The sequence below is a fragment of the Eschscholzia californica genome, unplaced genomic scaffold, assembly GCF_041429995.1.
Source record: "Eschscholzia californica isolate CP2 unplaced genomic scaffold, dmEscCali1.0.p SCAF_4, whole genome shotgun sequence".
Classification (NCBI taxonomy): Eukaryota; Viridiplantae; Streptophyta; class Magnoliopsida; order Ranunculales; family Papaveraceae; genus Eschscholzia; species Eschscholzia californica.
In genome coordinates, this window is record NW_028238461.1 from 42,376,947 (window position 1) to 42,449,035 (window position 72,089).

Genomic DNA, 72,089 nt, shown 5'->3' on the forward strand with positions numbered 1-72,089 from the left:
AGATATTTCAACTCTTCCAAATTCTACACCTCTTTACATACAAATCAAATTAATCTTATGAAGGGAGATCACGAATTTGACTTTGTGACAAAAAAATTGGTGGTTTTCTCTCTGAATGTAAGATGTAAAACAACTTTTATACGTAATGTAATTAACAAAAATTCAAAATAATTTAAGGTAGATATACTTTATTTTATCTTAGATGAATCTAAATGACCATGTTTATTGGGGGGAGGGGGGCATCTTCTTCTAATCTAATATGAGATCTCCATCTCAATGTCTTACGAAATCACTCAGAGGGGTCAAATAAATACATTACTAAAAACTTGTTGCCACTTGACTCCAAATATGTTATAACAATAGGTTTTGCTTCTAGGTACTAAATGTAGTCTGATACCTAGAATTACTTCATCCTTTAAGTAATTGAATGAATTCCTAAAATTTTGATCTAGTAACGCAAGTTGTGTGGAAAACAAAAGACATAATCGTGAAGATTTATCCCATTTAATTTAGTCAATATATAAAGTAAATAATATAATAAATTTGTCGGACTTTAGGCATCTGTCATGTTGTCGGGATTTATCACATCCTCACAATGTATCAATGCCTTGTAACAACTAACGTTGATCGTAGTCGATTTCTCAAAAAAAACATATTACTCTTTCAAATTTAATTTTTCAAAAGAAACGCAATAGATGTTACATGATTTTATTCTTAACATTTTTTGGGCAGTCGGACCTCCATTAGTGGAAATTTTATCCCTTTGAAACGATTAGAAAAAAAAAAAAATAGGGAAAAAAATATCTCCACTAAGGGGCTTCTTAATGGGTTATGTTGGATTGTTAGAAGATCTTGAAACTGACACTATGTTGATTTTTAGATATCAAATTTCAAAGAAGATGGTGAAAATAACCACCTACAAATGGAGAAATCACAAATTGATACAGACATCCCATCTGCACTTCCATCTCCACGAGTTTCATCTTTATCTGTCCAAATTTAGGGCGGTAATTATAAAGCCCAAAAGTGAGAGGGTAATAGAATTTGAGGCCCAACCATAGATAATATTTCGAAAAAATCCAATTTGTTAAAAGTCATATATGACCTCCCTCACATATCCCGACCAAATTTCCAGCCCAATTAATCCCCAACGAACCAACCTGTCAAGCCCGTAGTCAGTAGTGTAAATCCATTACCAAAACGTTTCTCTCTCCATTCACTATAACATTTCGTTTAAACCTTTCTTCTTCCCTTCTCTCTCTACATTAACCCAAACCAACAACATCACCTTCACTAATCAAGACCTGTCTATAAATCTCTCGAGTAACCCTCTTCATAACTCATTCATTAGTTTCGTTTCATTCATATTCCTCAAGAAGCTAGGTTTGCAGGTAAATCTGGGTTTTTGGTCTTCATTTTAGGTTTTTTATGTTAAATCGTGAAATATTTTGGAGAAAAAATTTATTTGTTTATGTTCTTCTTTATTGTTAAACAAATTTAGTATTTGCGAAATATTGAAAAGATCTCTCGAAAATTTGACCGTGTTTTTTGGAAAAAAATAACCATGAAAGTTTGTCTTTCTTTTCAACTTTTCGGTTGGATTTGTTTGCATATCAAAATTTGCTTTTGATTGTTAAAGATATGAACATTTCTTCGTTTGCAGATGATTATCTCTTTTCAATTTTTGGATGGATTTATTTGCATATCGGAATTTTCTTTTGATTCTTAAAGATATATATTAACATTTCTTGTTGTGCAGGCGATTCAAAAAGATGGTGACACTTTTCTATCTGTAAGTTGCAAAGGCATTGGTTCGATGAACATTTTTAAAAATATTTTAATACAAAGGGTTGGTTTTTGACGTGGGTATTTAAACAGAACAACAATTTGTTTTTGATGAACCAAAGGTCGCTGAAAAATGCACGAGTTTATTTGTTGTGAACAAAGAACTTTGTGTGGAAAATCTAGGTTTTCCACACCCTTTGTATTAAAACATTTTGTGGGGAAAATCTGAACTTTTTGTGGGTTTAGGATTTTGCGATCTAAAGAACTTTTTGTGGGTTTAGGGTTTTGTAATCTAAAGAATTTTTTTGTGGGGAAAATCTAGGTTTTGACGATCTTTGTTATTTTAGAAAGATTTGGTCGTTGAGAAGTTTTCTGGACATCCACAAAAAATTCGTCTGTGTTTCGAAGATTTGGGTTATTTTTCAAATAACCCCTAACTTTGTGACCGGATTCCTGTCTAGCCCCCTACTTTGTACAAAATACCTAGATGGCTCCTTTTTTGAGTTACCGTTATAACACCGTTAACCAGTCATCAATTCTCTCTCCTCCATCTCATCATCTCTCCGCCACGTCATCGTCTTCACCAGCGAAGGTCGCCGCCCGACTAATTTTTTTTAGTTATTTATTTTCTCTCTCCTCTCTCTCTCTAAATGCTCCGGCGAAGGGACCCCTTCGCCGGAGCTAGGTATGTTGGCATTTAGAGAGAGTAGAGAAAATTTTGTTTTTAAAAAAAATAAATTTTAGAGAGAGAGAGAGAAGAGAAAATTTTGTTTTTAAAAAAAAATTTTAGAGAGAGAAAGGAGAGACAAAAGTTTTTTTTTTTTTGTTTGAAGGTCGCCGACCAGAAAATTGGTCGCCCGACGACCTTCACTGGTGAAGACGATGAGGTGACGAGAATATGAAGTGGCAGAGAGAGATGATGAGATGGAGGAGAGAGAGTTGATGACTGATTAACGGTGTTATAACGATAACTCAAAAAGGTAGCATCTGGGTATTTTTGACAAAGTAGAGGGCTAGGCGGGAAACCAGTTACAAACTTGGGCTATTTGGGAAATAACCCTTATTTTTTTAACATTCCAGTTGAATATTTTAGATTGTTCTCAGTCGGTTTTTATATGTTGTAAACATTTTTCAAAATGTTTTATACTTACCTGGACTGCATTATTTTTTTGTATTAGCCTTTTTATATTTTTGTGAGCTATTTAAAAATATTTTAGTGTTTCATTGTAGCTCTTAATGTTGATAACTTTTCAAAGCATTGAGGCTTATTCGGTTGAATATTTATACGTGGGTTTCATTAAATAATTATGTTTTGTTGTAAACATTTCATAAAATATTATAGTTTTGTTTTGCATGTTGAGTTTATGGTAGAATTTTTTTTCACCAGTGATGATAATTTGTTTGCATATGTTGGAATGCTCTAGTTAGTTTTTATTTGTTTTGACTATTTTTCAAGATGTTTTAGACAAATCTTGTTGGATGCATTTTCTTGATTGGTCTCAGGGCTGGCTCTCAGGCCAAAGCAGGCAAAGCCTCGCTTCGGGTCTTAGGATCAAAGGGGCCACATTTGAGTATTGAACAAAGTCAATCTATGTGGTTAATTTACTTACGATTGTAAAAATGTCAAGTAAATGACTGGCGTAGCTAGTTGGTTAGGGCCCCATTCTTAAGATCAGGTGGCACAGGTTCGAATCCACTAGAACTTATTTTTGTAAAAGTTTTTTTCTACTATGTAAGTAACATTGCAAAACAATTCGCAATTACAAATGTTCACTAATTATTGATTTTTCTTCCAAGTTTGTACGATTTGAATACTTAATCGCATGCTTAATCAAATGAGCTACAACTAATCTTATAAACAAATTACAAATTTTATAGAACTTAAGTGTATCTACCACCCTATCTAATAAAATAATGGCATGAAATAATAAAACTATTGTTTCTTGAATACGTCGGGTAATAACCCGTCTTCATATGTTAGGTTGGTATAACAATATATTTCCACTAGGTATAAGTTTTTCTTTTCTACCATTCAAAAATTAAGTCATCAAATGAATTTATAGATTAGATGCATGATCTATAAGCTATATCATTTGTCAAAAACTGCTTTTAGATAATACGTCTAATCAATTTATTTATTTAGATAGAATTATAATCTGAGAAGGGTCATATTAAAATATTTGTATAAACAACAAAAAATATTTTATTTTCAAGATGACGTTCGACCACTTAACTACAAAAACAAGAAAAAACTATAGGATACTACTATATTCTCAAGAGACATTATATCCACTCCAAAAGATATTTTATTTTGTAATATATTATTTCCCATTAAGCCCAAAATAACTGCAAATGAGAAACTGCTGAAGTTCGTATAAATATGATGAAAGTTAAACCGCATAGGGTCCACATCCTAACAATTCTCTTTGGCCACTAAAATGTCAGGACCGACCCTGATTGGTCTTAGCCATTATTTGTTTTCTTGCGGACATTTTTTAAAAGGTTTTAGTATTTCATGGTTGGACTTAATGTTGAAAAATTTTCACAATACGAAGGCTTATTTTATTTTGAACATTTGAATAAATGTTCTGGTTCAGCATGGATAATTGTTGTTTCGGGATTAACTTTTGACAACACTGATTATTATATCTTTGCATTGTTTTGTTAACTCACCATATTTTTTGTTTTGTTGGATATATGTATCAGTGTTTCGACGACATAATATAAGTTGTTCAGATACTTATTATATGTGTTGGATTATATTTTAAATTGTACTACAAATGTTCTTTGCAAGGTTATCCCTGTTGTAAACAAGGGAAAAGCAAAGGCTGATGCAAAGGGTATTGTTGTTGTAAGAACTTGTTTGCTTTCTATTTGGGGAACACAAAAGTTTATGTTCAAAACTGTTCAATTGTGTTTGTTGCACGTCATATTCTTCTTTAGAAACATTGATTTGTGTAACTATATAACTGAAAATGTGGCTAAAATGGAGAGATGAGAGAGAAACTAAAAAAAGAAGATCAAATTGTGTACAGAAATTTGTTTCAAAAAACAAAGAAAAACTATTTTGTTTTGCAATTTATATTTTGCTTAGAGAAATTTGAAATTTGTCGAAATTATTTCGATATATTCTATATATAATCAATATTCATTGTGAAAACAACTTTTTGATGAAATCTAATATATGAATAATTTCTGGTGCGAACAAAATTGAAAAGAAACGGAATAATTTTTAATTTGCTTACAAAGTTGTAAGAAATATTTCAACAGAGTTCATGCTCTCTGGTGCATTATCTGTTGCTCAGTCAACCTCCATATGTAGAAGGTCTTTCTTCAAAAAATAATTAAACATTATTAATTTCGAGAACAATACATTACATGTTCAGGGAGTAACAAAATGCACCAAACATACTACTCTAACATCGGATTTAAGTGCACATTCTTAACACAAAAATTAGTGTGTAGAATTGTGTATTATTACCTTATACATATATAAATATGTTTTCCATGTTGTGATTTATGCAAAGATGAAAGAATAGTAGTCTTTATAGGTGATGATGCAACACATTCATTTATACTTATGACAACACATTGGTGGGTGATAATTTCGCAATTGGAAATCCCAGGTTGTGGTGGTTAGTTAACTTAATTGGATTTTGTTTATGTTGATTCATGTTCTTTTTTATGGACATTATTTCTTACTGGATTTTGTTTAGTAGCCTCTGATGCAATGATAGTTTAGTAGCTTTGAATATTATTATTTATTTTTTATGGACATTATATTTTTGGTTGATTCATGTTTCTTTTTGTTTAGTAGCCTCTGATGTAATGATTGTTTATGTTGATTCATATTTTTTTAGGTTATGGGATGGATATTGATGATAGTTTATGTGATGTAGTTTTAGGTTTAAGTTTGAGAGATGTTCCATTATTGATGTAATTTTTGGTTTCGATTTAAGTTTGAGAGATGTTCCATTATTGATGTAATTTTTGGTTTCGATTTAAGTTTGAGAGATGATAATGTGATGTAGATTTTAGGTTTAGGTTTGAGAGATGATAGTTTATGTGATGTAAATTTTGGGTTTAAGTTTAGGTTTGAGAGATGATAGTGGATGTTGATGATAGTTTATGTGATGAAAGTTGATGATTTTAACCTAAAGGATCTGTTTTATTTCTATTATTTTTAATTAATATTATTTTTTTAAACAAAGAGCCCGTGACCCGTCCACCCGAGCCTGTTAGAGCCCGATCGGACTCTCGGGCAAAATCGGGTCGCGGGCACAAAAGTACTCATTTGTGTCCGGCCCGATCCGCCCGAAAGCCCGATCGGACAGTACACTCTCGAGCCCGATCCGCCCGTACCCGCGGAAGTAAGAGCCCGAGCCCGACCGAACCCGCCCGATTCCCACCCTAGACATGGGGAAACAAATAATAAACGGAAGAAAGAGAAAGAAAGACAAAAGTTAAGGTTGAAATCCCCCTTTTTCGATGATGGCGCAAGGCTAGGATTGTCGGATAATATGAATATGTATGTGTTGCCGATCTCCCCTGAGCAGTTTTCTGATTTCCCCCTTAACAGTGCAACAAAAGTGTCCCCTCAGCAAAACTAGAGTTCCCCTTAGCAACAGAGTCTTCTTCTTTCTCTCAAACTAAAACACCATGAAAGTTTTCTTAAGATTTCTCTCTCTAAAAACTGGCAACCAAATAGCAAGGGTATCAAATAGACATCAAGACAAGATCACTCTCATCAAAATCCCTAACTTTTCCGGCCAAAGGAGTGGTAGGAAAACCCTAGAAAATCCGACCAAAGGTGTCTAGATTCGAGCCAAAGAGAGTTGTTGTCCAGGGCTTCACGAATCGAGCTGGGTTGATGCTGCCGGCCAAATTCCGAGCTCTCATGCCGTACCGAGATGCAGCTCGTGCTAGCTCGGTTGCTCTAGTAGAAGACCCAAGCTGTTGTTCCAGTTACTCCCGAGCTTCTCTTGCTGTTCTTCAATGAAACCGAGCTGCTTCAATGGTGGTTCGAAGCAAAACCGAGTTGTTGCCTCCTTGCTGTCCCGAGTTGTTGATATGCCGGCCAAGCTTTGTCGTTCTTTGTATAATGGTCGACCAAAGCTTGGCTAGGTCCTCCTCCCTTCTCTCTTCCTTCTAAACTTTCCTCTAACTCAAGAACTCTAACCCTAGTTTTTTCAATATAGAAGATGACCCCTAATCAGATTCTCCCCCTCTTTTGTCTACCAAAGATTAGAAAAAACGTCCTTAACTTAGTCCACTTAAGTAGACTCTTCTAACTTGCCCACTTAAAGAGGGGCACTCATAAAACTTCAACTTGTTTTTTCTCTTTTGGCTTCTCATTTGGAAATCAAGGGAGTGCACTATTACTTTGTCTCCACATCCTCTAATTTTCAGAAAAGACCAAAATAACCCTCGGCTTTATTCTTCCATAACTTTTCCGTCCGAACTCCAATTCAACTTTCGTTTTCGCCATCAGATTCACCATTGACTCCACCTGCCATTTAACCTCTGATTTCACCAAAATGATCAAAATATCCTTGGTGCTCTTTCCTTCTGATTTTTTCGACATGAGATGAAAATGTGATAAATGCTCTGTTTTATTCCGAATTAAGCTCCTTACTCCAAATAAGTTACCTAACAAGAAAAACACATAAATTATGAAAGATAAAACTCGAAAGGAACTAACTCATCGAAGTTAAGTGATCTAAATGTGGCATTTTCACACCACATCATCTGCTTAGACAATTTGATGAGGTTGGTAATCTATACATTTTACGCCATAAATCTTCAGCACTTACTCTCCATAAGTCGCTTGACCTTTGGCACAGACGATTGGGACATCCTAGTTTGGATCGTCTCAAACATTTATCTCAGCGTTTTGATTTTATTCGCTTTGACTACTCGCATGACTACACAATTTGTCCTATGGGCAAGCAATCTAAATTGCCTTTTTCATAAAAGTACTTTTGTTAGTACTTTTCCTTTTCAGTTAGTTCATGCTGACATTTGGGGACCTTTTTCCCGTTCTTTCCCTCAGAAATAACTGATATTTTCTCACCTTAGTTGATGACTATTCCAGATATAGTTGGACATTTCTTATGCAGTTCAAGTCTGAGACTATGAAACATTTAGAATATTTCTTCAATTTCACAATTAAACAATATCAAAAGACTATTAAGTTCATCTCTTCTGATTCGACAACCAGCTCTACCTGCCCTATTCAAACTTTTTATTCCGACAATGGAACTGAATTTCTCGCCAAGGATTTACAGTTCTGGTTTCAATCGAATGGTATTATCCACCAACGCAATTGCATTCATACTCCACAACAAAGTGGGATCGTTGAACGCAAACATAGATACTTGCTAGATGTCGCTCGTGCCTTGCGATTTCAAACTAATCTCCCCCTTAGTTTTTGGGGTGAGTGTTTAAAAACGACAACTTACTTAATTAATCAGATGCCAACTCCAATGGTTGAAATACCTTTTCCAAGACCTTCAAATTTCTATTCCAGAACCTTTTCAGGTATTCTGTGACAATAAAGCGGCTATACATATCGTTGCCAATCCAGTTTTTCACGAACAAACCAAACACATCGAACTCGATTGTCACTTTGTTCGTGAGAAATTTGAAACTAGTCTTATCCAAATATATCATGTTCATTTTGCAGATCATGTGGCTGATGTTTTCACAAAACCTCTTGTTTCAGACCAATTTCACCGGTTAATTTCTAAGTTAAGTTCGACTCAGATTTCTTCCCCGCTCCAACTTGCGGGGGTAATGACGTAATTAGGGTCTTGGCAATATTGTCTCTCAAATCCAACCAACTATCTCAACATGGTATGACGAGCATAAGGACTTTTTCTCTATCGGGATTATCATTCTTTGTTGTTCAAACTTATTATTTAACATCTCTTCTAATTCTTTTTCTTATAATGTTCTTGTTTAATCTTCTTCTTATTATTATTTCTTCTTCAACATCAGTCCGTCTATCAAAGTCCCATGATTGACGACCAATTCACTAAACAATACTTCATCTTCAAGTGTTATTATCTACAAAAATCTCAATTAGCTTTAGAAATTGTGATCTTTAATTGTTATTATCTTCAAAATTAGACTCGGCTATCGAAATTCTAAGTATAATTTTAGCAGGTTTTGACGTAAAAAAAAATTGTTATTGTTGAAGCTTGACTTTGTGGTTCGGTTATCCAACAAAACCAAACTGTTTAGGTATAGTTTAGTTCGGTTAGTGGTGCTCGATCCAAAAAACCGGGCCAGATCATCCAAAATATTTTTTATTCAATTTTAAAATTAAAAAAGATATATAAATCCATTGTTTACATTGAAAGGTATAAATCCATAGATCTTCTTGAAAGATTTTCCAGGAATAATTTTTTGCAAATAATTAATAAGACATGATTTATTTCATTAAATTTAGGAATGAATTTTGGAAAAAAAAATATTGGAAATGATTTACATACACGGGAGTGCTACATGTACAAAGTCTTTGACAAAATTCTTGACTTAATGACTGATTTTCACTAAAAGACAAAAGTTGATCAAAGTTTTTCAAAGTTTGACTTTGATCGGGACCGTTCACTTAGTATTTTGGCATGATTTTGGGAAAGATTCGTTTGACTTTTTGGGAATAAGTATTATGGCATGATTTTGGGAATAATTAATAAGACATGATTTTGATAATAATTAATATGACATGATTTATATGAATAACTTTAGGAAAGATTTTTTTGGAAAAGAGTTTACGAATGACTTTGTTGGAAAGATCTTTTGGAAAGAAATCTTTAAAATATTTCTGCTGCTTGAAAAGAGAGATTTTAAAATATTTTTTCAAAATCTATGGGATTTTTGTAAAAAAAAAAGAAGAGGAAGGGAAAAACGCGCTGAACCAGGACTTTTGTCGAACCTAGCCCGTCGGGCTCAAACAGAGACCTAGCCCAAGGCGGGAAGAAACCCCGAGCAACCTGACCCGTTTTCTGTACGGGCCAGGGCGACCGGTCCTGGACTCAATCTGAGTCGGACCGGCCTGTAAACACCACTAAGTTCGGTAACCACCTAACCACGAATGGATTGGCTCGGATTGATTTTTTCAGTAATCGAACTCTATAGACCAGCTTAGCGATAGAGACTAAAAATCAGATTTTTTTTTTTTTTGTTAACGTAACCAATGTACAATCATCCTACTTATAAATTAAAAAAAGAATAATACTGATTTTCAATGTAAGAAGGGTGGCAGGAAACAGAAGTTAGATGTAAATAGGTAGCCGCTGAGTTTGGGTGTAAAAGTTAAAAACCCCTCTTCAATCTAACTATCATTTCTTCAAAGGTCCTAAATTGTCAGGCTTCCTTCCTAGCAGACAGAATATTCAGATTAAATGGGTAAAGGCTTTCCGGATGGACGCCAAGGTTGCCAATCAACTTAAACTGGGTTCGTCGTGTAAAGCCCGTCCCGAGCTTTGAGTAGCTCATTAGCCCGTCGGACTCCGTCGTTGGTTCTGGTGGGGCCTAAGCCACTAGGACTTAATTCCTCCCTTACATTGTACAGTTATTAGGGTAAAACAGTTGGACCAAAGGCCCAGTCACTAGAAAGAAAAAGACCACTTAAATTTCATTTAGGATAGCAGGAGAGGGTTTGTGGGGTATAAATATTCCAACTATCTCATAACCCTAATGTGGTGCACACCTGCAACTAGGTATTCGAGTTTCTCTAGTGTAGTTTCTCTCCCTGTTATCAGAAGCTATAGCAGAAAATGAATCTCTGATTCTCTCTCCTTTAATGGTGGTTCTTTGATACCACCATTTCATTCTTTGAGTGCCATACCCTCTTCCCATCTTTTTCAAGAAATATAAAAATTAGGACAAGAAGAAACAGTGGCACGAGTTTTGAGGCGAAAAATTGGTATGCAATATAACCTTCTTTTTCTCTATCTATTTATATAATTATGCATTTCATTTTTCATACAAACTAATATGTCTTAACCCTTGATTTGTTCTCATTCTACATTTTAAGTCAGAATCTTATTTGTGTTACATTTCTGATGTATAAGTAAACATTTATAAGATATGTAAAAAGATACGAATCGACGTGTGTAACGAGACTAGTATTTATTAACGAACAATAAATATACTTGACATAATTGTGTACTTCATACATGAATTATGGGAACCTCGAAAGTAATAAGCAACACTATCTTAAAATGGAATAACTATTTGATCGTCCTTCATTCTTGTCTTGGTTAAACATAGGTTTGCTCGTGGGTTCGAAGATGGCTAAAAAAGGTTGATATCTCAATTACTACAATAACATTACTATCTAGATTATGATTATGGGGGTTCTTAGTTAGGTGAAGTATTTTCTGGTACATGAATTGTTACTAGGTGTTGCCTTGGTCCTAACATGTAAAATCAAATATATTGTATGATCATTTTTTAATACTCCAAAACATTTTCAACTAAAAAAAAGAATACTCCAAAACATAAGTAAAATCTTATTTTCATAAACCACCATCCACTTTCACAAAAAAAAAAAAATATAATGGTGTGTATGGATGACGGAATCATGAATCCGCGGATTCATGAATCCAAGTAATATTTTTGGGTTTGTTTGGCAACTAATAAGAATCCTATGATTTATTACTATTTAAGTATTTTTTTCACAAATTTTTTTTTCCGGAAACCTTTTTTTCAAGCATCGTTTTTTCTTTTGGGGAAAACACGGTCTCTATCAAGCAATAAAGTTTTTTTTAAATTTCAGTTTTCGAAAAAATATTTTTCGAGAAAAAAACAATTTTTCGGCAAAAAAACGGATTTGGAGGAAAAACAGTTTTTAAGGAAAATTTGTTTTCTGGAAAAAAAATTAGATATTCGAAAAAAACTTATACGGGGAAGAATCGATTTTCGAGAGAAAAATGGTTGTCGCAAAAATCAGATTTTGGGAAAAAAAAGGATTTTTTGAAGAAAAAAATGATTTTTGGGGGAAAAAATAATTTTCGGGAAAAAAAAATAATTTTTTAAAAATAAAAATACTTTTGGAATATAAAATAATTATTTTGTAGAAGGAAATATTTTTTCTTTGATTTTATGTTTGAAATTTAGATTTATGAATCCAGAATCCTAGCAAATCCTAGTGGTAGGGTGAGATTTTAGTCCAATACAAATTATGGAATTAGGAATCCTTAGGATTCAAGAATCCTAAGATTCTTGGTTGGCAAACACACCAAGGATTCATGATTCCTACCAAATCTCACTTTTGATAGGAATCTTACTTAGGAATCCTGCAACCAAACCCACCATGAGTAAAATCTTATTAACTTTAACCTGTTACGTAAATTATTGGTCTCCAAAATATACTTTCCCAAACCACTCCACTTTTGTAAGTAAAAGCAAAGTTTTACCCAATTAAACAAGCTACCTAAAAATTCCAACTTTACAAAGATTTGGTACATAAAGGCTAAAGAATTTGATACCAAGACCTCCAAAGTACACAACACAGTCGAAATGTAGTACCCAAGAGACAAAGGGTGTGTTTACAACAACATTCATTTCTTCTATACAACAAATATAGGCACATGGTGTTCACTAGAATTGATGCGACAAATTACTCGTAATTTTCGTAAAAATTGATATGTTACGTGAAAAGTAGTTGCCCAATGACATGTATTTATTTTAATTACTGACTTAGTTCCTACTAATAATTTTCTATTTCCAAGAAGATAATTAGCTAGGCACATTAAATTAAGAATTAAATAAGTGTACGCCATCAAACGAATAATATTCACGTAACACATCAATCCTACTTTAAATGACAAATGTATTTCAAATGATGTAAACAAAATTACAAAATTGCGAAAGATTTTGAACATTTAACTCATACAAATGAAACAACTTCGACAAAAAAAAAAAAAAAGGCTAAGATTATGGTAACCCATCAGTTTTTTTATTAAGGCTTCTCTCTATCTATCATTTTTTGCGCTACTGCTCTCACTTTCTGACCTGCAACTATTATTACATCCCTCATGGCATCTCGTTGAAGGGTTGAAGATCTCAAACTATTCCATTTGGTGAAATGGGATTTGTTGACCGTGTTGGTTATGACCCTACTCGGAAATACAAAAGAAAGCATGAAAGTTATAGCCTTTTGGTTATGAACAGAAGAGTTTGGATTCAAATATATCATTTTAAAGTTGCGGCTCACCCGACCTATTGAAATTTTAGCTTCGATTAATGGATGGATCAATTCTAATTAGGAAAGAGAATATGAAGCTCACAATTAATTGAAGGGACAATTTCAACAGGCCGAGTGAGCCGCAACTTCGAGATAATGTTTTTAAATCCAAAACTCCTCTATCCATAATAAAATGCTATCACTTTCATGCTTTCTTTTGCATCTCTAAGTAAGTTGATAGCCAACACAATGAGCGGATCCCATTTCATCAAATGGAATAGTTTGAAATCTTCAAACGTGCGCTGAGATGCTATGAGAAATGCAATAGTAGTTGTAGGGTAGGAAGTGAAAGCAGTAATGCAAAGTGATAGATAGAGAAGTCTCGGTAACAAAAACTGATGGGTTATCACCTTCTTAACCTCTTTTATTTGTTTGTCGAACTTGTTTAATTGGTAAGAATTAAATGTTCAAAGTCCCTCGCAAATGTTTGTTTTGTTTAAACTATTTTTTGATAAATTTGTCATTTAAAGTAGGAGGATTGACGTGTTACGTGAATTTTATTTGTTTAATAATCTCTAATTATTTAGCTACTAATTTAATGTGCCTAATTATCTTTTTAGAAACGGAAAAATATTAGCCGCAACTAAGTTTTTGTCGAGAGAGTCGCAACTAAGATGGTAACTAAAATAAATGCACATAGTTGTACAACTAATTTCCACATAACGTTACAATTTGTTAAGAAATGACAAGTAATTGATCACATCAATTCTAATGGACATCATGTGAATATTATTTGTATCAGATAAAATTTGCGCACAAGAGATTGACTGCGGCTTTATGGAATAAAGACAATAATTTTTGAGTTTATAGCCCAAAAAACGGGTCCTAATAGGAGATATAGTCCTCTATAATCCTAAAAAGGATTTCAAAACCTAAATAATAATTTAAATGGATATCTAGTCCTTTTGGTCTCATCTAGAGAGAAAACACAAATCCATATAATACATATTAAAGATTTAATACCTATATTAACCTTCTTTAATATCAAAACGTGATTTACATTCTAAACTGTTAAAGATATTTTTTCCATTTTTATCTCAACTTTCTCTCTCCAATCACGTTTCAATGGAAAGTAACCAAAATCTTCAATATATTCCGTGATTGAAATCTGGTAACTTTCTCTCTCTCTCTCTCTCTCTAAAAACTAAATCTTCAATAAACCTCCATTAAACTCACCAGCAGCAGCTCAAACCTTCATTGTTTCATCTTCATACAGCAGTAGTAGTAAAAACCTCCATTGTAATTCAGGTTTTAAACTGTTTCTCTATTTATTCAAACCATTGATAAGATCTAATTTTTATTTCCTCTCTTTTAAACTCGAAACTAGTTGTTAAACCTCCATTAATCTCAGAACTTTTCTTTCATCTTCATTAGATTGCTCGAAAATCATACATCTTTTATATGGTTTAAAATTTACAGTTTTGTATTAACACCATTGTTAAGATCTAATGATGATTCTTTTTTCCCATTATCAGATTACGATGCTCTATTATTGAACATATTACATTTGTGATCCAACTACATAAGATCTGTTTCCATCTTAACTAGCTTCGAATGGAAGATTTATAATTTCTCTCTCTAAAACTTTCATAACTCTTTAAGATCTTTGATGTTTATTTATTTATTTAATGATGTGTTCAATGTTATTTCTCCTTCCAATGTTCATTGTATATTTATTCAGATCTACGTTAATTCCTCTTTTTTTTTTTTTTTTTTTTTGCAGATCAGAATCATCTGTCCGTACAGTTTTTGATCTTTGTGATTATCCACACTTATTCCTTTAACAGAATATAAAGTACAGGTACTTTACGATAACTTTCCATGTTTTCTGATACAATTGGTTAATAATATATTGATGTTTATCCTTTCTGATTCTTGTAACAGAATAAAAATTACAGTTACTTTACGATAAATTACCATACTTTCTGATACAATTTGTATACATTTCACATAAGATGATGTGTTAATGAACAAAGGTGCGTAAAGTATGAAAAATTTATCTAACATTACACGTCCTTTTTTTTACCAGAACAGTGGTCATGACAAGCATATAAAACTTCTCTTAACCTAATAAACAATTGTACTTTTTCATACATTATACATAACTTATTGATCTGTACCTGTTATTTATGATCCATCTCATTTGTTTTTTATTAAATGTTTCATTATTAATGTATGTAAATTTGATTTTAAATTTTTTTAACTAATATATATATATGTTTTTTTTTCTTGTAGTAAACCAGCACTGATGGAATTTCTTACAGAATCATCACATAAACTATAGAAGTATAAATTACGATGAAGAAGATTGTTTCTATGATCCTGTTTGGACAACGGAGTCTTACGTGAAGACTTACAAGGAACATATAAACCCTGCCCCTAACTTCGATGAACCATGTACATTTAATGAAGAGTCAAAAACACTACCATGTTTGATTCGCCGTAAACCTGGAAGACCAAAGACAGTAAGGATCGAGAGCTCGGGCAACATTCTGACGGAATTTGTTTTTAAGTTACCTAGTCTACTATGTTCTTTTCATTTACAATAAAACACAGATTATTGTTCAATAAAATTTCGTTTCAGTCGTACAAAGGTTGTGTTATTTACTATACAGTATACATAATTTATGATAAATCACATACTTTATAACAAAAAACATCATTTCAGATTTACATTTCCTAACAAGTTACTATAATTTATGGTACATAATGGACATGTACGCGTAAAAAACAAGTAATTTATGTCAGAAAATAATCTAAGTATTCAATGGTACATAATGGATGACACACACACGTATGATAAATTACGTTGTATACATGACAAATAATGGTTTCCTCGTCATAAATAACACATAATTTACGAACTTGTTTCATAATTTGTATTCGATGTGTGTTTATGTATGAGTAAAAAACGAAAGTTAAGTGAGAGAAAGTTGATATATATGTTTTGAATATTAACCCCCAAATCACGCTAATTGATCTCAAAAAATATACTCATTCCAAATCTGAAAATTAAGTGAGAGAAAGTGATATATAGATTTGGTTTCCAAATCAGAAAGGACGAGAGAGAAAATCTGTTTTGGAAAATATCTGTTTTCCAAATCTGTTTTGAAAAATCTGTTTTGGAAAATATCCTTGATCCGTTACTTCCTATTAAATCTTTTCAGTTTATAACCTAAATATCTCCCCCAAATCACGCCCCCTGGTTTGGGAAACTTTCCGGATTCATTCCGAAATTTAAAAACCCCGGATTTTTTAGACGAGGGACATGGAGGGTATTTATCAATAATGTATGAGTTATTTATGCCCTTATTGTAAAAGGACTAAATGTCCATATTTTGGGAAGATTGGTCTATATACCTATTATGAAAATGATTTTGGTCTATATACCCATGGACTCTAAAGACAAATCTCCAGAGAATAAATTTTTTTCTACAAAATTGGTCAACTGAGATTGACTTTTTATTTTTATTTGTTGCTATAGAGCTTTCAGTTTTGGAGTTAAAAAAAGATTAAATTTTTAGAAGGTCTCATAAAAGAATTTAGAAGGAACTTTTATAAACTTAAACAAAATATTTATATAGATCTAAACCCTAAATTTTTAGAAGGTCTCATAAAAGAATTTAGAAGGAACTTTTATAAACTTAAACAAAATATTTATATAGATCTAAACACTAAACACTAAAAACATAGAACAAAACTACCTTAAATGACAAATATATTTCAAATAATTTAAGCAAAACTACGCATTTGCGAAAGACTTTGAGCATTTAATTGTTAGAAGTTGAACAACTTCGACAAACAAATAAAAGGGTGTAAGAAGGTGGTAACCCATCAGTTTTTTTATTGAGGCTTCTATCTATCTATCACTTTTTGCGCTACAGCTCTCACTTTCTAACCCTGCAACTGTTATTGCATCCCTCGTGACATCTCGTTGCATGTTTGAAGATCTCAAACTATTTCATTTGATGAAATGGGATTTGTTGACCGTGTTGGTTATCATCCTACTTAGAGATCCAAAATAAAGCATGAAAGTTATAGCCTTTTAGTTATGAACAGAGGGGTTTGGATACAAAAACATCGTTTTGAAGTTGCGGCTCACTCGACCTGTTGAAATTGTCGCTTCGATTAAAGGTGGATCATACCTACAATTCCTATTAAGAAAGAGAATGTGAAGCTCACAATTAATCGGAGCGACAATTTCAACAGACCGAGTGAGCTGCAACTTCGAGATGATGTTTTTAAATCCAAACTCCTCCATCCATAACAAAAAGGCTATAACTTTCATGCTTTCTTTTGCATCTCTAAGTAGGTTGATACCCAACACAATGAGCAGATCCTATTTCATCAAATGAAATAGTTTGAAATCTTCAAACGTGCGCTGAGATGTCATGAGAAATGCAATAGTAGTTGTAGGTTCGAAAGTGAAAGCAGTAATGCAAAGTGATAGATAGGGAAGTCTCGATAAAAAAAACGGATGGGTTATAACCTTCTTAAACTCTTTTATTTGTTCGTTGAAGTTGTTTGATTGATAAGAATTAAATGTTTAAAGTCCATCGCAAATGTTTGGTTTTGGTTAAACCGTTTTTTTTTTTTATATATTTTCCATTTAAAGTATGAGGACTGACGTGTTACGTGAATGTTATTTGTTTAATGATGTCTAATTATTTAGTTACTAATTTAATGTTTCTAATTATCTTTTTGGAAATGAAAAAATATTAGTCGCAACTAAGTTGGTAACTAAAATAAATGCACATCGTTGGGCAACTAATTTCCACTTAACGTTATAATTTATTAAGAAATAACGAGTAATTGGGTCACATCAATTCTAATGGGCATCATGTGACTATTATTTGTATGAGTATCAGATAAAATTTGTCGCACAGGAGAAATCAATGTTGCAGCGAACTATACCCTTTTGTCAAATGGGTATTGTATTTAGCCGTGACTTTAGAGAATAAAGAAAAAAAAATTCGGGGAATAAAAATTCTCTATAAAATTGGTCAAATGAGATTGTTTTATTTCTATTTGTTGCTATAAAGCTTTCAATATTAGAGCTAAAAAAAATTGAATCTTTAGAAGATCTCATAAAATAATTTAGAAGGAACTTTTTATAAACTTAAACAAAATGTTTTTATAGATCTAAACCCTAAACTCCTTCCAAGTGTTTCTTCTTTTCTTTACCTTCTTCTCCAAACCTGTGTTTTCTTCTAATCATTAAATCCTAAAAATATGGAGAACAAACCTAGAATGATGGAAAATATGTGCTAAGGCTCAAAATTAACCGATTTGTAGGATTTAGAATGTGTTTACTTCTCTTGGAGAGGATTAATGGATGATAAACTTGCTTTGGACGTTCCATGAAAGATGTATTAAGAGCTTCAAAAGATTTTGTTTGGTAATTTCGAGGATTTAGAATGTCTTTTTCCTTTTTATATCTCTGACTTTGTTTTTTTTGGGTTAATTCCGTTTTGGCCCCCGATTTGTGACCAACTGGCCGTTTTGGCCCCCAATTGTGTCCGGCAGTTCGTTTTGGCCCCAATTTCCTGTTTGGCCCCAACATATTTTTGTAAGCTTCTCCATTCTACCCTTATGGCAATTTTGTAAATTAAATGTATTTTCTTTCTCTTTGTCCACCTCACTAAGCAATTGCCACGTCATATTCGTCCACATAAGGTCGCCGGAAAATGTCGTCGGAAAATGTCGCCGGCGACATCATTTCCGGCGACCACCATTTTTTTTTTTTTTTAACTTCTTCTTCTCCAACCATCTCCTTCTTCTTCTCCAACCATCTCCTTCCTTCTTCTTCTCTCTCTCTCCTTCCTCTTCTCTCTCTCTCTCCTTCTTCTTCTCTCTCTCTCCTTCTTCTTCTCTCTCTCTCCTTCTTCTTCTCTCTCTCTCTCTTCTCCTCTTCTCTCTCTCTCCCCCTCTTCTCTCTGTTAGGTTTCCGGCGAAGGGAAACCCTTCGTCGGAAACCTAACAGAGAGAAGAGGGGGAGAGAGAGAGAAGAGGAGAAGAGAGAGAGAGAGAAGAAGAAGGAGAGAGAGAGAAGAAGAAGGAGAGAGAGAGAGAAGAGGAAGGAGAGAGAGAGAAGAAGAAGGAAGGAGATGGTTGGAGAAGAAGAAGGAGATGGTTGGAGAAGAAGAAGTTAAAAAAAAAAAAAAATGGTGGTCGCCGGAAATGATGTCGCCGGCGACATTTTCCGACGACATTTTCCGGCGACCTTATGTGGACGAATATGACGTGGCAATTGCTTAGTGAGGTGGACAAAGAGAAAGAAAATACATTTAATTTACAAAATTGCCATAAGGGTAGAATGGAGAAGCTTACAAAAATATGTTGGGGCCAAACCGGAAATTGGGGCCAAAACGAACTGCCGGACACAATTGGGGGCCAAAACGGCCAGTTGGTCACAAATCGGGGGCCAAAACGGAATTAACCCTTTTTTATTTATTTTAGAGAAATAAGACCAGTAGGGTTGGGAATTTGAGGAGATGAGATGGGTGGGTTTGTTTCCCCTCTTTATCTCTTTAACTTTGTTTCTGATTTTAGAGAAATAAGGTAGTAAGGGTTAGAGATTTTGGGAATATAAGTAAGAGAAATGATGGAAAAGGAAGAAAAAAAAATTTGGCTAGAAATTATGAAGGAGTTGAAATGGGTGAGTTTTTCTCCAGAGAAGAAGAATGAGGTGGGAAGAAAAATGATTTAAAATAAATTGTAAATTGTACATTTTGTAAATTGTAAATTTTGTAAAGGCCACCGTTTTGGGGAAAGCCGAAAAGTTTCCAGGGAAGACGGTGGAAAACCAAAAAAACTCAAAGCAATCACACCTTATCTCTCTCTTCTCCCGCCGACCCTCTCTCTCCGGCCACCGCCGGCCGACTCTCTATATCTCTCTTCTCAGTCTCTCTCTCTCTCTTCTCACTCTCTCTCTCTCTCTAAGTTCCGGCGAAGGGAATGATCCCTTTGGCCTTCGTCTGGATATGGAGTCTAGATCCAGACGAGGGTTCCGGGAAGAAGACTCTCCTTCGCCGGAACTATGAAAAAAAAAGAAGAAGAAAGAGAGTTGAGTTAGAGAGAGAGAGAGAGAGTGGTGAGTTTGATGGGCCTAGAAAGTTTCCTAAATAGGTCACCACCCGCAAGTGCACGGGTGTCAAGTTGTAATATTTCCGGAAAGACCGGTTCGTTCCTCAGAGACTAAGTGAAACCTATTCTAAGACTTGAAAGTAAGACGGTTTTTTTTTTTTTTTTTTAAAATTTGTTTTGGTGATAAAATATTTAAATAAAATAACGAAAATCAAAATGAACTCAAATGGGGGAGAGGACCTAGGATTTTAAAATCCATCCTAACATGTAACATTGATAACTCAATCATGCATATCTTTTTTTTATCACTCAAATTTTGGTAACCGAATGTACCAAACCCCGGAAAATAGTCAAGTTAAAGCCGAATATTTCTTTAAGTCTAAATTTAAAGGATCCATATATTAAAGTCGCAACTATTAGCTATCAATTTGTAAGTATGACCCATTAAAGATGTATTCTAAACATGAATCATCAAAATAGAAAGCATAACTAATGAAGAAATCTTCGTATATGTAAACCTAGAATTTAGTGTTACTACGATTAAAACATATTGAGATATTAGACATGAAAATAATATCAAAATCATATGTCAAAACTTCATTCAAATTCCTAGATTGAGGAGATTAGCAAAACATGGTTATCAAAGAGAGCTTAAACTATTTTATTTCAAAGTTTAGGGAAAGGGAATATGAAAGATTTCACCACATTGGAGATTCTAGATGAATAAGATGATGAATCATAAATGAAGAAGACAGCAACCTCTATAATTCTCTTTGATTTCTCTTTCAATTCTTCTCATAAAATAACAAGGAAAGGAAGAAGAAAAGCTCTCTGTAAAACTTTCTCTCACAAAAAGTTTTCTATTCAAGCTCTCATCCTAGAATTTCTTCTCTCTTCTCTCTACAATCTACTTATCTCTTCATTTCAAACTAAGAACAGGAACATTGAAGAAGAAAAGCTCTCTGTCTCTCTCAACAATAATCTCACTCAACAGAACACTTTCTCTCTCTCTCTATGAATCTCTCTCTCTCTTCTCACAAAAAGAAAGATTACAAAAGAAGAAGATGATAATGTTATTTGGTTCTCTATCTCTCTCTGATCTTTACATTTGGTTGAGCTTCAGAGAATGATTCCTCCCAGCCGAGATGATCTTTGCTTCTCTGACTTCTATGTCTATATAGTCGTAGAGTCACACCTCCATTCTTCTCTTTAAATGGAGAAACAGAGATAAAATCTCTTTAATGACAGCTCCATGATCTCTACAAAAATATTCTTCAACCAAGAAATCTCTTTTAATTCCATAATCAATTCACCTATAATCTCTGCCGAATTATATTTCTAGCACTTCTCTCTGTCTTCAACGACCTCTTTTCACTCTCTAACTCAATCTCAGTCAATCTACCCTCTCTCTCTATTATTCTCTGTTTACTTTGTTATAAAGAGAAATCAATATCTCTTTCCATCTCGATCTCTAGCTGGTTCTTTATCTTTTCTAAAATATTCTACCTTCCAATCTGTCACAAGAAAGCTTCCGAAATTTCCTTCTATTTTAGCCTCAGATTCCCAACAAAGCAGTACAGAGAAGATCTCCTATCTTCACTCTATATTCAACCGATTTCGAATCAATCAATCTCTAATAAGATAAGAAATATCTTATCTTTCATTAAGCTCTCTATCTCTCTCTCTCTCTCTCTACTGGTTCTTAAGGAAAGAAATAAAATAAGAAAGAGATAAAGGATAAGAGGGAAAGAAAGGATTTTGCCTCAATTTTTGGATCCATACGTGCTGGCTGTCATAGGAGCGATTACGTACTTTGCGGGGCTGTTTAGCATATTGCAATGGGTATTCATCAACAGCCACATGCATTAAAACTAAATGGAGCGCTGGATCTCGTGGGGAACACCATAATACCTTGCTGCTACAAGCACTGTAGCTCAAATCCTTAAAGTCCCGTGACCGTGATAGCTGGCAAGAGGGGCGTTACAGTGTTTCGCGGAATAATTTAGTAGGGTATGAAGTTATCTCATATAAAGCCACGTACGCGGAAGTATTAACAACCGCTAGATGCACTTGGATCCATTTCCATATATTGTACTCGGTTGCGCGGGATCAAAGCTTCAAGAGGTCCCGGATGTCACCCCATTGTACCAACCAGAATACCGAATGTTTAGCCCTCCCCGTTTGATGGCACGCCACGTGTCTTGAGACGGTCTTGGTTGACCTTCAGTCAAATGATTTTGACACCAACTTTGACTTGCTATATTTTGCCCATCCAGATTCCGATTCGACTTCCGTTTTCGCCCACGAGTTCGTCTTGAACTCTAGTTTCATCCGAGACTCGAAATAGACCGAACTACCAGAGCACCATTAGCACCAAATTACCGAAATGCCCCTAATGTGTCAATCTTCCGATTTTAACCGTTTTTCGCGCTCAATTCCATAGAAGACACCTGGACAAGAGAAACAAGTAATTCGTGAGAGTAACTGCTCGAAATGAACTAACTAACCCGAGTTAAGAGATTCAGATGGGACAGTTTCATATCTCATCAAACATCCCCAAACTTAGATTTTGCTAGTCCTCGAGCAAAACAAAAAAATAAATAAAACTAAACCCATTTCACCACTTTCGTAGGGAATCACGATTGCACTTAGCATGTGCAACAAGCCGTTAAACCTCTAGGTTACCCTAGAGGACGAGTTTTGTCTCGTGAGGGTTTGCAGTGAATGTACCCACAAAATTCAATGTTTCAAAATCCAAAAGGGTCTAAATATGACATGGACTAAAAATTTTTATACGGTAATTTTTTCGAAGGTTAATAGAAATGAAATCTAAGTCGACCAAACCATACAAACGCTAAAAATCCCTTCACTAGTAATCAAGACCTAAAGTGCACATGACCAACCAATATGAGTATCATTTCGGTTCCAAACAGACAAGACCTCGATTACCTTCTCAATACATTTCGCCTCGACTACTGCCTCACAGTCATACACTCAAAAATTCAAGTCACTCAAAAATGTTTCACTCAATGTGCGAGTATGAGCATGAAGAAAAACTCAACACATTACAAAAGACGGACCAAATTTTTGGTAAACGACTGATCTCATAGAAAGGAAACAACCACTAATACGGAATGGTGAAGCTAACCAACTCTTCTCACCTGAGCAACTATCTAATAATGCTTCCTAGAGGTCAATAGACTATAATGATGAACTAGAACTCTTGAGGACTCGACGTCTTCAAATCTTCAAGAACTACTTCAAGGGATAAATACTTAAACACAACTAAACAAACACTTTTCATTTTTCTTTTCTTTTTTTCTTCTATTTTTTTTTTCTTTCTTTTTTTTTTTTTTTTTTTTTTTTCAATACGCTTCTGGTAATAAAACTCAAAATACACAACATACTTTCTTAACACTTTCCTTGGGTATAATTCTCTCCACTTTGCTTCATGCCTTATTCACAGGGTTCTAAATGATGAGGTTCCTATCTTCCTCTAGTTGACATTGTTTTCAAGTTTCCAGACTACAAGGGAAAGGTTCGCTTCCTGATGACATCCCTAGTGGTTGTAAAATGTGAACTCAAGAGATCAACTGAGCTCTAATGAATATTGCGAGGTTGAGTAGCTCTTCACTCTACTCGGAGTTAGCTCAGAAGAGATCACTCAAAACACAAGAAAGGCTCAGAATCTCACATAGGTTAAGTCTCCACTAATGATCGATTAAGTTCTCTTAGAAAAATCTACTCTTCACCTATCTAACACTCACATGGCTAGTGCACAGACAACCTCAAGACTCGAAATTCGTGGAAAAACCTTTAGCAAAAGTGTAGTACAACCAACTAGACTCTATAACTATTAACAAACAAAAATAACTAGACTCACATTTTCAATCCAAAGATTTAAAATTTTGAAAATTTTTTAACCCTTTTGAATTTTTGAAATAAGGACTTAGCAAAAATATCATTCCCCTATCCCCAAACTTAAACCGAACATTGTCCTCAATGTTCTGAAGACTATGAAAAAAATAACAGGATGAAGGGAGAGATATTACCCGGTTCAGCGTCCTCTGCATGGGTTGCCTCCCAGAAAGCGCTAAGTTTAACGTCTTCAGCCAGACGAAACAGACGACTTGAAAAATAGAAAGAATTATACCTACTGGATTACAAAAGTGTAACTAACTGTAAACCAATAATCGATACATCTGTGGGTCCACCCAAAACACAAAGTTTTCAGTGAACGATAGTCTCACATTTTTGTGAATCGGTGATAGTGTAAGTGAGACTATCAAGTAAGAAGGGCAATCCCCAAACTTAGACGACAATAAGGTCGTTAAGTTTGGCACCGCACTAGAGAGAGTACAGATCGGATAGAATGGGTCTTCATATGGATGATCGACAGAGGGAGTGAGTGTTTCAAAATCTACACATGGTTTCGAGGGACAAAATACAAAGCAATCTAGATGACTATCAATGACACCCGGACTTAAACTAGGGTTCTCTAATAGAGGTACTTCGGGTTCCTTCAATGGAGAAACCCTACTATCAGACTCACAATCCCTAGAAGTCGAGTTAGATAGTCCTTCTATAATTTCTTTTATCATGTTATCATCGGTGTCCCTAAAGAATTCTAAATCTTCGCCTAAATCAGGCGAGTCAATCCTCTCATTTAGCAAATTGGTCAACCATGATTCATCATCCTCAGTTGAGTCAAACACTTCAAATTATCTTCAACTCTAGTGAACTCTTCATTATGGTCTGAATGGATCTCAAGTTCGATACAATGAGAGGATATCTCAATATCGGGCTCCATCGTTTCTGAGATTTTAGTCTCAATAACGATGTTGTCGGGAGAACTATACTCCTCTAAAATTGTATCCTCGTCATCATAGTACACAGGACACTGTGGACCGTACTCTAAATTCTCATGGTGATCTTCTTCTATAATACTAGTTGTTATTTCTTGTAGAGTTCTATAGGTATTGTCATTCTTTTCTTCTAAAGTCTAACAAAACTCGAAAGTACTCTTTTGAAGATCACTAACAGTTTGGGTCAATGAAGATGATCCTAAAGATGGAGAGTCAATAGTTTCACCGTTATCCCATTGAGGTTGAGACACGTGTGGAGCATAAGACTCTCCATTAATCCTCCTTAGCGCAGTAATAGACTCTTCATGAACCTTCTTTAACATACTCATAGTTTCGGCCAACGAAGATGATGCTAAAGATGGAGAGTCAACCTTTTCACCGTTATCCCATTGAGGTTGAGACACGTGTTGGAGAGAGAGAGAGAGAGGTGAGTTTGAGCGAGAGAGAGAGAGAAAGAGAGGTGAGTTGTAGAGAGAGATATAGGTGAGTTGGAGAGAGAGAGAGAGTTTGAGAGAGAGAGAGAGAGAGAGGTGAGTTGGAGAGAGAGGTGAAGTAGAGAGAGTTGTGAGGTGGAGAAAGAGGTGAGGTGGAATTCATCTTTTTTATTTAATTTTATTTTGAAAAAATATTTTCTACGAAGGGCAATTATGACATTTACATCAAAAAATCGGGCCATATTTGAATTTATGGAAGACAGGGGGCCACAAAGGAAGCTGGTCACAAAGTAGGGGGCCAAATAGGAATTAACTCAAGAATTAATCATACAAGAATGTGTCTCTAAAAGCTCAAATATTGGTTTAATCCTAGCCCTAGATGGAGAATTAACTACTCATAATAAAAGATTAAAGCAAATATGACAAATAAGAGAGGAAAAGGGAAGAACAACTAAACTTTATCTCGCAGGAAAATTATTTTCCTACTGTGAACCAAACGCAACCCTGGAGAAAAGTATTTTCCAGCAACGATGGGAAATTATTGTCCAGTGAGAAATTCGAGCCAAACAGTGCTTTCTTCAACAGCCAAATTTTTCTCTCTCTCTCTCCATTTGTTGTAAAGCTAAGAACCCCCTGTCCATAGCCTTACACCACTCATCATGCTTTGAAGCCTCTGAGTAACTAGTAGGGTCAATCTTACCGTTTAACAAAGTAAAAAGGGATGAATGAATAGCATGATAAGGTTCAAATGAAGCATGAGAGTCTATCTTCTCCATTTCAGTTGTAGATGATAGTTCTTCCATGATTGATGCAGAAATAACAGGAAGAGGAGAAAAAGAGATTACCTCAAAATCTACTGGTAATGAATCATGTGTATCCGAATAGACATCTTTAGAGAAAGAAAGATAATAATCCTCTTCTGCTTCCTCAATGTCATAGGAACACAACTAATCAGCTGAAAAAATCTCAGCATCTTCTACATTTATTGAGACAGGAACAATAATAGCATTATTACATTCCTCTTGACCTTTGTCTTCTTGGCCTGAGGAGTTATCAACATAATAACCACCAAAATTTGACTGACTTGACTGATTATTTGTTATCTCATTTGGAGGACAATATCGAAACCTGCATTTTCGGGCTAGGTGACCCCATTTGTGGCAAATTCCACAAGGAACGGCTGAGAAATCAAAATTCTCAGGCTTATGAGTTTGATTTAATTTTGTATTTGAGTTTGAACATTTTCTTGATTTGAAGTTTTATGAGTCAGATATTGTAAATTAGCATCTTGACTCAATTTTGAGATTTGATTCTTATTCTAATTCGAATAGGGAGGTTTCTGAGTTTGATTTTGATTTTGGTAGTATTGTATCTGGTTTTGATTTTGATTTGGATAGAATTGTTTCTAATTTTTGTTTTAATATGAATGTTTCTGAGGTTGACTCGATTTGTATGTAGGATTCTTAGTTTGATTTGTATAGAAAGGTAGGTTTTGATTTGTACTCTCCTGTGATTTCATCCTTTGTTTATGTTGAATCAATCTTGATTTTAATTCTGGAAAAGTGATTTTACCAGTTCTATTTTGAATGGTAACCACAAATTGACCAAATTCTGAACCTAATCCTTGTAAAGTAAATCGAATGAGTTCTTTGTCACTTACCTTATCGTTAATAGATGTTAATGAATCAGAAAATTGCTTGATTTGGCGAAGATAATCAGTAACAGATGAAGTTCTTCTGATGTTTTGAAATTCCTTTCTAAGAACATCAACTTTTGATTCAATTTCTTCTGTATATGCATTTCGCAAATAACACCTGATCTCTCTTGTTGTTCTTAAACCTAGAACATCAGAGGAAATTGAATCAGAAAAGGTAGCTTTCAAGCATGACTTCACGAAGCGATCTTGCTTTCTCTAAATGACAAACTCAGGATTGAGAATTTCTCTATTATTTTCTGTGACAGTTGGATCAGGTTGAACAAACGATCCATCAATATAGCCAATCAGATCATTACTTTAGCAACATTGTTTCAATCTGATCTTTCCAGATCAAATAGTTTGAATCATTGAGCTTTATTGATATGTAGTTAATAACATTCGAGATTTGAGGAAGATATACAGGAAGAGATTAAGATGACGATGATGAAGTCACAATTGATGATTGTGGAAGCTTTTTGTTCTTGACTGAACTATCAAGGCTCTGATACCATATAGAATTTAAAGATGAATTGGAAAACTTGGAGAAGAAGTTAGAGTTTTATGTAGAGTTTCATGCATATCTAATACATTAAATCTAGTGTTCTAAGCGGAATCTCAACATTTATATGTTAACACTAGAGTACCAGGATCTATTATACATGAACTAAACAATGAACTAGAAGAGGGAATAAATACCTTTATCGCGTTTTTCCCTCGAATCATTCCAATCGCGTGTGAAGATCGAGAGCTTCATGTGTAGCTCCTCTACTTGAGACACCGAGTTGGTTAACTTGATCTCCCTTCTTTAATGTCTGCTAGGACTTAATAGAAGGTTGAGAAGAACCATTCTTCTTGACTAGATTGATAGAACTGAGCTTTTCTCTAACTTCCTCTCTCTCCACTAGCTGTATATTGAGAGAGATGTGTAATTTTCTCTCTTAGAAAAATCCACACAAAAGCTCACCAAAAGTTGTACCCACACTTATGTCCAAAAAGGTCTATTTATAGGGAGCCATAGAGTAGGTATTTGACCCTAACTAGGATTCCTAAAAAAACTCTCTTTAGACTTATCCCAAAGTAACCCCTTTTAGGGTTTAGTGTGACCGGCTACTATAGCCCTCTTATGGGCTTATGGCCGGCCCACTTTAAGCTCATAACCGGCCATGTGCTGGCCGGCCCTTAGCTCAGGTCGGCCATCACATGACCGACCCCTTTATGGGCACCCCCGGGCCCCCTTTCGGGCCCGGGTTTGTGCGTATGTGTTTGGACTCTTCCAAACACTATTTGGCTTTACCAATAATGGATCCAATCCACGTAACCCGTTGTAGGATCCAGTCTATGTTAGCCGTGAATCACCGAATTGATCCAACGATCGTAGTTGGCTTCTAGCAAAGCACTACAACCCCTAATTGGACCGGACTGGATGATCTTCATCTTTATCCTAACCGAGAAATTGATCGCATTGCCATCTTGGTCGAAGGACACTCCTTCGGAAGGGCATCTCTTTCAGACCGAACAGATATATCCTTCATTTTATTATTGTGAAATCTTATTACACAATTGAGTTCATAAGCTCCTATTTATACTAAACTCTTTAGAGAGAGAGAGTTCGATTCTTTTATAGAGCGAAAGAGGAAATCAGTTATAACAGAAAAGTCAAAATAGTCAAAACAAAGTCAAAATAGTCTTGTTCTTCTTCTTGTTCTCTTTTTTTTGTTGAAATATAAGAAATCCAAACAAAACCAATAACACTTTTTTTTGTAGAAATATAAGAAATCCAAACAAAACCAATAACACAAAATTAAGAAGGTGCAGAAATAAAAGATGGTGCAGAGTTGCAGAGTTCCAGAGCTTCATTTGAAGATTTTTCGACCCCATTTAGCTAGAGCGTCTGCTTTGGTGTTGCATTCCCTGGGAGCATAAGAGAAATGAATATCTGTGAAGTTATGCTTGAGATTGAGAATATCGATGATGATCTTTCTTGACTGACATTGAATTGTTTGACTTTGATCTTCAATGTGCTTAATAATGTTCTGATTATCACTTTCTATGTTGAGATGTTGTATGTGAAGTTGGATTGCCCATAGGATTCCGTAACGGATTGCTAAACATTCGAATTCTTCTGCATGTTGTCCTCTGACCGCGTCTGCTATTGCTATAACAAATTTTACATCATGGTTCTGAATAATACATCCAATGCCTGCCGGTTCTAAAAGTGAAGTGAAGGAAGCATCTACATTCATTTTAAGGAATGGTGTCGATGGAGGTCTCCATTGTTGTTGCTTTTGTTGTTGTAGTAATTGTGGATTCTACTTTTAGTGGGGAGGTCGTCGTCATATTGATTCTTGTAATTATCTGTTGCGGTGATTGTTTCTGTGAAGAAAAATAGTTTTCACACCTGGCTTTCTAGATAAACCATAAGATTTTAGCATATAGGTTAGTTAATTCCTCATCTAGCTTTTTCCATTGTAGTATCCATTGACTAACAGTAGTTAATTGATTTGTTCTAACCTGAAAGTAAAACCAAATCGCTTTAGCCTAAGAACAATGTATAAGTACATGGTCGATCGTTTCATTGTCATTACAATTTATACATGAGTAGTTGTTTCCAATATCTTGCCAATTTTGTCTCTTACGGGTAGACTGTTTGTGCAGCATTTCCATAAGAAACGTAGTCCAAATAAGTGGGGAAACTAGTATTACGTTATATCATACTTTTGCAATGTTTGATGTTAAACTTGTAGTGTCTAACACCCAAATGTGGATGGCATGGAAATCAAATGTGGATCAAGGTTCCACCAGACAACCAGACAATACTTAAACCTCAAGCTCACAATATGACTATTAGATTGTCTCTTTCGAAATTCTGAGGAACCATCATCAGTACCCTCCCCTTTCTCTTATCAGGAACTTAGAGCAGCCTCCGTTATAAATGTTTAACACTAATGCAGGCTTAGGCCTAATTTACAAGCATATTGCAGGTGAACCTTGAGAGAATGTGCAATTGTGCATCGATCACTTTCAGATGAGTAGTGTAGATGTGTCTGAGGACATGACTTCTCTTTGTTGTTTGTTTCGCCATGGGAAAATAAGAGAACGAGGTGATCATTTTGCGAGACTCGAAGAACGCTATAGACAGTCTGTAGAAAGGAAGAAACTAAGCTCAGTGGACAACCACTTGTGATGCTGAAGCAAATCAAATCTTCTCTTACTTTTTTGACAATATTTTGTTTCACCGTCTAAATAGAAAAGACAATGTCGAGGCCGATAAAATTGCCACGATAGCTCGAAGCCTCGAAGTAGGGAACTTTCTAGATCATGGGAATTAAGAAAGGTGCCCTTATAACTCTATTTTGTATCTTGTGTTTAGTAGTAATGAAGTTGGTATTATGATATATATTATAAACTTGGGAATGGTTAACTAAATTAATCAGCTATATTTCAATGTGGGACTAATCTCAATTGAAATAATCATCCAAAAAACCTATCATAAAATTTACTGAACTAGGTAAAAACCAAATCTTTATCTATATCATTGTTTTAGTAAGATGAAATTAGGGAACCAACCAACAAACAAGCTTATAAAAACTACTACTTGACTATACATTTTTATACAAAATTTGATTCTTTGTTTAGATAAAGAAATCTTCTTATCTTAAATTGGTGACAATTTTGAAGCTGATCAAGCTAAGCTAAAATCATTTTAAGCTCAAACCATTTGCAGGGTCTTCATGGATTGATCATTATCATTAGGGTTGCCTCCAAATTTGTTGTCATGTTTAGGCTTCTCTTCATTTGCAGACTTGAAATAGGCCAAATTCGATAACTCGTCAACTGCATCGACGAGTTTTTCTATCCGTGAAGCGATTTCGGTTAATAATGAAGATAAACTTATAAGTGGAAGAACCTCCATTAGTGGTATGACTATCACAGGTGCTGGAAAATATCCTGCTTGGTTCTCATTATTGTCAGGATGAGCTTCAACTACTGGTAATGGGGGGGTAGTGGTATTGATGATGACTTGGGTAGGAAGAGATTTCAGAATAGTATGAAGATCTTCAACTGCTCTGTTCATTTCTCCAACTGAAAAATCTATTAATGAAGATTTTGTTGTTGTGTTTATGATAACACCTAGCTCTTTCAAAACCCTAGAAGAGTGAGAGCTTAGTTTCATGCATACTTTACTGAGGTTCTTCTTCGTAGACTCATCTGTCTGTGTAAGTAATAATTTAATATGTTAAATATTGACAATATATATATAACAACAAATTAGGCCGAAGGTTCAATTTTAAGATTTTCTTTGTTAGAAAGATAAGTTATATTTTGTATGTTAAAAATCTAACATTTGTATTTTGTTTAGTTAAAAATTGAAATGTTTATATTTTGTTAGGTTAAAAATTTAATATTTTTGCAATCCATTTGAAAGCAGTTGCAACCACTTGGTAAGCAGTTACAAACCTCTCGCAAGTAGTTGCAAATTACGAGAATAAGTAAGTACTTGCAGACTGAAAAAAGTTAGAGCTGTAAATGGTAGCTTATCGGATCGGGTATAGGCATATCTGTATCCAATATTCGATAAGCTATCTGAAATCCGATAATTTGCGACGGATATTATATATCAATATCTGAATCCGACTCCGATGATATTAACGGATATCGGATCCGATATCCGAAACCAAAATATTTTAAATTTTTAACCATTAGATCTAACTAATAAATCTCAACCATCTATTATATATATTATCATTAGTAAAATCTATATTTTTACTTATTTATATAAACTCATCGGATGCGGATATTTATTGGATCGGGTATTGGTACATCCTTGTTCGATAAGTAGATATCAGATAACGAATAAGCAGATATCCGATCTGGAATAACTGAATCCGTATCCGATATCCGAAATTTCGGATTTTTTTTTTGAAAAAATCAAATACGGATCGGATGTCGAATGTTTGAATATCCTGTGACACACTTAGAAAAATTTTAGTGATCCTTTTTCACTGAAGAAAAAAACTTATAAGAAGTTTTGACCAAATTTTTCTGTACATAATTAAAGTACGGCAAAGGGAGCCAAAAGCTTTATCCTATAGAAATTCATACTACACCAAATGGCCTATGCTGTATATAGTTGCAACCTGAACCGTCCATTTACGTAATTGTAGTAAGTAAACAGGTAATTTAGTACTACAACGAAACTTAGAAATGTCCGATGCTGTACATAGTTGCGACTTGAACCATCGACTTACGGAATTGTAGTGACTAAATAGGTTTATTATTGCAATGAAACTTAGAATTGTCATGAAGTTTGTATCCTATATTGCTTCAATAACAATATAAGTGGTTATTCTATCTTTTTTTTTTTATTGTAACCAAGTCCTACAATATAATGTTGATCACATGTTTTATTATATACAATTTGCTAAAGTTATAGAAAGCTTACATGGTTTTGTGAAGTAATACAACCATTAAGAGCTTCGATGCAATACGCACAACTACGCATCATTGTTCCAATCTTTAGATACTGTTTCCATGGATGTCCAAACCCAAAACTTCCATGGCCAGGCTCCCATCTTGCAAAATTTGCCTGTATAATGTATATATTTGAGATACTTAAATTTATATGTATAACCAAATTTTGTATTATGGTTTTGTTTCAAGGAAGACCAACTCGGCTCAACCCTAACAAAAATTTCGAATCTGACATGTTTAGCCCGTGATACAAAATTAGGTTTTACATGTAGAATTTATGTGTACTTACCAACGATTCTTCAGTCGCTTTTGAGTTCAACACGCATTTGTAACCCCCCAAATTTTGTATAGACTCTTGTTCTTGTATGTTTGAGCTTTCATCTGTGAAATATTCAGCCACAGCTCCTATTACAAGTTGGAAAGTTTCAAGTCAGATCATGTACAAAATGATTTATCTTATTAGACCATTTTTTTTACATCATAGTTACACCTAGTCTGTGGGTCTCATCTACATATTCTAGGGCTAAACTGTTCATAACAATGATGTGCTCATCCCATACTTCGTTCTTATAAGATATTTAAAATCGTTCTAAAACTTTTAACCTGATCAAATCTTAGTTAAAGATTTAAGCTTTGACAATGAAACGTACCATCAACGGAATTGGCCAATTTCTCCATATTACGAACGATGAGATCATGGAGATCCTTTCCGGCCCATACCGGGCAAATACATATGCTTACAATCAAACAGAAAGCAGTTCCAATGGCAATAGTTGATAATCGTTGTTGAGCCAAATCAAACAACTCATCTACTCGATAACTCGATACTGAAACCAAGCTAAATGTGAGGATGAATATCATGGTACCATAATCAAACCGCGCTTTAATTGTAGGTATAAATCTCAAAAATGTTGCCAAAATAGCTGTTCAATTTAAAAAAAAAAAAAAAACAAATTAGTCTCAAGTACTATTATAAATTTTGAATGGAATTTTCTTTTAGTACATTTTCGAAAAATTTACTTACTGAAAAGAAAGAGTGAGACGCCAACGATTATAGGTTCAAACTTTTTTTCAAAATGACTTCCAATCCAATAAACACCTAGTGCGAGGGCCCCTGCTAGAGATGTCCCAATAATTCTATTTACACATTTGTAAAGTGTTGAACCTGTAATGACAACATGAAATAGGTTCAAAACCAGATAAGAAAATCAAGTTCACATATATAATTTATATATTTAATCTTAGTATTTGATTTTAAATTCTTCGATTACTAATTTTTTTTTCATATATGTGCCTCTTTCTGTCACCCTTTTAGTCTTTGTTGTACAAAAGAAAATTAACCCTTTCGTCTGTCTTTCTCTGTTATATTTATTTAAAAATTAGATTTTTATTACCGGAGAATCATTAATCTTTAAAAGAAATCTGAAAAAGAAAATGAAAAACATGAATTGTTGGAGAGATAGCTAATACGGGAAGAGAAATACGACTTAACAGTGAACTAAAGACTCCGTCAGTTTGGGGGTTAAAAGGTCTCTTTATCCAATGTAGGGGATTCTTATAAAAGTGAAAGTAGTCATGGGTATTTTGGGTATTTACTTAGTAGGTAATATTGTTACTTACCAACAGTAAATTCAAAAACAACAACAACAGTCATAATTGCCCACATAGCATTCCCTCCAACTCCATCATATAAAGGCCTCATATAGTAAAAAAGTGAAACCACAGTAAGTGCTAACCCTACTTTGAGACAATGAATCACTTTTCTAGGATCATCAACCCCTAAATTCCAAGCCTTCTCAAAGAACTTCCTTACTTTCAAAACATAACCGGAGACTAGGACCATTAAACCTAACCGGATTCCCCTAAAAAACCCGGTTTCTTGCACTAATATCTCCGATGGCCCATCACAGTTCTTTACTCGCCACTCCAATCTGACTGACGAAACTTTATTGTTAACCATGTTGATAACTAACAATATTGAAAACTTTGATTGGTTAATATCGTCGAATAGGGTGATGTACAAGGTAGGTTGGTGATGAAGGTTTTACAATGACTTGTAGCTAGAGATCAAGATGCCATGCAATAGAGAGAACCTCCCAAGTTGAAATGCGTTGAATTATTAGTAGAAAATGGGGTTCCATATTTATATATAAAGAGGGATAACCATTTTGATGGCCCTCATGTATTGCTAATATATATATAATTATTTGATCTCGAAAAGTGTGGATGGTACGGTGGAGACAATATTTTTAGGTCATTTGGGTTGCAATATCCCCTGAGGGGTTTTTTGTTTGAGAGCTTAGTGATCACATTTTTATATTTTTGTCTCTTTTAAGTTTTAAGTGCTTTTCTCACTTTATTATGTCTCTCAATACTTATCAAGAACCTAGATATCAAATAGTTAGAATTCATTGTCCTCCACCGTACCATCCACACTTTGGACCGTACTTTTCTCATTTTGCCCCTTGTATTTTCTGATGCAGTCAGAAAATATGTCTATCAGTCAGATAATTATACACTAACATTCTCTCAATTTTAATCTAGAAAATATAATCACTTAAAGAAATCAACGTCATCCGAAACACAAATTCTATCTAGTAAAACAACAAAAACATACAGACGTTCAACTTTTAGATCAAGCCGATGTGGATTTAGTCTGCTTAGTAACTTGGGGAATATTTTAACACTTCTAAATTCTGGGACTGCTTTAAAACGGCTTGTTATCTTTTTAAAGTTGGTTTTTATCCTCAACCTCTCGGATTTGAGACATATATATCACTTCTCTCAAAAGAAAAAAAACTGGTTTTTACTAAAAACTTATTGATTTTAGGAAGTAGAGAACGAGGAGCAAACTTTTGTGCTAACTCTTCTTTTGACCTTCATCAAACTGATGAGACTGATTTGTCGATAGGGGCGACGATTATACAAACTAAAGATACACAAACAGTCAGTACGAAAAAACCTTATAAAATAATGTGGATTTAGTCTTCTCAAGGGCTTATTGTAATTAAAATAATTTGGATACTTTCCAATTAAGTGACTCAAACTTGTCATTTAAAATATTAAACAAGAATGCACTCTATTGTGTAGAACTCTCTTTGCAATTTTGCACCGCATATAAAATTCATTGTAAGAAACATGCAATCACACAAACTCAGTATGATATAATTCCTTGTAAGCAACTTCTGTTCATTTTCAAATCGGTTGCATTTAATGAGTATGCTCACACTGAATGCAGAGGCCCATGACAACAAAACAAATTCAGCGTCGGAAACTATAAATTAATAATCATCGACCGAGATAATTTCCTAAGTGGCAAGGAAAAAAAATAACTGGTCATACCAAAACGGCCCCATTACAGATAGTCAGATATCGATCTTCTACCGTTTCACACCAAATCTAAATTATGTTTAACAATGATTCAATGTCATCTCTTCTTATAAGACATAGATAATCCACCGAAGCACCAATCATATCGAAAGAGTCATATAGTGTCTACCTTAATAGCTAAAGCAAGAACACAGATAACATAATTGTGTTTTTCCAATCGGATTGATTTCAGGTCAGACAAGCATGAAACATGGAATTTCGTTCAAAAAAGGTAGTCGGTGAGAGGAGGAATCACTCGTAATGGGGATGAGCAAGATTATTAATATTAAAACCAGCAAGACGAGATCTGATTTCAATTACTAAAGGATTATATTACTCACATAGGATCATACTAAAAGGAAGTAATACCAAATTGGACCCGACTAACGTTTGTTTAATTATGTTTAAATGGAAATGATAAGCATATAATATCTAAATTTTTGATGACTTGGTTTCCTCTTTGAAATCCAATTCCTCTTCCTCTCAATCTTTTTTGGATGCTCTTCCTTAATTATTTGGGACTTTGATTCCAAATTTGTCTCCCGAAGAAAATCTTATCTGTTGAGTGTAGGGGTGGGAATCGGGCGGGTATGGGCACCCGCGGGTAGTTTTGAGTCGGGCTCGGGCGGGTCGGGTAAGTTTCTCCTATGCCCGCTCGGGTTTTCGGGCGGACTCGGGCGGGCATTTCACAAACTTCTCATGCTCAAAGCCCGCCCAAGCCCGTTTAAATATCCGGGTGAAACGGGCATCGGGTGATCGGGTGATTTGAAAAGTGTAAACTAACAATACGGAAAAAATCGATATCAAATCATCACAAATCTTAAAAAATCAAGCATAGAAAGAAATAATCATTACACAAGAGATGATCACAACTGGTATAGATCCATATATATTGTAAAACCTAGATCTGCAAATTAGTTTCTCGAAAAATAGCAAAGATCAAAGTTCATTATTTTAAATTACAACAGATCAATCTCACTTTCTTTCTCTATATGCATATTTCTCTCTCTTTCTCTCTGTACATCTCCCTCTCTGTCGCATAATATACATATATACAAATCATTACAACTTATAGAAAAAAATGAACTTTGATCTTTGCTACAGAGAAAGAAATTTAAGATAGTTTCATAGCCTTCTTCATAAACCACTAGAAATCATCTAAAGAAAAATACAAATTTAAGATTGTTTCGTAACCTTCGTCATATTTTGTTCTTCAGTCCGTATGTTGCTTCATTCAAGATCTATAAAAACTATGAGTAGATGGATAAATCTTAGATTCTGATCTGGCTTTATGAAAGAGATGAGTGTGTTCCACCGAAAAAAGTACAACAAACCATTAGGTTTCAAGAAAATGATGAAATGTTAGAAAGATGAGAAAGAAGATGTTGGAGAGCCAAAAGATGAGAGGAGTTGTTGCCGCTAGAAGACAGTAGAAGGCAGAAATAAAGAGATAAGGGTTGAATTTGATTCCTCTACTTATATATATTAAACCTAATAATCTCACGGTTGTAATTCATAACCCTAAAAGGGACGGTGATCCTTTATGAATACTCTCTCGGGTAGATAAATCGGGCGGGTTTTTCGGGCACCCATCGGATACGCCCGAGTTGTATCGGGTGTGGACGGTACCTCGGGTAAGGGTTTATACCCGAGCCCGCCCACAAAAACTCGCTGGGCGGGCGGGTGCTGCCCACAACGGGTAGCGGGGCCCCACGGTTGATCTTGGGCTCGGGTGCCCGTGGGCGGGTTCGGGCTTACGGGTTTTTTTCCCACCCCTAGTTGAGTGTGACTAACTAGTGTTCTTATAAATATTAGCCAATAATTATGCCCTACAATTATCGGTCCATTATGTTGTATTCTATGTATATTTCCTTCTGTATTTATCTCGATGTTTATTTAGTTATTTCCGTAATTATCACTTCCATTGTAATCTATATATACACATGTGATCAATGAAATTGACAAGGGTTTAGAATATCTTACATGGTATCAAGTTTCCTAGGGTTTGTTTTCGATCAAACCATTGCCGTCCCATTCCTTCTTGTCGGATCTCGATCGGCAACTTTCAGTCCTTCCTTCTTCATATGGCCGACAAAGCTCCTCCAATGAAACCGCCACCCACAAATCTCTTCACCCGGTTTACACGGTATCAAACATTCAACATAAGGTACGTATCCTCGATGGTACAAAAGTTTCATATTCCTTATGGGTTAAACTGTTTACTCTCCATGCAAAAGGTTACAATGTGCTTTGTCATATCGACGGTTCGCCGCCACCCGATAAAGAATCTGCCGATTTTGCTTCGTGGGAGACCATTGACTCCATTTTTTTAGAATGGACCTATGGTACTCTCTTGGACGATCTTCTTGTCCGCGTCATGGCTGATGAATCCATAGCCTTAGAAGCTTCGCTACGGGTAAAACACCTTTTTAGAAACAACAAAGGGCCCCGATCCCAATCCCTACAACATGAATTAGCCAACCTTACCTTAGCTTATATGCCTTCACTTGATGCGTATTGTCAAAAGATACGTGACTTAACCGACCAACTATATGCCCTAGACTTTCCCATGAATGACCAACAAAGAGTGCTCCATCTCGTTAAAGGCCTTCCCAAGGAATTCGACACAATAGCCTCCATTTTGAATAATTCCTTACCCACTTGGGAAGACGTTATTGACCAACTCATCTCCAAGGCCGGTCGTCTTAAAACACAGGATGTCGTTACTAAACACCCCGTCATTGGGGCTGCCATCACAACTTCCAACCCACCCCCTAACAACACCTGCAACCCCAACAACAGGCCCAATACCAGTCAAAACTACCAACCCAATAACCAAACCAACCGTAGCCAATCCTACCACAATAACCGCAACCCACTGAAGGGGAATAACCTAGTGTATCTCATACACCTAATTGAATAGTGTTGGTAGCGGAATCTCAAACATCACATGTTTAACACTAATTCCAGGATCTATACATGAACATACCAATGAACTAGATTGGAAAGATGATTACCTCTTAATCGCTTTCCCACGAACTAAATTCCGATCAGTATTCGGAAGATAAGAGCTCCAAGTGTAGCTCCTCTACTTGAGACACCGAGTAATGACTTGAACTCCCTCCTTTCAGTCAGCTAGGACCTTCTTGAAGGTTGAGATGAAGAACTCCTTCTTCTTGACTAGATACTTGAGAAAACTCCTTTTCTCTCTCTCTCTCTCTGAGATGTATATTCTGAAACTCTTTCAGTTAACCCTCTCAGTTGTTGAGAATTCAATCTCTGAATTGTCTCTCTCTTTAGGTTGTATAATTAGGTATATATATAGAAATCCCTAGAAGAGGTATTAAACCCAAACTAGGATTCCATAAACCTAACTAATAGGCAACACCCAAAATACCCTCCATTGGGTCTCTTAAGTGTGGCCGGCCAACATAGCCCTTTATGGGCTTCCTTGGCCGGCCCACTTAGGGCCTAGCCGGCCATCACATGGCCGGCCTCCCTAAAGCCATTCCGGGCCTCCCTTTTGGGCCCGGACATGTTTATCTCTTCGGACTTCTCCGAATCTTTCAGGACTTACCAATAACGGATCCAATCCACTTATTTGCCATTATCCATCTAGTCAATTCTCTCCGTTCAAATCATTACTCTGTTGTGTAACCCTTGTAGGATCCGGTCTATGTTAGCCGCGAATCAACTCTTGAATAAAGAAGAAGAAAATAAGATATGAGAGAAGACCTTTTGTATTTTGACTTTGGTCTTCCTATTTTGACTTGTTTGTTACTTGTTATAACAGTTGTTCTTTCTCTCTCTATAACTAACTCGAGCTCTCTCTCTTAGAGATAATGAGTATAAATAAGAAATTAAAGTTGATGTAATAGACTATGAAATAGAATTCTAAAACTTCTTCTTCAAGTTTCAATTCCTCTCTAAAACCCTATATTCTCTGAAATCCTATATGGTATCAGAGCCCTAATTGTTCAGTCAAAGAACAAGAAGCTTCCACAATCACCAATGGCGACTTCATCGTCATTATCATCTTCATCTCTTCCTGTGTATCTTCCTTAAATCTCAAATGTTACTAACTATATATCAGTAAAACTCAATGATTCGAATTATTTGATCTGGAAAGATCAAATTGAAACAATGTTATTGAGCAATGATCTAATTGGTAATATTGATGGATCATTTGTTCAACCTGATCCAACTATCACAGAAAATAACAGAGAAATTCTTAATCCTGAGTTTCTGATATGGAGAAAGCAATATAGCTTCGTGAAATCATGTTTGAAAGCTACCTTCTCAGATTCAATCTCCTCTGATGTTCTAGGTTTAAGATCAGCAAGAGAGATTTGGTGTTATTTGCAAAATGCATATACATAAGAAATCGAATCAAAAGTTGATGTTCTACGAAAGAACTTCAAAATATTAGAAGAACTTTATCAGTTACTGATTATCTTCGTCAAATCAAGCAATTGTCTGATTCACTAACCTCTGTTAATGATAAGGTAAGTGACGAAGAACTCATTCGATTTACTTTACAAGGATTAGGTCCAGAATTTGGTCAATTTGTGGTTACTATTCAAAATAGAACTAGTAAAATTACTTTTCCAGAGTTGCAATCACGATTGATTCAACATGAGCAATGGATGAAATCGCAAGAGAATATGAGTCCTAACTTAGCTTTCCATACAAATCAATCAAAAAATTCTCCATACAAGCCAAATCAAAATCAGAAACAATACTATTTGAATCAAAGTAAAAAACCACACTATCCAAATCAGGATCAAACTTCAAAACCTTTCTATTCAAATCAGAATAGAAGTCAAAACTATCCAAATCAGGATCAAACTTCCAAACCTTTCGAATCAGAATAAAAATCAAAACTATACAAATCAGAATCAAACTTCAAGACCGAGTCAGGAGATTAATCTGACTCATAAAACCTCAAATCAATTACAAATTCCGAAAGATCAAGCTCAAATTCGTTTTCAAAAACATCTTCTACAAAATCAAAAGGCTGAAAAGTTTAATTTCAGCACAATTCCTTGTGGAATTTGTTATAAATGGAGTCATTCAGCCAGAATTGTCATTCTAGATATGCTACACCAAGTCTTGATGATGGTGATCATCTGAATTTTGGTGGATTTTATAGTGAAATGTCCTCCACACAGAAGAACAAGTCAATTGAGGAATATAATACAGCTATTGTTGTTCCTGAGTTACAAAATGATGATATTTTTCAGTTGTTCTCAGATGATCATTTCTTTTCATCTAGACTTGAAGATGATAGTGTGATTGGTTATGATCATGAAGAAAAGGAGAGTTGTTTTGTTTCCATGACTCCAAGTATTGATTCTTCTCTCTGGCTTGCTGATTCTGGAGCAACTAGTCATATGACAAATGACTCTAAGGTAATTTTTGTACCTAAACCTTATATTGGCAAGGATTCTGTTATGGTTACCAGTGGCAACAATAATCCTATTCTTAATATTGGGCATAATCGATTGCTTACTTTTAATTGCAATTTCAAACTTAATAACATTCTTAATGTTCCTCAAATCAAGAGAAACTTATTGTCAATTTCAAAATTACATAGGATAATCTATGTTCAGTAGAGTTTCTTCCTTGGGGATACAATATCAAAATTTTGTGGACAAGTAAAACATTGGTCTTAGGACCTATGATAAACAATTTATATCATATTGATTTCTCAAATAGTCATGAAGCTCTTGTTGCTACTCAAACTGTATCTTCCTCACTTTGGCACAAGAGGCTTGGTCATCCAGCCTCCTCAATAGTTAAGAAACTCAATCACGAAAATTTGATTAATGTATTTACCAGTATTGGAGATGAGTTTTGTTTATCTTGTCCGCTTGGAAAGAGTAAATGTCTTCCTTTCACTTACTCTCAAAGTTCATCTACATCTCCTCTCCAGCTTGTGCATTGTGATGTCTGTGGTCCTGCTCCAGTGTCCACCAAATCAGGTAGTCGATATTACATTCTTTTTGTTGATGATTTTAGTCGATATAGCTGGATTTATCCTATGAAAGACAGGTCTGAGTGTGTTGGTTGCTTTAGAAAATCTTTTTGGTACCAAGATTGTCTCTTTTCAGAGTGATGGTGCTCCAGAGATTTCTATGGGTCTTTTCAAGACTTTTCTAGATGATAATGGTATACTTTTTCAATGTTCATGTCCTTATACTCCTCAGCAGAATGGGCGAGCTGAGAGGAAGCATAGACAGATTACAGAGGTTGGAAATACACTACTATGGCTTTTTCTCTCCCAAAAGAGTTTTGGTTTGAGGCATTTTCTGATGCTGTTCATATAATGAATCTCTTCCTATCTAAAGTGTTGGGTTTTCAGAGTCCCTATGAGGTATTGTTTCACAAGAAACCAGATTATACTCATTTGAAAGTTTTGGGTTGTGCCTGTTATCCTCATCTTGATCCCTTGCGAGAGGATAAGTCGAGTCCCAAATCAGTTCAATGTGTGTTTCTGTGCTATAGTCCAATCTATGAGGGCTACAAATGTTTGGAACCTTTGTCTCATAGAATTTATATGTCTAGACAAATGTTTGGAACCTATATTATATGTCTAGACAGATAACATAATTGTATTTTTTTTTCAATCCCATTGATTTCAGGTCGGACAAGCATGAAACATGGAATTTCGTTCAGAAAAGGTAGTCGGTGAGAGGAGGAATCAGTCGTATTGGGGATGAGCAAGATTATTAATATTAAAACCAGCAAGACGAGATCTGATTTCAATTACTAAAGGATTATATTACTCACATAGGATCATACTAAAAGGAAGTAATACCAAATTGGACCCGACTAACGTTTGTTTAATTATGTGTAAATGAAATGATAAGCATATAATATCTAAATTTTTGATGACTTCGTTTCCTTCTTTGAAATCCAATTCCTCTTGCTCTGGATTTTCTTTTTTGGGTGCTCTCTTCCTTTATTATTTGGGACTTTGACTCCAAGTTTGTCTCCCGAAGAAAATCTTATATGTTGAGTGTGACTAACAAGTGTTCTTATAAATATTCCATTCGGAGTTGTTAAAATCTTGATGTTTTAAAATGAAAATCGTAATCAATATAATACTTTTTTAGCCTAATAGGCTAATAAGCTAGGGCACAAGTTTTAATATACGGTTATAAAATTTTCTATTGGAATAAAATGTGTTCGTTAGAATTATTTATAATGACAATCATGGAATCAGGTTTTGATTCCGGTGGAAATATTGCATTGAAATATCTCAATCGGTGTCAACAACCTTTGGTTGGAGTGGTTACCAAGTTGGTTTCCACCCTATAGGTCAAGGGTTCGAGACACGGAGTCACACCCCTTAAAGTATGCTGACATTTACAGAAAAAAAAAATATCTCAATCGGTGTAAACATGTACAAATGCTGAAAGAAATGATAGAAATATGTAATTGTTTATTGCAAGCTTACTAGATCAATGCATTTGACCGAACTTTTCGAAATTAGAATCGCTCGAAGTATAAATGGTTTTGGCATGTTACAAAATTCTTCTCTTAATTAACAAACGATAAATGAGACAAGATTCAAGTAGTTTTGAGCAACCAATTGGTTTTTTGTTTCGATTTTAAGTGTAATTAACCAACTTAGTAGCGGCACCCGGGGCGGCCCGTGAGAAAAGCCACCAAAGTGGTCTCTTTAGGCCCCAAATAATCAAGGGCCTCATGTTTCCTATTTCGTATGTAACTTTTGAAAAATTAATTATACTTTAAACCAATTTGAACCATAATTTAAGGTGTAACTTTTTTTTGTTAAAGAATTTAAGGTGTAACTTAGTGGTAAAGAGTTTAGATCTTGGATAAAAGGTCAGGGGTTTGATCCTATCATTTTCGTTGTTTAAATTTTTTCTAACATCCATTGTATGGGACTCCAATTTTTTATTTCGCTTGGGGCCTCCGGTATACTTGGGCCGGCACCGAGCGACACCCATAGTATCTTTCATTTTAATAACTACTCAAGTGTTTTGTATGACAAACATTTAATAGATATTGTGTTTTCATGATTGTAACAATTACTTACAAATAATTATAAAATAAACAAATAAACCGTAACAATAAGGATGCGTAATAAGAAAGATAGAGAGTGTAATTGTTAACTCAATTGTATCAATCATTCTACTTTGTTTACGTATTAGCCTAATTACATATACACTGTAGTTGATATTTTGTCTTCCTTATTTCTTTGGCGAATGATGGATATCAATATCAATTGAATGATAATATTATCTTTTTTTTGTTTAGTTGGTGTACCTCATACGTTCCACTACTCGTTCGTCAATTGGAGAGACTCACAGACAGGGCCTCCCCCATATAGTTTATGTGACCTAAAAACAAAATCCTTACCACTCTAAGATGTCACTCCATTAGGGTTTAATATTATATACTTCTTTATCTTCCATACTTTCTTATAATTTATTGTGAGTAATCTTTTATGGGTGGGGTGATGTTTGTGGCTTGTAATGGATAAGAAAAGTAGGTTATCCAACAAATGTGGGATAATCACTTAACCATGCATTCAGTGATTAATTAATATTCTTTTATTTATTTCCTTAGAATCCATGTTAAATTAATCCGAAAGATGAAAGAATCTTTGCTATTTTGTATATGGGAAAACCATGAAATATAAAAAATTAAATTAAATTGCCACACTATGCAATTTTTTTTTTGTTGAACTAACCACACTATGCAATTGTATGATGCAAGATCCTAAAGGCATAAATGCATATTGAAATAAGATAAAGACCTAATCTTAGGCCTTCTTTAGTGCATCCCGTAAGTGGAAAATCCTTTAAGTGATTTAAGCATGACATGATAGGTAAACATCACCTTTACTTCTTGAAAAATGTGTTACTAATTCTAAGTGTTCTTTTATAGGACCACACCATCAAGCTTATCAAGCACTTTTTAAGTTTTTTTTATAGGAACCGGAGTCGATTTGGCTCGATCCGACTCAGGAAACTTAAAGGAGCATACCGTTGCATTCTTCTCGTCAAACTCTTACTTTTAGATCCAAGAATGACTCGAATCCAGTTTCGGACGAATGAGATATTCAACTCTGAAATTTGGACGAAAATTCGTTTAAGTTAGGGACTAAACGGTAAAAAAGAAAAAATTTGATTGGGGGTCATTCAGGCGAAGCGACCACGTCCAGATCTGGACGGCCTGCGGGAAAGGCTATGACCTAACTGCTAGGCAACACATCCTTCAGGATTGTGTCGGAACGGATTAGAAAGATTGGATCTGCAAGGATCTCATGGCTAGCATCCCACCCGAATTGGGCACTAGGTGGGATACGCCTGAATCTTCAATCCAACGACCAACCTCCTTCATTTCTCGGGCATAGTTAGGACAATTCGGATGGAGAGCGTTCCTTTCAAATTTTTAAGCATGATTTGGTGGCCCAGAGAGCAACCAACTGTATTTTGGACAAAAAAATCATAATTGGAGTTTCCCTTAAAGAGATGTGTCCTTGGAAACCTAAAAGGTGTGTGTGCCTTTTTATTTTCCTATATAAAGAACTCAAATATCCACTCTAAAAATCGTTCTATTTTTCTCTAATCTTATGAATTTAGTATCCAAGTCCGTCGGGAACAAAAAAGAAATTGATTTCAGAAATATTTTAGTGTGTCTAGATTTGAAAAAAGAAGCCTCCGACTGAAGTCATAAGCATTTAAGTGTACAAAAGATCAAGTTGCATCAATCAAAGAGTATAATTCTGAAGGTTCGCCTCTCCTTCAGAACTGTGAAGTACCATCTCAATCCTTGAAAGGATAAATGTTATCTATCGGAGACATACACCCCAACTGTTGGTACTGTTACAGGGGTGCAAAATGTCTTAAAGGAAGAGAATTTGTTCTCGCCTCAACTAAACTCTTTTCTGTCTAACTTGGTTAAACCAAAAGAAGGACTATTGATAGTCGGTACTTACTTATCGTCAATCTCTCTATAAATCAGACAAAGGAAGTGTTATACTTCAAACCGAGACTTTGTCTTAATTAACATAAGATAGAGAGAGATCGTAATCTCAATTCAAACCAGAAAAACAAAAATCTTATATATCTCTAATTATAAGATATTGACTTGGTTCATTTTTTGTGTGTATTACAATTGGAAATTAACAAGACAACTCCACTGATATTTTTGGCTAAGCCCGCCTACAGGAGAAAACCAAAGATGTTCAAGGGAACTGACTTCAAGAGATGGAAGTGGAAGATTATGTTCTACCTGACAATGTTGGGTCTGATTAAATATTTACAAGAGGATGAATCCACCCATGCAGAAATTGGGGATGAAGAGCAACATATCGATGCAGTAGATGCATGGAAGCAAGAAGATTTCCCTTGCAAGAACTACATCTCGAATAGTGTAGACGTTAGACTCTATAATCTTTATTTTGTTATAGAGATGTCTAAAGAACTGTCTGACACCCTTATCAATTAATACAAGACAGAAAAGACACGTGTCAAAAAGTTCTTCGTGGGGTGATTCTTAGACTTATTCATGGCGACTAATCCAAAACTTGTAATGGCCAAGTCCAAGAACTGCAGAGCCTTCTGCAAGATCTTAAGGAAGATAACATGATAACAAATGAAACTTTCCAAGTTCGAGTTTTGGATACTAATAAAGGCCGGCCAGTTCTTCTTAGCTGAATAGTAGGTGACCCCAACTAAGGGCGTGTTCAGTCTTGATTTTGGTAAACTAGAAAAAATATCTTGTTATATTGTCTTGTTTGGTATAGGGGTGGGAAAACGGTCCGGGAACCCGGGATCCGGCCCGATCCGCCCGGACCGTTTAGACCCGTAGACCGAGTGCTACCCGAGTCAGGCTTACCCGGCCCGATGAAGCGGGTTTTGGTGGGCGGGACTTGGACAGGGGTTCAAATCCGAGTCCCGGCCCGATAAACCCGTCCGCTGCCCGATTGAAAGCCCGCCCGATTGAAAACCCGGTGGGATCATATAAAAAGCCTAAAAAACCCTAATTCCACTCTCATTAACACTATATTCTTGCCGCCTCCTCTCTAGTCTCTCTCCCCTTCTCACCAAATATCAGAGAAGTTCAACACCATTAAACTCTAAAACCATTACACCTTCTCATCTATTCAACTAATAAAAACTAAAGTTTGATTTCTATTAGTAGTTCTTAATCTATTCAGTTGATTTCCTTAACATGTTGTGATGTAAATTAAATTTTCGAGATGTAAGTAGTTCTTAACCTTCTTTAAAGTCTTCATCTTCCTTCAATTTCAGATAATTTCCTTTAGCTTTTCAACATGAGTTTTGTACATTTGAAATGGGTTGAAGAAACTGCGAGAAATAAAAAGGGAAATGATGGTGAGACTTGAGAGAATGTAGTTTATTTACAGATCTATAACTTTTTTGTAATTTTTTTTGGGATGATGTTCTAAGTTCTAACTACATCTGGAATGGGTCGAGAACTTGAGATTGTTTATGTTTTTTTGGTAATCTAGAGTTTGTTGTTTGATGTATTCTTTTATAAAGATCAAGGCCTAAAAGAGATGTATGATAATTGATTTATTATTTTGATGTTTAGAATAAATGATTCTAGGGTTTGCTTTTTTTTTTTTTATGTATTCTTTTATAAAGATCAAGGCCTAAAAGAGATGTATGCGAGTGATCATTGATCTATTATTTTGATGTTCAGGATAGATGATTCTGATGTTTAGGAAATTAGGATAGATATGTATATTATCAAGAATTAATTTATCATTGATTTAATAAAGTTAATGGGCAGATTTTTTTAATACTCTTTTAAACAAAATTACCCGAGCCCGTCCGGCCCGAGTCCAATGAAGCCCGTTCGGGCAGGCGGGCTCGGACGGGCTACGGGCACTGAATTTGGTGAATCTGTCCGGCCCGATCCGTCCGGTAACTAGTAGCGGGCTAGGCATTGTAGTGCCCGATCTGGCCGAGTCCGACTGCATTATGCCCGAGCCCGACCGAACCCGACCGATTCCCACCACTAGTTTGGTGTGCATATTTATATCTCTGTATGTATGTAACACTTATAACTATTGATATATCAAACTGTTGATGCGTGTGTGGTGGGTATGATGTTTAGGTATCCTATTGGTATTAAGCTCGATATAATTTTTATTATATTTTCAACTTACGATTTTATCACAACGTTGATATTTAAATACGTATCATCTAGAATATTTAGGATCGTTCTCTCACTTGGTTGTGATTGTACACATGTAAATAGTATGCACCTTACCACTTTCAATTTGATGTATTAATACGTTGAAGTTTATGAAAACATGTATGAATGTTTGACAGATTTTTCAGGTTTCATAAATTAAATTTATAGAGGAAACACTCTCTCAAAATTCAATCTCTTCAGTGAATTGTTCATATACATGAATTCAAGTTGTTTTTATTTATCTTTATGAAAACTATTTTGGGTTACACATTTTCCGAACATATTTTCAAAAGGTTTAAATTATACTTGATTTTTTATTGCGTTTGTTTTTTATTTGTAACCCGTGATAAGAGTTTGGTTTGGGTTTATATTTGAAACTGGTTTGAGTGAGACTTAGACCGAGTTTCTTCTATAAACTGTCCGGCAATCCATGAGTCGGAACACGGGGCGTCACAATTGATGGAAAAGTTACCCAAATGATGGAAAGACTTCAAAAATTAACTACGTCGTAAGAATAAGAATATGAGTCTTGAAGAACTCATCCTGAAACTTCAAATTAATGAGTGCAGTCGCATTGCCGAGTAGAAAACTGAAAAGCTATTTAATGTGAATGTTGTAGAGGGCGGATCAAGTAAGAAATAAAACTGTAACCATCCTTCTAAGGACATAGGCAAACCGAAGAAAAACAAAAAAGTCGACGACCAATTTTACATTTGCAGTAAACGGGGCCACCTAGCCAAAGATTGTCTTTTCAAAACTGGTAAACAACCAAAAAAGCGAAGAACCAAACTTAGCTTATGGAAGACACCAAAACCTAGAATCTTTGTGCTTCGATTACTGAAGTCGAAGAAGGGTCTGAGAAATTTCAAAAGATACACCTTTGTAAAGTGGTATCTCAACTCTCAAGTAAATTTGGTCAACAACCACATACAGCGGTGGGCCGACCAAGCGGATTTATTTGTGCACATCTTTACCCCTTAACATTTTCTACTTTGCTAAGCGTAAAGGGGACTCGTGTGGAGCCAATATTTAGTCAGCTTCACCAAGTCAAGATGTCATCAAATTGACTAGAGTGGCACGTGTCATCTTTACTTGCAAGCACAAAGTGTGAGGCACTGGTAGAGCTAGTAGAGAAGTCGACCTAATTACTAGCTCTGCCCACACGAGCTCTACTCTAACCGGGAAGCTTGTACAGAGGTCAGCACGAGCCCAACCGACATGTGGATCTCTTTTATAGCCTAGAGGCAAGCAGATAGGCCTGGAATGCGCTCTCCCCACCTGAGCTATGCTCTAACCAGATACTGTGAGGAGGTTTGTACGAGTCCAATCAACAACTGAAACTCTGTTGTAGCATAAAGTCAAGTGGGGAGCTGATCTAAGTAAGCTATGCCCCTGAGCTCTGCGCTGACCAAAGAGACGGCACAGGGAGTCTGTTGAATAAAACTTGGCACCTTGATGAACTCTACTCTGGCAGGGATAATGGCAGTTATATTGAAGGACAAATAATAACAATAAAGATCTTCTTTGCTAATTTAAGTCATTGCTGACATAAAGTACGGTCATGCTAAGTGGTTCTTTCCTTGAAAGACCATTCCAAGTGGATATCCATTGACGGTGGTCAACTCTGCCTCATAACCTATAAGTTGTATAACACGGGTTTGCGCGTCTAAGAATCGAGATCCGATCTTAACAATTCTACTGGTGCATATACCTGTAAGTCTCCACTAAAGCAAGAAGAATTAGTCAATCAAGAGTTACAAGGTTATTTTCCTATTGATTACCGGGAAGTCACTTTTTGACATCATTAATATAATATAAGTTACACCTACTGGGATGGCAAAGGCGTGTTTGAGGGAGTGCCACTGGTGCGCTCCCACCAGACCCCTTGAAACCGCCAAATTTGTAAGGATTTCAAAACCCACCAAACTCGATTTTGTAATTATTCAGTCTTTTGTTGGTAAGCGTCTTGCATTACAACCTTTAAGTCACAAGTCCAATACTCTTTGTCATCAAATTTGAGTTTATTATTTCAGCACATTATCGTCCTGAACTATTACTATCACCGTCAAGAATATAGATAATAAAATAGATTTAATTTATTTTGTATTGCTTAAGACTAGTGATTATAAAATTCGAAGTTCAATAGTTATTGTTTCAAATATTTAATTTTTCTTGCAATAGCGATTTCAAAGTGAGTCAATGTAATTTTTTTTTTTTTTTTTTTTTTTTGCAATGTTAAGCGGGATTTAAGGGCCCCCCTAATAAAACCAAGAACACTTACAAGCATTGCAACCAAAAGGAGCAACAATCTCACAAACAACAAAACAAAACTACAAAGAAATCAAGTAGCCTTAGGCCAATGTCTTCGTAATCTAATCACCCCTTCACAATCCTCCTTTAGAATGATTAGCAACTCTGAAGGCAAGTGCATAACATCAAGGAACACTGTACCCGTGGTCCTCATCTTATTTTCACGGAAGAATGTAATTAGATGTGTACAAATTTTGCTTGCATATACTCGATCGAAGCAAAGAACAAACAACGAAATGGTCATTTAGACCATTTAAGATTAAAAAAGATTGTTTAACTCGGATCGTTTTAGAATTTTGTTAAATACATTACGTATAATTTTACACTTTGCATTATCGGAGAGAGGGCCCAAATAAAATTTCGTACTGAACCTCCAAATTCTCATAACGGACTGGTAACTCTAGTATCTTAAATTCGAAACCCTAATGACAGCCGCCTCATATCTCTTTCTATCTCTATGACTCTATCATTCCACCACCACCACCATATAAAAATTTTATCTATCTTTTTCTCTCTCCAACATACCACCACAACCATCTCAAATCTCTTTCTGTTTTATTTTCTCCCTAACTTTTTCTACATATGACCACTATTACTCTGTCTACTATGTTGTCTACGGTGCTGTTTGTCTTTTACAATTTTCAGATCTGAAATCTAAATTGGAGTCCAATTCAGATTTCAGATGTTTGTTTTTTGTATTTAGTTAAATCTGAAAATTTTATCTGAATTATTAAATGTCTGAATTGGCTGAATAAAGACACCTTCATTTCAGACTCCAAAACAAGTCTGAAAAGTGAGACCAAAATCTAAAAAATGCAAAAGACGTATTTACCCCTGCTTAACTTTATAATACCTAATTAAATCCATCTTCTTCTCTCTTCTACCCAGGAACACAACCCCACCACCACCACCATCACCACCACAGCCACCACAGCCACCACCGTTAACACCCCCACCACCACCGTTAACACCACCACCACCCCCGTTAGCACCACCACCACCGCCGTTAACACCACCTGACCAGCACAGCCAACACCACCACTACACAATCACCATACACCACCACCACAAAATCACCATAGACAACACCACCACAGAATCACCATAGACCAGCACCACCACAACAATAACCACTACCACATCAAAACACCACAACAAATCTGAAAAGGACCACCACCAGATTTATTCTTTTGGAAAGAAAAGTAGAGAGAGAAACCGAATTAGGAATCCACAGGAATATCATGGAATCGATTTCTGAAACATCACTCGCCCATTTTACTATGCATTGAATCGATTTGGGTTGGGATCATGATAGGATTACTAACCGGAAAACCCGTTGGTGGTCTTTGGTCATTAGGAAAACCCTTAAAAAGTTACAAAAAGAAACTGAAGAACCAAAACACCATTAAAAGGAAAACCCTCAACTTATTAATGTCTGCTCATCCCTAACAGTGATCAGTTCCTTTCCAAGTTGAAGATTTTTGTGCTTATGTTTGGAGAGAGAGAGAGTGAGAGATTGAGGGTAAAGAGAGACAGAGAAAAGGAGAAAGAGAGAGGTGAGGGAGGGATCTAGGGTTTCTTGCTTTTAGGAATGTTTAGCATGGGAGAAATTAGGTTTTTTGTTTTTTTAAGGGTATGAATGTCATTATTTTAATTCAGACTCATTGGTTCAGATTTAAAAAACAAACACCAAAATTATAAAATAATTCAGCTATTTCAGATTCATCTAATTCAGATTCAGCAAATTCAGATTCAGACATATAAAAAAAACAAACAGCACCTACATAACAATAGCCTTCGCATGCCACAGGCAAATATAGTAATTAAGTATCCGGGCCCATTAGTAATTGGGGGCAGGAATGAGAAAAACCCTTTATCAAAGGTACGGCTTGCGAAGGGGGTGAGCCGTTCCAAACCCCCTTGTTTACTCCAAGAGCACTCAAAATACACCCCTTCGTTCTAGCAGAGGTTGGACTTGGCAACTATAGAGGTACCTTCCCTCTACAGTTTGAGTTGTAATTTTAGTTGATGTTCCTTCTGACTGCAGATGAAAGAATAAGAAGAAAGGTATGTAAACAAGTTGTATGCATATGTAGATACTATATCATATCTATATTGGGTAAAACATGGACATTATAATTATTTTTTCGAATTTGAATGCTCAAATTGTTCAGGGTAGCATAAATTTCTTCAGCTTGTTCATGAGATCTATCACAGGCAAGAAACACATGCATTTGATCTTTATCCTCAATCCAACTGCATCCAGGGCTTTTCTGCATTCTTCTGTTGTTAATAATCTGTCTTATTCGAGCAAGATCGTCCCACCTTGCAGCAGATGCATACAAGTTCGCAAGCAAAATATAGTTACCGGAATTACTTGGTTCCAACTCTATGAGTTTCTGAGCTGAGAGTTCTCCTGATCCAACATTTCTATGGATTACACAACCAGAAAGAAGAGCACCCCACATGACTGGATCGGGCGCCGACATTTTATTAACAAGGTCGAAAGCTTCAGAAATCCTGCCTGCCCGGCTTAGGAGATCAACCATACAGGTATAATGTTTTAACGTCGGTTTTATATTATAATCTTTCATTAGATTAAAGTATTTGTAACCTAGATCGACTGAACCCGCATGAACACATGAAGATAGAACAGAAAGAAAGGTAACTGAGTCTGGTTTGATCCTTTCCTCAATCATTTTGCAGAAAAAATTTATCCCTTTCTCTCCCTGTCCATGCATTGCGTACCCAGCCAAAAGAGCATTACAACATACCAAATTAGATTTCGATATTCTGTTAAAGACGATCTCTGCTTTTTTAATGAATCCACATTTCGCATACATATCTACTAGTGATGCTCCGATATGAACATTTATATCGTACCCATATCTGATTGAATATCCATGAATCTTCTTTCCCCTTTCGATTGTTCCCAACCTTGTGGAAACAGGATCTGGTTTCAAGTTTGAGGTATTCATATCCGAAAACACTTTCAGAACTAATTCGTTTTCCTCATTCTCCATATAACCTGCAAGAATGCCATTCCATGTGTAAATATTTGGTTCAAGTCCTTCGGTTTTCATCTTATGAAGCAAGTTGTCAACTTTATCCTTTAGATTTCTGCGTGCATAACCAGAACTCAAGGCATTCCATGTTGTTATATCCTTTTCAATTACATCATCGAAAGCCATTTCTGCAGCTACTAAATCTTCACATTTAGAGTACATCTCCACCAACGAACCACCGACAAACGGACTCTGTAGGTTTCTACTGATTGCATATGAATGTATTTCTTTCCCTTCTCTCAATGCAGTTAAATCTGCACAAGCAGTAAGAACACTCCCTAACGTAAAAGAATCAGCTTCAACTCCTTCAATTTGTGACACTCTGAACGATGTCAAAGCATCATTTGGGAACCCGTTATCTACATACCCTGAAATCATTGAATTCCACGATATTGTGTCCTTCATGACTCCAAGATTCTCCATTTGATGAAAGAGCTTCTTCGCCTTACTAACTTCACCATTCTCGCAGTACCCAACTATCATAGTATTGAAAGAAACCAGATTTCTAATCGAAAACTTCGCGAAAATTTTCTCTGCACTTCTCATATTAGAACATCTTCTATACACATCAACCAACCCATTAACGACATAAGGGTTAGACATAAACCCATGTCTAGTGACATACCCATGAATTTCTTTTCCACGGTTAAGAGTCTGTAATCTAGCACAAGCCGGGAGTAAAGTCGCTAGCATTCGCGCGTTTGGCTTCAACCCAGCCTTCATCGTTCTCTAGCTAAGATCAAGAGCTTCCTTATCGTACCCATTTTGTGCGAACCCACCGATTACTGCACCCCAAGAAACAAGATTTGGCATCAAATTACCCAAAGATCTCATATTCTCTAAAACCTCCAATGCCTCAAAAACTAATCCATTAGCAGCACAACCTGTAACTACAGAATTCCAAGAAACAGTGTCACTTTCAGGCATTTTATCCAAGAATTTCTTAGCTTCATCCAAACACCCACATTTACCATACATATCTATCAAGGAATTACCCACATAAATATTAGAAACAAGTTGATTCTTTACTACAATTCCATGTACCTGTTTTCCTAACCCTAATTCACCAAACCCACTGCAAGCTTTAAAAACAACAGGAAACACAAAAAATTCTAACCAAATATCTTCAAGTTGTAAGTCCTTAAACAATGAAAGAGCTTCTTCAAAGTACCCATTATCAGTATAAACAGTAATAATTCCAGCCCAAGAATATATATTTCTCTGAGACATTTTATCAAACACAAAGGATGAGTACTCAATACAGCCACACCTACTATACATTTGAATTAACTTGGTTTCTAAAAACTCATGTCCAGAAAACCCAAATATGAGGAGAACTGGCACGAATTGCTTCCTGGATCCTATTGTGAATAGGATAAAACAGAGATTTGATGCAAAACTGAAAATATACTTAGAAAAAGATTCAGATTTGGTGGACCTGATTATTCAACAATTCCACAATAGCACACATGAAGGCTTCTATAAAACCATCCAACGGGTAAGGTCTGATTTTTATTTTCCAGGCCTTAGAGGGAAGATTAAAGATTTTATTCGAAGGTGTAAAGTTTGTCAGCGACACAAGGTAGAACAAACACTTCCTGCTCAACTGTTATAATCTCTACCAATTCCTACTGAAATTTGAGAAGACATCTCCATGGACTTCATTGACGGACTGCCAAACTCTAACGAAAGACAACCAAATTTGTTGTAGTGGATAGGTTGTCTAGTATGCACATTTTATTTCTCATCTATATACAACATCTAGTTTGGCACAATGCTTCTTTGATCACATCTTTAAGCTGCATGGAATGCCACGTTCCATTGTGTGTGATAGAGATCCCACCTTCACTAATTCATTTTGGGAGGAATTGTTCAGATTGAACGGAACAAGCCTCAACTTCAGCTCCACTTACCGTCCACAAACTGATGGACAAACTGATGCAATTAATCGAACTTTGCAGATGTATTTGCGTTGCTTCACAAGCTCTAAACCAAAACAATGGAGTAAGTGACTAACTTGGGTTGAATTTTTGTATAACACCAGCGTGCATTCTTTAACAAGAAAAACTCCCTTTGAACTTGTATATGGAAGAGAACCTCCGACTCTACTCACCTATGTTGCTGGAACATCTAAGGTGGCTGCGGTTGAGGACCATCTCATTGAAAGAGATGGTATAATTCGTGAAGTAAAGGAGAAGATCGCCGCGGCGCAGAATCGCATGGAGAAGATCTACGATGGGAAGTATAAAGAAAGGGAATTTGTAGTTGGCGATACTTAAAACTCCAAGATTATCGACAACATTCTATAAGTCGCCGAGTACATAAGCTATCAGCTAAATACTATGGACCATTTAAAGTAGTCCAACGTGTGGGTGTTGTAGCATATAAATTAGAGTTGCCACATGAAGCTAAGGTTCATCCCATATTTCATCTATCTCTCCTTAAAAGGCATGTTGGTGATAAAATTGTTATTAGTACTCAACCACCTGCTGAAGGTCCAAGATTGCTAACTCCTTTAGCCATACTAGATAACAGAACTCATGCAAGAAAGAAGGAGGTGTTAGTGCATTGGAAGGGCTATTCACCTGCCGATGCCACATGGGATGTTTTTGAAGACTTCAATCCGCAATTTCCAGATTTTCGCTCTTGAGGACAAGAGCATAGTAAGAGAGGGGGAGTTGTCACGTGCATTGTGTGTCAATTGACTAAGTCCTAAGGTAGTTTTTAATTCTGTTATGATTTTTAAATTCAAATAAGTTAGAAGTCTGAGTCAAAGGGTTTCCTTAGAATTAGGAGTGGTTACTAAAGTTTAGCATTTGTTTGTTTCCTTCCGTTGCCAATTTCTTGTATAAGCACTTGAATATTGGAATAAAGGGTGCTTCTAAAGGCATCGGGCCAAAAGGCTATTAGCATCCGGAAAGCGCATCAGCAACTACATTCTCCTTCCCCTTCTTATACTCCACAATGAAATCATAGCCCATTAATTTGAATAACCAACGTTGTTGTGTTGGATTTGTAATTTTTCTTGGTCGAAGGACATCTCCTTCACACCTGAGCTTCACGGTTTTAAAATGCCTCACTAGGGAAGAGTTCTTAACCTCTTAAGAGGAGCACACACTCCTATCTCCCACCAATGTGGATTGCTTTTACAACAATACAGTACATTTTTCTTTTATCTTAATTGTCAAACTTTTATCCTAATTGTCAAATTGGAGAGTTGATCTGTAAGGTATATGTAAATGCGGGAATTCTAAAGGCCTATTTACAATGCACAACCAAATTACCTCCAAAAGACACATTTTCCTTTTGGGGACTCGAACGTCAAATACTGTTTAAATGCGGCTGCAGAAGGGTGGAGCAACACCACATTGTGGAAGCGAAAGACAACAAATTGGTATATAGAAATTGATCTCCCAGAAGTTAGTTCGTTCTGAAATCCCTTCTACTCCAACTTATATGATCGTGCATTGGTCTTACCTTCCTTAGCAAGTGCATGAGGATAGGCAATCATTACACTATTTTCTTGATCCATGTATAAGTTCGGATACGCCCAATTTGCAGAGAAAAAAATAAAAGGTTTGTAATTGAAAAGGAGATGTCTTTTGGAGTATGAACGTCTCAATGCTTTTCATTTAGAGGGTTTTGATTCTTTAAGAATTGGAGGGTTTTAGGACCTGAAATGCAGTCCCTAGATGGCTTTGAACCACTTCATAATATTTACGCGGCTTTATCTATATTTGTGCTCGTTCAGCACCTGTCTTGTTCATCTCTTCTCTTTTTCTATTTTTTTTCTTCTGACAATTCCCACTCTCCTGATCCTGAAGCATAGGAAGGATAGTATTTATGCCTGATATATCATCAAAAGTAGAGCATACGTCAACACTTCAATTATGTTAGATATAATTTAATCACCTAACTAAAAATCAAACTATATACAAAATTTGCAGCATATATATAACTAAGCCATCACAAGTAATAACATATTACAAGCAAGGTGTATAAGTGAATTTATGAATCTATAATTTAGCAAACGGTAAAGTACGATGCAATAGATATCCAATCCCCCGTTAAATAAGAAAACTAGTTCTCAGCAGCACAATCGGGATAACTAGCTGATCATCATACCACTCAACATAACTTACTCTTATTTTTTTATCATACGCCGAAACGAAATTTAGTACAGTTGGTGGTCACCGTTTGTTTCGTGTCTGAACTGGATAAATGCTCTCCACGATAATTGAAGCCTCACACAAATAAGGATCCATGAAAAACTTTTTTTGCAATATATTCCTTGGGTTCTTGAGACTACCATATTCATTCAACTTCTTCTCTATCCTGTCATAAATATATAAATTGAAAAACTTATCTTTGTCATCTTCATCTTCTGAGTCTGACAAGGGTTCTGGTGTTGTTGTTATTATTAATTTATTTGTTCCTGTAATTGATTTACAAACATAAGCATGTTTGTTATTCCTCATATGGTCAGGCAATTCAATTGGTTCTTCAATCCACCTATTCTCCTTCCCATCCTCGATAAAAATCCACAACTTCATCTCTGTTTTGGACCATCTCTCATTTTCACGATGACAACATTGCTCTATTAATGCTAAATGTCCATCAACTTCCAATAAATTTTCAATACAACAAGCACCAGGAAGACGACTCTTGATAATATCGTTAGAGTACTGTATCACTCTAAGCTTCTCCTTTCCAACATCAAATGCCAGTATGCTATCAATATTTTTCGGTTCTAGAAAATTGGGACAAAATGGCTCTTCCAACCAATATAAAGAACCATTCGCATAAATTGGGTTTCCACGGACAATTTTTTTTGGCGTGCCATTTTCAATGGTTCTCCATGTATTTTCACCAACCGTCAACACCTCACAAACAGGCACTTCCTCAAAGTCCCGATATTTATATCGTTCCATCAGCGATCTACCCCACATGAATAGTACTTTATGTTTTTGAGTAATTGGATCAAATCCAAATCCACATATAGGATATTTGGAATAAGAATGTTTGGGATCTTTTCCTATATTTGATTTGATCCACGGTGTTTTTTCTCTAATGCAATTATTGTAGATTCTAACAGAAAAATCTTGGTAGTTCACATAACAAAACAAACCATAAGCAGATACTAGTACGTAACCTTTCTCCCGTCGTTGACGCGAATATCTTCTTACATACCTACTTTTAGGTTGAAACAAATCTACAGTGAAAAAGTTATGTCCCTGTCTCCTCTCAAGTGAACTAGTTATGAGGATTTTTTGGTGTGATTTTGATGATTGAGAACTGATTAAGTATTTATCTTTTTCAATAAAATACAACCAGCTCTTACTTACACACTTAAATCGCATTAGTGACTTTGGTGGAAGTCTGCTTAGTATTTCAAACATTAATTCATAACACATATTATTACCTCCAACAGCAAGAGGAGTTGTTGAAACAATGGGGTCATTGGTGGTGGTGGTGTTGGCGTCGGCGGCAAGATCCAGTGGCGGCACCACCATCTTCAACTTTTTTGTCATCCTAGTCAAGAAACTAGTTTGTGTTTCTTCTCTCTCTATTTGAGTATTTTCGATCTCTGTAGTCTCTCAAATTTCTTATTGAAATTTGAAACCCTAACTGAGTACTTCCTATTTTCTATTAAGTAGATAAGAAGAGGCTGATCGGGATTTTATTGAAAACTTATAGAAAAACATAAAAGAATAACTGCAGGGTGCGGGAATCGAACACAAGATTTGAAGCGCGGACAATTCATACTAAACCACTACAACAACTCGTCTTTGGTGTCAAATAGATTTGAAGTGCCGATAATGGATTAATGATTTACTAATTCCAATGATGACTTTAGAGCCTTTAAATGGAATCAACATAACCTTCTTTCCTGAGATTACTACGAGAATTGGGTGGACTTGGTCTCCTTAGGGGGGTAGTGGAGCGGGACTTTCACAGACTTTCATAGACAAAATATCCCGTAGACATTTCAAGACATTTCGGATGAGTTATTATAGACAACATGTGTTCATAGACATTTTCAAGACATTGAGAGTTTGTAGACAAAATGTCTTTATAGACATTTTAAGACATTTGATCCATAGACAAAATGTCCTGGGATATTTTAAGATCTTGAGTCCATTGACAAAATGTGTAATGCATATTATATTTGTGCTAATCAAAAATATATTTTTCGACTTTTGTAGACATCTGTGAATATTTGTGGACATTGATGGACATTTGGTAGACATTTATTATTTTAATATTATTATTATTATTTAATCACATGAAATAATATATTAATACTAACATTTCAAAAATATATTTTTCGACTTTCGTAAACATCTGTGAATATTTGTGGACATTGATGGACATTTGGTAGATATTTATTATTTTAATATTATTATTATTTTTTAATTACATGAAATAATATATTTATACTAACATTTCAAAAATATATTTTTCGACTTTCGTAGACATCTGTAAATATTGTGGACATTGATGGACATTTGGTAGACATTTACTATTTTAATATTATTATTATTGTTTAATCACATGAAATAATATGTTTATACTAACATTTCAAAATTATATTTTTCGACTTTCGTAGACATCTGTGAATATTTGTGGACATTGATGGACATTTTGTAGACATTTATTATTTTAATATTATTATTATTGTTTAATCACATGAAATAATATGTTTATACTAACATTTCAAAAATATATTTTTCGACTTTCGTAGACATCTGTGAATATTTGTGGACATTGATGGACATTTGGTAGACATTTACTATTTTAATATTATTATTATTGTTTAATCACATGAAATAATATGTTTATACTAACATTTCAAAAATATATTTTTCGACTTTCGTAAACATCTGTGAATATTTGTGGACATTGATGGACATTTGGTAGGCATTTATTATTTTAATATTATTATTATTGTTTAATCACATTTGGTAGACATTTATTATTTTAATATTATTATTGTTTTTTGATCACATGATGGACTTCAAATGTCTCTTGTTTTTTGAAAGACATTTTGGCTTCCAAATTTGTCCCAAATCCTTCACAAATTCATCAAACTATGAAGTCCACCAAAGTCTGGGACATATTTTGTCTACAATCGAATGCCTCGGACTTTCATAGACTCTCAAATGTCTGGATTTGAATGCCTCAGACTTTCGTGGACTCTCAAATGTCTGGATTTGAATGCCTCAGACTTTCGTGGACTCTCAAATGTCTGGATTTGAATGCCTCAGACTTTCGTGGACTCTCAAATGTCTGGATTTGAATGCCTCAGACTTTCGCGGACTCTTAAGAGTCCGCGAAAGTCTTGCTCCACTACCCCCCCCCCCCCCCTTAGTTTGACACAAATAAGAAAATACAATTAGTTAACCATTAGATGCATTATAAGATTTATTAGGTCAACACTTGGTAGTCCAAGTGGTTCCAAGGTGTTGACATAAACTCCAGAAATCTTTAGAGGTCCCAGGTTCGAACCTCAGAGAAGGTGGAATCTTTGATTATTTGAATTGGGATTATTAAGGTATAAATAATGTAGTGTAATTGGGCTTTAGGTCATTATCTAGTTGGGCTATAGGCTATGTCATGTTAGAGTTTGAGTGGGTGGGTAGCAGGCTTATCACATCTTTGATGTATTCAATACCAATTGTAACGACAATGTAATCGTTCTTAAAAAAAAAAAAAAAAAAAGATTTATTAGGAGATGACTATGAAATGGTAATCAGAGTATCATAACCTGAAATCGACAATAGATAATCTTCATTACAACCGAAAATTATTGTGAAAGGCCTCCGAAACGACAGTGTCAGCCCTAGACAGGCCTGGGTTGGGCCCGTATGGAAAACAGGTCAGTCCAACCAGGGCCTAGTGACGGCCTCGGATTGGGCCCCCATATTTGGGCTTTGCCCGACCCGGCAAAAACCCCGCTTTAGCCAATTTTTTTTCTTTTTGTCTTTTTTACACGGTCAATTTGGTTGAATGCATTGCGCGGATGAGTTAAACATGAAGTCGAAATACTCAAATAAAATTAGTAATTTTTTAAACAATTTATCTAATCTAATTGGGATAGGTATCTCCGTATTAGAACAACCAAGAAATACCGAAAACCTAAAACTAAGACTGTTATAACTATTATACATGGAGTCACAACTGTTTTTTTGTTGAACATGGAGTCTCAACTTGACTAATAAATAAACAAAATCTTTTTATTGGATATACACTATAGTTCTCTAACTTTCTAACAATTAGGCAACTTCAAACTAAAAAAAAAAGTTTTTTTTTTTTTTATTTTTTTTTTTGTTGAACTACTAAAAAAAAAGTTGAAATAAAAAAAAAATGAACTATGTGCAAACAAATCATACAAATAACCAAATTCGCTTACTAGACTATTGAATTGTTTTATTGAATTGTTTTTCACCAAATTATGAAAGATCATATATCACGAGGATAGAATAGTTTGGCAGAAGTTATTAGACACGGAAAAAAAAAAAAAAAAAAAAAGCGAAAAAGTGTACCAAATCAACCGTTATATCTAAAATTAATGAAAGAACAAACAGAAATTCCACAAAGGCCGCGGCTTTGGGGAATAAAGAAAATTCTCCGGGGAATAAAGACTTTTCTTAAAACTAGTCAAATGAGATTGACTTTTTATGTTTCTTTTTATTGCTAAGGGCTTCTAATTTTAGAAGATGCTATAAAAAAAGTTCCTCCATCTCATCACCTCTCTCTGCCACTTCATCTTCTCGACACCTCATCATCTTCTCCGGCGAAAGTCGGCGGCCGGCCAATTTTCCGACCGGCGACCTTCAAACATTAAAAAAAAAAACTTTTTTTTTTTCAAATTTTCTCTCTCCTCTCTCTCTCTCTCTAAATTTTTTTTTTCTCTCTCTCTCTAGAACAGATCTAGAGAGATAAGGTATGTTCATTTCCTCCTTTTAGCACTAATTAAAAGTTTTATTAATAAAATCAAAATCCACCGAATTTTTAAAACCCACTTGCAATTGCTGGTATTTTAAGATTCAGATTTTCCTTTAGTAAATACTATATATAGAGAGATACCCACTTGTGTTTCTTCATTAGAAAATCACTGTCAATTTCATTTTTCTGAGAAGAAGATTCAAAAGAGTCAAAATCAGAAAAGTGAAAAGAAAATGAGTACCGGTTCAGTTAGTAAAGCTTGGTTTATAGCAACAAGTATGGGGGTAGTTGAAGCATTGAAAGATCAATTAGGGATTTGCAGATGGAAGTATGCTTTTAGATCAATTCATCAACACACAAAGAATAATCTCAGATCTTATTCTCAGGCTCAAAAACTCTCTTCAACTTCTGCTCCCAAGAATATTAGTATGAAAAACGATGAAGAAGTCAAGAAGAAGATTAAGGAAGAAGCAAGAAGAATGTCATGTTTTTGGTTGATGTTGTCTAGATTGAATTGTTATTCATTTATGTGTTTGGGTTTCAGTGACTAATTATATCTGTAATCCCTTTGGATTTGATCTTATAAATTTTACTATTATATACTGAGTTATTAATGATCTTTCACTCTTAAAACCTAAAACAAAACATTGCAAAACCAATTGAAGGTCACGAACAGACCTTCTCTCTCTCTAGATCTGTAGAGAGAGAGAGAAAAGAAAAAAAATGAGAGAGAGAGAGGAGAGAGAAACTTAAAAACTTTTTTTTTTAGTGTTTGAAGGTCGCCGGAGAAGATGATGAGGTGTCGAGAAGATGAAGTGGCAGAGAGAACAGATGAGATGGAGGAGAACTTCCAAAAAAATATATTATGTATTCCCCATAAAAATTTATTCCCCGGAGAATTTTCAAAAAAATCTGGATTCCCTCGAGAATTTATTCTCCGGAGAATTTTCTTTATTCCCCAAAGCCGCGGCCTTCCACAAATAGCAAAATTTAAAACAAGAGTATCCCAAATTAAAAGATACAGAATTTGAAAATAATATTAATGCAGAAGTAACAATATTTGAGATTAAGAGCAAATGAAAGTAAATCTAGAATCAATAACGAAAATCAATATCAAGATCATCCAAAATTCAAAAAATAGATGACAAAGAAAAACTAATGCACAAATTTTATTAATTTTGGGACATCAATCTATATCTGGGGCCATAGTCGTATGTTAGTCCCATTATACGAAAAATTCTTATCTAAGGACTAAAAAGTTAAAATTAAAATCGCAAAAAAAAAAAAAAAAAAAACCTAGACACAACCTTATACAATTCGACCAACATAATAGTGCTACACAAAGGAATACTATCCAGACAAAAATCATGGGACCCACTTCATGTGTCTCATCATTAAAAGGTAGAGAATGTGAAAATAATACTAATGCAGAAGTAACAATATTTGAAATTAAGGGTCCGTTTGATACGTGAGAAATCATGAGTAAGAAAGTCATTTGCTTTCACATGTGAATTGAGTTTTTTGATGTTTGATAGGACTGTGGGAATACCAGGGAAGTGCCTTTAGAATTAGGATTTTAAGAGTGAGTTTCATAAATTTAGGGGGGATTCATTGGAAGTGCCTTTGCCTTTAGAATTTCGGTCATCATCTACCCTAAAAATGTAAGTGCCTTTAGAATTTTATGGAGGTGCCTCTAGAATTTAGTGCATTGTTAATTTTTGTAAGTGCCTTTAGAATTTCGGCCATCATCTTCCCATAAAATGGATGTGCCTTTAGAATTTTATGGAGGTGCCTCTACAGTTTAGTGCATTGTTACTTTTTGGAGGTGCCTTTAGAATTTTGGTCATCATCTTTTCTAAAAATGGAGGTGCCTTTAGAATTTTATGGAGGAGAGGGTGAGAAATCAGTTTTCCCACCTTTTAGGTAAAATTTTATTTATTTTGGGACATCAATCTATATCTGGGACCATAGTTGTAGGTTAGTCCCATTATACGAAAAATTCTTGTCTAATAATTAAAAAGTTAAAATTAAAATCACAAAAAAGAAAAAAACTCTAGACACCACCTTATACAATTCGACTAACATAATAGTGCTAGACAAAGGAATACTATCCAGACAAAAATCATGGGACCCGCTTCATGTGTCTCATTATTGAAGCTTGAAAATCTCATCCTCTTCAATTTAGAATATGAATCTCTATGAAACGAATGGTACTTGGAGCATCTCCAATGCAACACTCAAACTCTTAATCTTAGAGTGCCACATAGGATATTTTATAGTTTTTGCCTAAAAACCATCTCCAATGCAAAACTTAACTAGGATCTCTAAAATGAGGTGGCAGTGGTTATTTTAGAGACTCTTAAGAGGACACTCTAAGAGCATCTCCAATGCAAGACTCAAGAAAAACTCTCAAAATCCTATGTGTCAAGTGTGAAAAATGGATCTCTAAATGGTCTCTTTCCTATTTGGCCATTTAGAGACACTCTATTTCAAAACCATCTCCAATGCAACACTCAAGAGAAACTCTAAAAACCTATATTTTAGTTTAAAACAAATTGATTTGCTTATGTGGCACTTAGAGAAACTTAGAGTGTCCTCTTAAGGATCTCTAAAATGAATCTTGACACATCACTTTAGAGATTCATGTTGAGTTTTGCATTGGAGATGGATTATAGAGAAAAACTCAAAAAAAACCTTTGTGTCTTGGGTAGATCCTCAGATGTTTCGCCTATTGGTTTATGGAACTGTTTATTAAGGTTTGTTGAAACATCTGTATCGTCTGGCTGAAGACGTTAAACTTAGCGCTTTCTGGGAGGCAACCCATGCATGGGACATCTGAATCTGGTAATATTTTTCCCTTCACCCTTTATTTTTGCAGTCTTCAGAACATTGAGGACAATGTTCGGTTTAAGTTTGGGGATAGAGGATTGAATTTTTAGTCCTTATTTCAAAAATTCAAAAGGGTTTAAAATTTTTCAAAATTTTTTATTTTGGATTGAAAAGGTGAGTCTAGTTGTTTTTGCTTGTTAATAGTTATAGAGTCTAGTTGGTTGTACTACACTTTTACTAAAGGTTTTTCCCTGAATTTCGAGTCTTGAAGTTGTCTGTGCACTGGCCATGTGAGTGTTAGATAGGTGAAGAGTTGACTTTTCTGAGGGAACTTAATCAATCATTAGTGGAGACTTAACCTATGTGAGATTCTGAGCCTTTCTTTTTGTTTTGAGTGACCTCTTCTGAGCTAATTCCGAGTAGAGTGAAGAGCTACTCAACCTCGCAATATTAAAAGAAGAACTCATGTGATCTCTTGAGTTCAAATTCTACAACCACTAGGGATGTCATCAGGAATGCAGACCTTCTCTTGTAGTCTGAGAAACTTGAAAGCAGTGTCAACTAGAGGAAGATAGGAACTCCATTCACCATTTAGAACCCTGAGAATAAGGCATGAAGTAAAGTGAAGAGAATTATACTCAAGGAAAGTGTTAAGAAAGAAGTATTTGTATTTTGAGTATAGTACCAGATAAGCATGAAAAAAAAAAGTGTATTAAAAAAAACAAAAAAAAAAAAAAAGAGAAAGAAATAGAAAAATCAAAGAAAAAATGTTTGTTTAGTTTAAGTGTTTATCCTTCGAAGAAATTCTTGAAGATTTGAAGACGTCGAATTCTCAGGAATTCTAGTTCATCCTTAGCATCTATTGACCTTTAGGAAACATTGCTAGCCAGTTGATCAGGTGAGAAGAGTTAGTTTGTTTCCCCATTCCATAGTAGTGGTTGTTTCCTTTCTAAGAGATCAATCGTTTACGAAAAATTTAGTCCATCTTTCGTAATGTGTTGAGTTTTCCTTCATACTCATACTCGCACATTGAGTGGACCATTTCTTAGTGACTTAAATTTTTGAGTGTATGACCGTGAGGCAACTGTCGAGGCGAAATGTATTGGGAAAGTAATCGAGGTCTTGTCTGTTTGGAACCGAAATGATGTTCATATTGGCTTGTCACGTGCACTTCGAGTCTTGATTACTAGTGAAGGGATTTTTAGCGCTTGTATGGTTTGATTGACTTGGATTTCATTTCTATTAACTTTCAAAAATCTACCGGATAAACATTTTTAGTCCATACCATATTTAGACCCTTCTGCATTTTTGAGATTTTTGAATTTTGTGGGTATATTCACTGCGAACCCTCACGAGACAAAACTCGTCCTTTAGGGCAACCTAGAGGTTTAACGGCTTGTTGCACGTGCTAAGTGCAATCGTGATTCCCTACGAAAGTGGTGAAAATGAGTTTAGTTTTATTTATCTCTTTTGCTCGAGGACTAGCAAAATCTAAGTTTGGGGATGTTTGATGAGACATGAAGATGTCCCATCTGAATCTCTTAACTCGGATTAGTTAGTCCAGTTCGAGCGGTTACTCTGAGGATTTGTTCGTTTTTCTTTCTCAGGTGTCTTTTACGAAGTTTAGTGTGAAAAACAGACAAAATCAGGAGAAATTGATGTTAGGGGCATTTTGGTCATTTTGTGACAAGGGTAGCATGGTACTTTTGGCTAATGTTGATGGTTTGGTGAGAAACAGGGTCGAATACGAACCCAACGGCGAAAACGAGAGTCGAATCGGAGTTCGGATGAGCAAAATATGACAGGTCAGAGTTCAAGTGAAAACCAAGTCAACATGGATCATTTGGTGACACTTGGCGTAGATCAGAACGTTACTATGAAGATTTCGGTATGCTATTGGGACGTGCGGGTTACACTTTCGGGATGGAGGACGGCGACGATCCAGTACACTCGCGAGCAAGATGTTACTGTACATCAGCGAGCATCCAAGGGTTCAAAATCTCTGGTCGCACATGGGTTCATCCAAAAGGCTGCGTCAGACGACATTAACATACCCGCGCTACACCATAGCAGTCTTCTTGGTTGGATAGCGCCAACAGCTGTTAACGCCCAGATCTTCCCTTTCTCTCTCGTATTTTTCTTTCATCTGTTAGTAGAAATTTTGAAGCGGAGATTATGGAAGGTGATGACAGAGAGGGAAAAGAAGGGCTGGAACAGGGAAACTTTCGGTTTTCTCCCATTTCCATCGTCAACAATATCTAGAGAGAGAGACCAAGATTGGAAATAAAAAGAATAGAGAGATTCGACTGAGGAAGGAGGAGTGATTGAGGGAATTTCACTCGGTTATAGATAGAGGAGAGGACAGAGAGCAGGGTATCTCTCGGCTGGGAATTAAAAACATCATACCATTATCATAATCAATCTCTTGACGGAAAAAGAAGCAGAACCGACCACCATTAACATCATCTATCTTTCTTCTTCTTCTGTTTCTAATTTTTTTAGTGAGAGAAAAGATTATTAAGGGAGAAAGAGAGAAAGAATTGTAAGAGATTACAATATAAACAGAGAGTTAGAGAGAGAGAAGAATTGTAAAGAGATTGATAAAGAAATTTTGTAATTCAAAGTTTTAATCATCTTTTTCTTATTCTTTCTTTTCTATTACTGTTAGTGAGGGAAAGAGAGAGTTAATGTTCTGTTAAGAAAGAGAAAGAGAGAGGATAGAGTGAGAAAGAGAGAGAAAACAGTGGGTTAGAGAGAGAAAATCGAGAGGTTGAAGAAGACCGCGTTTGGTTTGCGTGGGAAAGTTATTCTCCTTGTGTGAAAATTATTTTCCTTAAGGGTTTGTTTGGATGCGCAAAGAAAAAAAAGGTGTTTTCTTCTCCAATTCTTTTTCTTTCTTTAATGTTATTGTTTTTATTCTCTCCCATCATTATTATGCTTTCTTCCATCATGAGTAACTAACTTTCCCGATCTAGGGTTAGGGTTAAACTTTAGTTTTGTGCGATTATCTGACTTAATCACTTTTAAGTACTTAATACTTTGATTCCTTCGCGTATCTTTCATGATAACCCCTTTCATTAGTTATGCTTATGTTTGATGTTTCATATTTAGGCTTTAGGTCTTTAATGTTTCATGCTTACGTTTGATATATAATAGTTAGAGTACCGTGAGTTTATGCTCCGAAATTGAAAGTTTTAAAGTAAGTATTTTGAAAAGTCTAAATCACCCGAGGTTGGTCATCCTTCCTTGAGTTACATAAGAAGAAGATCTGAATTGCATAAGTCAGATTTCCTACATGCTAAAGGAGATCCAGAATCTCTAGGTTCTCCCTTCTCATAAGTTTCAGTTTATCATCTTTTTATTGTTTCTGTTTTAGTTATTTTACTTTTAAGACTATCTTTAAAAGAGGAAATTGCCATAGATACGAGTTTTAGAATAGATTATACTTAGTCCCTGAGGATTTGACCCTGGTCTTACTAGGTTTTACTACTTGACGCCCGTATACTTGCGGGTGTAAACCTATTAAAGGAAATTTTTTAGGCCCATCAGACTCAAACTTCTAACTTATTTGAATTTAAAAATCATAACAGAATTAAAAACTACCTTAGGACTTAGTCAATTGACACACAATGCTCGTGACAAGAACACAAAAAAAGGCCACAACTTTGGGGAATAATAAAAACTCTCCGGGGCATAAAGATTGACTTATGTTTTAGCCCAAAATTAATTCTGACTGCATTTTAATCCTTAGTCTTCATCTTCGTCTTCACCCAAAATTTCAACCACCACAACAATTTTCGGTGATCGCCACCACCACATTTCAAAATCATATATAGCGGGAAATGGGTTGTTCGATGAAAGTAGGGATTTGACTAACATTAGAAATAATAAGAAAAGATCTGAGTTTACAAGCTTGACTCATAAGTACCCTTAACAGGAACGTCCAGAATGAAGAAGTGGCTTTAATATGAGAGAGAAATTAAAGTATGTAAGAGTTGAAGATCCATACTCTAATAATCTGTTGTATGTAAAATCTTCTCATACATCTATACATCTTCATACTTTTATGAAGCATCTCTTATATGATAGATCAGGAAAGCTCATGGAATAGTCTGATTAAATAAGAGGGAAAACTTAAGTCATTCTTCATACTTTCATTCATCTTCTGCTACAACCATGATGAAGGGGAAAGCCCCTTTGCCTGCACAGCACGGCAACAGATTTGTTGTCCTGCTGCAATGGAAGGCTTCCCCTTCCTCGTCTTCTATTGAGTTGAAGATTAACCTTAACAGATCTGAGATCTGTTAGGTTTTTTAGAGAGGGAAAATATGAGAAAGAGAGATAACAAAAAGAAAGAGAAGGGGAAGGAGAAGGGAGAGAGAGATAGGTGGAGAGATAATAAAATAGTGATGGTGGTCGGAAATTGTGGTGGTGGTGGTCGAAATTTGTGGGTGAAGATGAAGATGAAGACTAAAGATTAAAATGCAATCAGAATTATTTTTGGTCTAAAACATAAATATTCCCCCTTAAGTCAATCTTGATTGACTTATTCTTTATGCCTCGGAGATTTTTTATTATTCCCCAAAGCCTGGGCAAAAAAATGGATTTTTAATAGTTATTTTATTAGAAAATGGTCATTTGGCAAAAGCGATCACAAAAAGACCTGGAAGACCGCAAATCACCTGTTTGTCCGAGAAAAACAGAAACCATGGGCACTCAGAGGGATATATTACCGTCTGATACCAGATTGTCCAATAAGATTTGTCCACCTGCTTGTCTAATAGGACACATAAGTCAAGAAAATATTAAAATCCTAACGGGTCAACCTGTATCAAGTCAACAGAGGACTGCCACTCAAATCCAGAATTGGGGGTGATACGTTGATCTTATGCGCCTAAGTCCTGCTCTGGCTCAAATACAACAAGCTCTACCTTAGGAATTTAAGAGAAGACGAGAGGATCTGCGTAAGTGGGGTTGATACTTCAATCCTGAAATATGGGAGTAGAAGCGTGCCTAATGCTTTACCGACTTAATCTCGAATCCTATCAAAGATCCTAATCAGTGAGAATTTTAAGTATTTAATAAACTTGAGATACAAACATCCCAAAATATAGAAATTTCCCCTACAAAATCTACAATATCCTAGATACTGGGTATCTTAGAGTAAGGGAACTTAATTATATCAAATATATGGGATAATCCCAAACAAGAATCATATTATCTTAAGACTACGAAATAGTAGTTTCAGTACAATACATTGGATCTCAACCGCCTTATTAACGTCGCATATCAACAATCGGCGAAGCAAGCCTATAAAAGGTAATGACCTCATCTCGGAGAAGGGATGAGAAAACGAACACAAATCTACGAGTAAGTCACAACTCCTCGGGTTCACTTAATACTCAATTATTTAACTAAAAGGGCAATCTAATTGTCTTAAACGTTGAAGAAATTTCCAAGTTCCTTCCAGATTTCGCGCCCCAGATCGAGAGGAGTAAAGCTGGATTCAACGTGGCAATCTCAACATCTTAAGTGGCAGTGGAAAGACAAATTTCACATCACCAATTTCGACAAAACTTATACATTTGGAAAAGATTTGTCATCATCTTTTTAACAAGATTCACTTTCAATACTTTTTTTTTTCAAAAACAATTAATAGAAAAATAATGTTTTTTCCGTTCATTTTTGCAAACTCGGTTATCAAAATTTGCAAACTGGGTTCGAAATCTCACAAACTAAGTTTGTAGAGTGCAAACGCATTTTGCAGATCTCGAAAATTCGATTTGCAGAATACAAACGCATTTTGCAAATGCTGCAAACTCAGTATGCAAATCTGGAACAAAAAAGTATAAGCAGAAGGAAAAAAATATTGAGTCTAGTAATGACAAACGGAACATATGTTTATTAGCTATTGAATTTAATTCAAGGAAGGAAAAAAATTCGTTGAAATTTACCCTTAAATGTGATAGAAAAAAATATATAAAAGATCATTAAAAAGATTTATGCGAAGGAGATATTCAATGTTATTGACATTTAATTGGTGGAGATCTTAATTTGTAAGCGAGGATTTAAAATGAATAAAATGACAAAAATCGACAAGAAAAATCAAATAATTTTATTTTGTTGTAATCTTAATTTAATTAGCAGAATATTATCTCTATCTACAATATTAAAAACTCTACTCCTATAAATACCTGATTTGTGAGTGAGTATCCCATCAACCCACGGTTAGGATAAGCTATTGAGTGATAAAGAAAGAGAAATCAACTTGAAAAAATGGAGATCAAAAGATCCAAGAACATTTCTACAGTTGCTACTCTTCTTCTTATCTCTGTGGTTGTCTCATCTTTGATAATGGGTCAGTATTGGAACTCCAAATTATAGAAATGCATAACAAAATATATTCCTTATTAATTAGTTACATCTTCTCTGACCGTCACAATTAAATTAGAACTTTTAATTTTTGATCAAACTGACCTCTTTTTTCTTTCATTTTATCACCATCTTCATATTCTTCTTCGTATTCATATTGATCAAACTGACCTCATTTGTTGTTTGGTCTATATGATGTGGAAAAACTGTTTATGTGGTTGAACTTTTATTAATTAATTTTAATCTAGTTTTGCAGTAACTGACGCGCAATATGTTATTAAAGGAAAGTGTGATGACAAGAACCCAGAGAAGTGCCTGCAGAGATGCATCCAACTCGGCTACGACGACAAAGACTACGCTTGTGAACCTGACATCGAACATCCCTACAGTGTT

General features: G+C 35.3%; 3 protein-coding genes and 1 pseudogene across 4 annotated transcripts; all 4 read right to left on the reverse strand.

Moving 5' to 3' along the window:
* Nucleotides 1–30,628: 30,628 nt before the first annotated feature.
* LOC147544830 (aluminum-activated malate transporter 10-like) lies at nucleotides 30,629–34,756 on the reverse strand. The gene is made up of 6 exons (XM_086636427.1): nucleotides 34,216–34,756; nucleotides 33,620–33,760; nucleotides 33,246–33,518; nucleotides 32,885–33,000; nucleotides 32,567–32,710; nucleotides 30,629–31,336 (listed from the first exon to the last, which is right to left on the reverse strand). Exons 1-6 carry the CDS (start codon nucleotides 34,553–34,555, stop codon nucleotides 30,833–30,835), a joined length of 1,518 nt encoding a protein of 505 aa, XP_086492553.1. The 5' UTR covers nucleotides 34,556–34,756; the 3' UTR covers nucleotides 30,629–30,832.
* Nucleotides 34,757–52,553: 17,797 nt separating this feature from the next.
* LOC147544831 (pentatricopeptide repeat-containing protein At1g20230 pseudogene) lies at nucleotides 52,554–56,456 on the reverse strand (annotated as a pseudogene). The gene is made up of 2 exons (XR_015223715.1): nucleotides 56,403–56,456; nucleotides 52,554–55,025 (listed from the first exon to the last, which is right to left on the reverse strand). The product of XR_015223715.1 is annotated as a pentatricopeptide repeat-containing protein At1g20230 pseudogene (transcript).
* On the reverse strand, nucleotides 54,276–57,078 carry LOC147544832 (putative pentatricopeptide repeat-containing protein At3g13770, mitochondrial). Its single transcript, XM_086635766.1, has 2 exons — nucleotides 57,024–57,078; nucleotides 54,276–54,907 (listed from the first exon to the last, which is right to left on the reverse strand). The coding sequence occupies exons 1-2, from the start codon at nucleotides 57,076–57,078 to the stop codon at nucleotides 54,276–54,278; spliced, it is 687 nt and encodes a 228-aa protein (XP_086491892.1).
* A 243-nt stretch (nucleotides 57,079–57,321) lies between these two features.
* Nucleotides 57,322–59,177, reverse strand: LOC147544833 (putative F-box protein At1g32420). The gene has a single exon (XM_086636429.1). The coding sequence runs from the start codon at nucleotides 59,075–59,077 to the stop codon at nucleotides 57,737–57,739; it is 1,341 nt and encodes a 446-aa protein (XP_086492555.1). The 5' UTR covers nucleotides 59,078–59,177; the 3' UTR covers nucleotides 57,322–57,736.
* Nucleotides 59,178–72,089: the final 12,912 nt, after the last annotated feature.

Coding starts and splice junctions, on each gene's coding strand:
- LOC147544832 (XM_086635766.1), bottom strand. CDS start 57,078: ATGGATCAAGAAAATAGTGTAATGATTGCCTATCCTCATGCACTTGCT. Junction 54,908..57,023: donor TCATGCACTTGCTAAGGAAG/GTAAGACCAATG, acceptor TATTCACAATAG/GATCCAGGAAGCAATTCGTG.
- LOC147544833 (XM_086636429.1), bottom strand. CDS start 59,077: ATGACAAAAAAGTTGAAGATGGTGGTGCCGCCACTGGATCTTGCCGCC.
- LOC147544830 (XM_086636427.1), bottom strand. CDS start 34,555: ATGGTTAACAATAAAGTTTCGTCAGTCAGATTGGAGTGGCGAGTAAAG. Junction 33,519..33,619: donor CGTCTCACTCTTTCTTTTCA/GTAAGTAAATTT, acceptor TAAATTGAACAG/CTATTTTGGCAACATTTTTG. Junction 32,711..32,884: donor AAGCGACTGAAGAATCGTTG/GTAAGTACACAT, acceptor TACATTATACAG/GCAAATTTTGCAAGATGGGA.